This window comes from Eretmochelys imbricata, chromosome 6 (assembly GCF_965152235.1).
Source record: "Eretmochelys imbricata isolate rEreImb1 chromosome 6, rEreImb1.hap1, whole genome shotgun sequence".
Classification (NCBI taxonomy): Eukaryota; Metazoa; Chordata; order Testudines; family Cheloniidae; genus Eretmochelys; species Eretmochelys imbricata.
In genome coordinates this window covers 115,530,690-115,585,170 of record NC_135577.1, presented here as the reverse complement: position 1 = coordinate 115,585,170, position 54,481 = coordinate 115,530,690, and the positions used below count along the sequence as shown (strand labels likewise).

At 42.5% G+C, this 54,481-nt stretch overlaps 1 protein-coding gene across 1 annotated transcript; it reads right to left on the bottom strand.

The window, feature by feature from the left end:
• Positions 1-17,446: 17,446 nt before the first annotated feature.
• On the bottom strand, positions 17,447-19,728 carry ZBTB42 (zinc finger and BTB domain containing 42). The gene has a single exon (XM_077820554.1). The coding sequence runs from the start codon at positions 19,720-19,722 to the stop codon at positions 18,292-18,294; it is 1,431 nt and encodes a 476-aa protein (XP_077676680.1). The 5' UTR covers positions 19,723-19,728; the 3' UTR covers positions 17,447-18,291.
• Positions 19,729-54,481: the final 34,753 nt, after the last annotated feature.

Genomic DNA, 54,481 nt, shown 5'->3' with positions numbered 1-54,481 from the left:
GGCGATGGGGCCTCATTAGTGCCATCCAAAGCTCAAAGGTGAAAAGAAGTGAATGTTGGAATAACTATTTGCACTGAAAGGAGACTAACAACGCTAAAATGCGCAGAAAAGTGTGCGCTACACCTATCAAGACTATCTTATTGCTAACAGGATGTTAGAAACCATTAGGAAAGAGAGAAAAAGACAACAAAATATCATAATGCCCCCATATAAATCCATAGTACACCCATAACTTGAATACTGAGTGCAATTCTGGTCGTTCCATCTCCAAAAAGGCATATTAGAAATGGAAAAGGTGCGGAGAAGCGCAACAAAAATAATTAGGTATATAGACCAGCGTCCATATTAGGGGAGAGATTAAAAATGCTGGGACTGTTTATCTTAGAAAAGAGATCACCAAAGGGGGGATATGATGCAGGTCTATATCATGATGAATGGCGAGGAGAAAGTGACTAAGGAAGTGTTATTTACCTCTTCACATAATTTCCTTGGGTGCCCCTGGTTCTTGTGTAAATAGGCAGGAGGTTTAAAATAAACATAAGGAAGTGTTTCTTCACACAATGCACAGTCAACCTGTGGAACTCCTTGCCAGGGGATGTTGTGAAGGCCAAAACTATAACAGAGTTCAAAAAAGAATTAGATAAGTTCATAGAGGATAGGTCCATCAATGACTATTAGCCAAGAGTCAGGGAGGCAATCTTGAGTGACCCTAAACCTGACTGCCAGAAGTTGGAACTGGACAACGGGATGGATCACTTGATGATTGCCGTGCTCTCTTCATCCCCTCTGATGCATCTGGCACCAGTCAGTGTCAGAAGACAGGATACTGGGCTAGATGGACCTCGGGTATGACCCAGTATGGCTGTACTTATGGGCAACCATAAAAGCATTTGTATGATATTTCATTTGAACATGTTGTCACGGGGCTGATACACCCCCGTCACCCTTTGGGGACAGGGAAGAGGTGCATTACAGCTTCCCCCGGTCTCAGGCCTGCATGGCCCTGTGGCCTAAGTCAGTAGCCCAGCCTTTGCTATCAGGCAGTATGGCCTAGTGGCCCAAGTCAATAGCCCAGCCCTTGCTATCAGGGCAGAGTGGCCTAGTGGCCAGAGTCAGCAATACAGCCCTTGCTATCAGGGCAGAGTGGCCTAGTGGCCAGAGTCAGCAATACAGCCCTTGCTATCAGGGCAGTGTGAACTAGCGGCCAGAATCAATAGTGCTGGTGGGCGGTGGCCAGGATAGGGGGACCCAGACCCGCCCCTTCCACTGGGTCCCAACCCAGAGCCCTGTCGGTGGAGGGGATCCTATCAAAACACACCGAGCCGATCTACAGTTCTACAACCACTTCACAGAGATTCCCTGGGTCACTTCCTACCCAATTCTCCACAGCTTGCCGTCTCCGGGTCATCACGGTCTCTCCCTTCTCTGTGGCATCCCGAGCCTATATGTTGAGGTCCATCTCTGGCTGGCTGGCCTCTGCATCCTGGAGTGCAGGCGGTCCTCCCCCAGGAGTCAGCAGTGCACCTCCTTCCTCACCAGCAGTCAGCCCAGATGGAGCTGCTCTTCTGCATTTTATATCCTGTCTCCAGCTGGAGCATGCCCAGCAGAGCCGAGGGGGCATAGCCTCTTCGGCCCAGAGAGAAGGATTAACACCTGCTGCATCAGTGCAGGGCTGATGCGCCCCGTCACACATGCCATAAGTAAGACAGTCATTCCAATGTTATTTGTATTGGAGTAGCGCCTAAAGGCCCTGACACACCATTGTGCTAGGCACGGTATATACACATAGTACGGAGACATTTCCTGCTCTAAAAGGACTCAAAGTCTAAATACACAAGACAGACAAAGGACATATCCCCTTTTTACAGATGGGGAACTGAGAGAATAAGTGACTTGCCCAAGGTCACCCAGAAAATTTGTGGCAGAGCCAAGCACTGAGACCATCTCCAAAGTCCCAGTCCCTTAACCATGCCATACTTCCTCTTGAGCAGCTATCGATGAAACAGCTTTACTAACCAGGGTCAGAGCTAGAGCCATCAGAATTTCCATCAAAATGAAACTGATGAACAACAGGAGAAAAATATCTTAGGAAAGTGTTTTCTGACCAGCTCTAATCATAACTTAAGAGGAGGCTCATTTCATTTTTGGATCACATATATTTAGGTTCTGCATAGGCTGTATGAAAGGAATACATAGCATATGTGGTACAATGATTAGCAAAAGGGGTATGGTCGGTACCACGTGTGTTATTTTCAGAGCCTTTCACTTAAAACTGAGTAATGTACAGTATTTCCCTTTCTGAAAGGATTCCTCCTACTACATGCTCAGCTTGACCAGAACCCATGAACAGGAGCTTGGAAGTTGGAATTATTCTGATGTATCACATTTACAATGTATTTGTTAAAATCACTTTAGTGGGCATGAATTTAGTGTTTATACCTGATGTTTTGGGGATAGGATGTATTGACAAGGAGGAGATTAGAGAGCAATGAACACTGCCACTTACAAAGAAAAAGTTTAGACGTCAAATCTGCTTCTAATTGTGTGGGCACATTCACAGAAACGCCTATGTGAAGAAACGAATCACATCAGACTCTGGATAATTTGAGCAAACTCTTCCTTTATTATGCCTTCATTCTGCAATGTAAATTCTGCTCTCAATAAAAGGCATTATAAAGGGGCCAGCTAGGAGAAGGAGTTAAGAATATCAGTAGATGAATGAGGGGGTGTAACTTTGTGGTCTTAAGAACCAAACTGCATATTGTCATGATTTAGGCATAACTACTTACCTCTTTTGAGGTAGAGATTTTATTAGTCACCAGCTATAGCATTGACTTTGCAGTCAAATTAGTTCACCCCTTTCTCAGTGAACACACTCTATACGTCTCTCTAATGGAAACCAAAGTTACAAATATAAAATGCTTCACTGCTACATTGTGACAGCTATTCTCATGGATACCTGCCCTTTCGCCACTTCTTCATGCATTGGGTATTATTGTTCATTGCTACCCATTTTCATTTAAAAGTTTGCAGACATTAAGGTCCTAATTCTACACTCCTTACTCAGGCAAAACTCTCAGTAATTCCAGTGGGAGTTTCACCTTGGTAAGGACTGTAGGATGGAACCTTTCACTTGAGTTCTGGTGAAGCAGACACAAAAAATCAAAATATACATTCCTTCTTGAACAATTTTGTGGGACTCAAGTAAATAGTCAGGTATAGCATCACTGAAGGGGATGGCACAGCTCTTAGGATTTAAACATAAAACACTGCAAATGCAATAGTTGGGTAGTTCAGCACATTTAAAGGATCTTCCAGCCCTTTAACCAAAGCTGAAATCCATCCTAGAGTCAGAACGTTCCCTTAAGGTATCCACCTTGCTGTCACCACCACATCAGAATGTGATATTGTTGCAAAAGCTAAGCAAGTCTGTGCCACGTCAGTACTTGGATAAAGTATTCCAAGGAAAACTCAGGTGCCACAGGAAGCAGTGTTGGTGATTTACCGAGTGTCAGGAGCATTGTGCTGTTAAAAAGGTCCCAAGTTGAGATGGCAAACGAGATCCTGATGCTGTGAAAATTAAAGATCTCCTGACTTGTTCATAAGACAGCCCCAGTGTCCTGGCCAAATTCCAGTTGAGTAATTACATTTTGCACCTCCACCTTTTCCCTACTGTTTTCATTTGGACATAGGGTTCTTCACTTGTTTCATAGTGTTGCTGTGTATCATTAAAGATCGAGTAGTCAGACGTATGGAATATAGCACATTTTGGAGATCCTTCATGATAAAAGAATTTTTAAAATAGATCTTTCAACTTTCTTTACTCTGAAATCAATGTGGCTTTCTTTAAAAAAAAAAAAAAAGTCATACCCTTTTATTTGAAGGTAAATAATGAAATGTTGCAAGAAACTGCAAATATGCCATGGAAGGCACAGAAAAAGTTCCACAAGGAAATCATTGTGCTGATACTGAACACGGGACAGAACTGGAATAAATTTCAGCGTATTTTGACGTTTGCAAACATTGCAGAGCAAAGTGTTGTCTGATCTTGTCAAATCTAGTTTTACAAGCCGAGAAGCAAGGAACAGGTGTTTCTTTGTGGTTGCAAAATCTCAGGTGACTTTTTAACCTAATTCTCAGAGATAATTGTTTCTAATTTTATTAATAATCATGGGTGAAATTCATTCTGGCACAGCAGTCTTGCGTGAGTTTCTCTGCACTTCTGAAGTTCAGTTGGCTAAAGCCACTGGAGAAGTGGTATTTTATCCATCTAAAATACTTCTATAGGCTTCCCCTCCCCACCATCACCACAGCATTTCAAAAACTCACAATCTAATGTATTTTCCTCACAATGTGAGGAAGGCCAGTATTAGCCTCTGTAAAATGGGGGTAATAAGTGATTTACCCCAAAACAACAAAAAACCCACAACCCCACACAGGAAGTCTCAGGTATTGAATTTGGGTCTCTGGTTTTCATCCTAACCATTGGGCCACACTTCATCCCAAAAAAAATGAGGCATATCTGTGGCACCTTTGAGACTAACAAATTTATTTGGGCATAAGCTTTCATGGACTAAACCCACTTCATCAGATGCATGCACTGGAAAATACAGTAGGAAGATTATATAAACAACACACACACACACACACACACACACACAGAGAGAGAACACATGAAAAAATGGGGGTTGCCATACCAACTCTAACGAGACTAATCAATTAAGGTGGACTATTATCAGCAGGAGAAATAAAAAACTTTTGTAGTGATAATCAGGATGGCCCATTTCAACCAGTTGACAAGAAGGTGAGAGTAACAGTAGGGGGAAAATTAGCATGGGGAAATAGTTTTTAATTTGTGTAATGACTCATCCACTCCCAGTCTTTATTCAAGCCTAATTTAATGGTGTCCAGTTTGCAAATTAATTCCAGTTCTGCAGTTTCTCATTGGAGTCTGTTTTTGAAGTTTTTTTGTTGACGAATTGAGACTTTTAGGTCTGTAATTGAGTGTCCAGGGAGGTTGGAGTGTTCTCCGACTGGTTTTTGAATGTTATAATTCTTGACATCTGATTTGTGTCCATTTATTCTTTGGCGTAGAGACTGTCCAGTTTGGCCAATGTATATGCCAGAGGGGCATTGCTGGCGCATGATGGCATATATCACATTGGTAGATGTGCAGGTGAAGGAGCCCCAGATAGTGTGGCTGATGTGATTAGGTCCTATGATGGTGCCCCTTGAATAGATATGTGGGCCTCTCCAGCGCATCATCAAGGATCTACAACCTATCCTGAAGGACAATCCCTCACTCTCACAGATCTTGGGAGACAGGCCAGTCCTCGCTTACAGACAGCCCCCCAACCTGAAGCAAAATACTCACCAGCAACCACACATCACACAACAAAAACACTAACCCAGGAACCTATCCTTGCAACAAAGCCCGTTGCCAACTCTGTCCACATAAATCTAGTCAAGGGACACCATCATAGGACAGCAAAACACAAAATGTCCAATAAATTATTGGAATGTACTGGGGACAACTTCTTTCAGAAGGTGGAGGAAGTAACCAGGGGGACAGACATTTTAGATTTGATTCTGCCAAAAAGGGAGGAATTGGCTACCAATCTGAAGGCTGAATTCAATTGGGTGAAAGTGATCATGCAATGGTAGATTTCATGATTCTAGGGAAAGGAAGGAGTGAAAGCAGCAGAATCAAGATAATGGACTTCAAAAAAGCAGAGAACTGGTCAATACAGTCCCTGGGAATAAAGAGTTCAGGAATGCTGTCAATGTCTCAAAAAGACAGTATTAAAAGGCACAACAGCATGATGTTAAAAACCACCCAGGAAACTACAGACCAATAACTTCAATACTTGGAAATATACCAGAACAAATGATTAAGAAATCAGTTTGTAAGCATGCAGAGGATAATAGGGTGATAAGTAATAGCCAAAAACAAATCATGTCAAACCAACCTAAGTTTCCTTCTACAGGGTTACTGATCTAGTGGATGGGGGAGAAGCAACAGATGCAATATATCTTGAATTTAGTAAGGCTTTTCACATACTCCCAAATGACATTTTCGTAAGCAAACTAGGGAAATGTGGTTTCATTGAAATTACCGTAAGGTGGGTGTATAACTGTTTGAAAGACCATACTCAAAGAGTAGTCGTCAATGGTTCACTGTCAAACTGGAAGGACATATCTAATGGGGCCCCATGTTGGTCTGGTACTATTCAATATTTTCATTAATTACTTGGATGATGGAGTAAAGATTTTATGTTTATAAAATCTGCAGATGACACCAAGAGGGCAGGGATTGCAATCACTTAGACAGGATTCAGAGTAACAGCCATGTTAGTCTGTATTCGCAAAAAGAAAAGGAGTACTTGTGGCACCTTAGAGACTAACCAATTTATTTGAGCATGAGCTTTCAATGAAGTGAGCTGTAGCTCACGAAAGCTCATGCTCAAATAAGTTGGTTAGTCTCTAAGGTGCCATAAGTACTCCTTTTCTTTTTTAGACAGGATTAGAATTCAAAGTGACCTTGACAAACTGGAGAATTGGTCTGAAATCAAGAAGATGAAATTCAATAAAGATAAATACAAAGTACTACACTTAGGAAGGAAAAATCAAACGCACAATTATAAAATGGGGAATAGATGGCTAGGCAGTAATACTGCTGAAAAGGATCTGGCAGTTACAGCGGATCACAAATTGAATGAGAGTCAACAATGGGATGCAGTTGGGAAAAAGGCTATGATCATTCTGGGGTGTTGTGACATGGACCCCTTGGCAAAAGGTCCCCTGGTCTTTGCAAAAAGCTCTCAACACACACCTGACCAACTCACTACACCAGGGGCGGGAAAACTTTTTGGCCTAAGGGCCACATCGGGTTTCTGAAATTGTATGGAGGGCCGGTTAGGGGAGGCCGTGTCTCCCCAAACAGCCAGGTGTGGCCCAGCCCCCGCCCCCTATCCGATCCCCCCGCCCCGCTTCTCACCCCCTGACAGCCCCACCCCGGGCCCCCTGCCCCACTCAACCTGCACCCCCCCCCCCACATTCCCTGACAGCCCCACCCCGGGCCCCCTGCCCCATCCAACCCGCCCCCCCCCATTCCCTGACGGCCCCCCTGGGACCCCTGCCCCAGCCACCCCTCCCTGTCCCCGACCACCCCCAGGAGCCACGCCACCACACAGCACAGAGCACCGGGTCAGGCTGTGGCTCTGCAAGAGCCCTGCCACCCAGAGCATCCCACCGGCAGCACAGTGAGCTGAGGCTGTGGGGGAGGGGAATAGTGGGGGGGGGGGGGCCAGGAGGGTCCTGTAGGCCGGATGTGGCCCGTGGGCCGTAGTTTGCCCACCTCTGCACTACACCGTACACTTCTTACAGCATATTTATCCATAAAAAGACTAACGTATAAGGTATGTACAGAAAGTTCACAACTTGTCAAGATTCATAATCATTGCAAGATGTATGTACAGGTAATATTTAAGGAGTGGTGTATTTATGTTGAAAGTCTGCTTCATGGACTTGGAGTAGAAGTTAGTCACCAGGAGATAACATGTTTCAGTGACTGCCCATTCAGGGACAGGGGAGTTGTCACTGCTTCTCTGTTTGGCTGGTGATAGAGTGCAAGGCTCAATTTGTTTAGCTTTGTGCAATACTAAGACTTTGGCTAGGAAAACAGAGGCAATCCATCAATAATCAAAATCACTTAAAGATAATTAAGCATCTTTACAAGAAGACAGGGGTTGGCCCTGCCTGTACATAGAAACAAAAAGCTGTTCTCAGTATAACACAGAGGAGGGAGAAGTACTGTATACCCATTCACTGAGGAAAACCCTGTGGAGCAGACTGCTTTCACAAATGTTTGGACCTTGGTTCTTGAGAAACCAGCCAGCTCTGCAACAGAGTGAACGTTGGAGAGCATGGGGGAAATTTATTTTATTAGATAAGAAAGGTAACTATTGATAAGCGTAGACCCAGGTTTGCATTTTGTTTTGCTTTGTAACCAGTTGTTTCCACCACTCTCTCATTTCTAGTTAAATCTAGATTCTCAATTATTTAAGCCTTCTTTGTTTTATTGTAAGTGCTCACAAGCACTGCATGGTTTACAGAAGCGGCAGGTTAAGGTAAAACTGGGATATACCGCACTGTTGGGTGCCAAGGATGTGGAATTTTTGTAAATAACCAGCGTGAGGGGCTGGACTTCACAGGGGAATGATCCAAAGAGACATGGGGATTGGGAAGCACCTATTGTTATTCTGTAAGGCAAAGTCAGGACTTGCCAGCACTTGAGTGGCTGAAAGGCTGGTGGGTCAGGGAGCGCCTACCCACCTACCACTAGAAAGACTCCCTCACTCTCTAGAGGCAGTGGGTAATGAGGTGACTCTCTGTCCCGGGTGCCCCAAGAACTGGCACAGGAACAGGGCTTAAATTCTCAGAGTATTTCCCAGAGCCACCCCCCGCAAGCTATAAAAACTTCACGGGAGTTGAAAACGTTTACCAGAGCTCCAATCCAGACAGCTCCAGCTGCATTTAAGCCCTGCACAGGAGGGTATTAACAGGAGTGTTGTAGGGACGACCTGGGAGGTAACTACCCCGCTCTGCTCTGCAATGGTGAGGGCTCAGCTGCAGTGCTGCGGCCAGGTCTCGGTGCCACACAATAGGACAGATGGGCACAAGCTGGAGGGAGTAACAAACAGGGTAAAAGGTTTAGGAAACCTGACCAATGAGGAAAGATTAAAAATCCTGGGCAAGTTTAGTCCTGAGAAAAGAAGACTGAGGAGGGGACCAGATAACAGTCTGCAAATATTATTAAGGGCTGTAATAAAGAGGATGGTAATCAATTGTTCTCCACGTCTACTGGCAGCAGGACAAGTTGTAAAGGCCTTAGTCTGCAGCAAGGGAGATTTAAATTAGAGATTAGGGGAAAAAAAGCTTTGTAACTCTAAGGGGAGCTAAGCTCTGGCATAAGCTTCCAAGGGAGGTTCCACAACCCACTCCTTAGAGGTTTTAAAGAACAGGTTGGACAAATACCTCCCAGGGTTCATCCAGCCCTACATTAACATGATTCTATAATACAAACATTTGTATGATTTCAAATTGGGGTTTGTTTTTTTCCTGTAGAGTGGCTCCTTCTCCCTGGGCCACTGGGTCCAGTTCTATTTTCACAGTATTTCTTCTGGTTAGTTTCATCCATTACCCCATAACATGACTAGATAAACTGATATAAATCCATTTTTATAGCCTAATTGTCACACTGACAATAGGAGTTTCTCGCTTATCCAAATCAGAGGAACCATCAGACAGTTAAGGTATGCATATAAATTTTAAACTGCATCCTGAAAAGGTTTGATTATAACATGAATCCAGTAAAGCAAGATTGAGAGTGGGTTTAGGGAAATGATTAAAGAAAATGATTAGACAGTAGAAAGGGATGATGGATCCCTGCATATAGGGATTCCCTGCTTAGAGGCACAGAGATAAAGTAGTTTACCTCTAATTTACAGAAAACTCAATGTCTTGTTGCTGATCGCTTCGATTAAAAAAAAAAAATCCGCTTCCAATACATGAGTAAATAGAAGATGTATCCCTGGGATCTCCCCCTGGCTTCAATAGGTTAAAGCAATAAACAGAGATGTGATCGATTTCTGAACAGCTTGTTCAACTTATGTATATTGTGAAAAATTCACCAGAGGCTCCAAGCTTTAAAAGGTCTTTAAAATACCTTGCCTCATAGTTGCCTTTTACACAGACACAGTACACACGAGCAGTCAAACCCAGGCACTAAGTCAGGAGTATTATCCATCAGTTAGTTGATAAATCACTCCTAGGCCTGTAGATCCATTACCGGGGGAGGGGCGGGGAACATTATTTATCTAATAATCATCCTCTTTTTCTTGGAGCAATCAACAAACTGGCTTCTCACTCTGGAGTATCTGTAACAGGGAAATTGACTTTAGTTCAAGCCATCTAACACAGCAATTTTACATAGTCTTTTCTCTTGCATGCACCGTAACTCTGTGATCCTTTTCTCTTTCTCTAATGATCTGAAACAACGTTTTAGAAGTTCAAATGTTGAAAAAGGATTCCTGGGGTAAAGATGGGTTATATCCAAATGGTCCATTTTCTGTGTCTTGGAAAACAATTTGTTTACACGTGCACCTCTTCGCTCCTAGTTTAGTACTTTTGAGAGACATTGGATGGAGGGAAAACTGATGTCTTCTATTTATTCACACAATAGCATGGGCAGACTATCCTTGCAAATGTTTTTCACTCAAACCTTGAGTTGCAGAGTCATACAAATATCAGAGACTGGGGCCGCCTAGTTCATTTCTTGGCCTTTCTAGTAGAGCTATAAAGATGCCCATGATGAGGGCTTTTGTGTGACAGGGACACCAGTCCACTAGGACATGGCCTAGAGATTCATTTCTTATACTGTAGAGGCCAAGACTACTTATATATTTGGACCAAGCTAGATCATTTGAAATAGTTAGCCTGGCAGTGAAAGGATGTGTGTCCATTATCAATCCCCTATGGATTTGGCTTGGTTTGCTTTTAAACTCAGAAGAGGGACACAGCAACTAAATATTTTCAGTTAAGCCACTCATGCACTTTGCAGTAATTCGGTCACATGCCAGCAGCCAGGAAAGTCCCGTGGTGGAATGTTACATTTACAGTGTTCATTAATGTGATCTGAGAATCTAACAGATATGCAGAGGTTACCAGGAACACACCACCTTCTGAACAGGTGCTGAACCTGCTGGGAAAGCATTAAGCAGATGGCTCATAACGCCACCTACATGGAAGGGAGATGAAGTGGCTGTTGAGAGAGAGGATCTAGGAAGTGGGCTGAGCAGTCCTGAGGTAGGAGCAGCCTGGGGATAAGGCTTCAGCTAAACTTTATTAATAAAGTTAAACCCAAGAAAGGGCCAAGTGTGTGTCTCCACACAGCAAGTTGAGCATTTTAGAGCACTCTGTGAAAGGCAAAAGCACTTCGTCACAGACATTTTACCAAAGAATCAGACAGGGGAGACTGTGTATAAAAGCTTTTAAGAGGAATAATTTTTCACACGATGTGTAATTAACTTGTGGAACTCATGGGCATAGGAAGTGATTGAGGCCAAGACATTAGTAAGGTCCATAAAGGGAGTGGATATTTACATGACATCAAGACTATCCAAAAAGAAAAGGAGTACTTGTGGCACCTTAGAGACTATCCAGTTACCATAATTATTAACAGTTACAGAAGTGACCTTGAGCTTCAGGTTGTAAGTCAATCTCTAACTACTGAAGCTCACTATGAGCCCTAGTGTGAAGGGCAGATAATTCCACATCTGCCTGCTGTAAGGTTCTTGCACCACACTCTGAAGCATCAGATCCTGGCCACTGTCAAAGACAGGATACTGGACTGGTTGGACTGTGGGTCTGATCCAGTCCAGCAATTCCTCGGACGTTTGTTAGCTGCCAACAGTGTGGTTGATGCTATGCAAAACACAGGCTGTGCCCCACAGAGAACACTCAGCCAGTTAGAAAGAACACAAAATAAACTGGACTAGCCAGAGGCAGTTAAACATAAATGGATGGGTTAACAGGGAAGTAGCTAAAAATCCAAGTTCCACGGACACTGTCTCGGACAGTTTAAATACAACTTGGCACACAAGAGAAACTATTAAAAACAAAAAACAAACAAACAATCAGAAAGAGGTAGCTGTCCAAGTGGGTGGGAAGGGACAAGAGGAAGAGGCCTGGGTGTTAATTCAAGTGGGTGGCTGGATGCTGGTTTGTCAGAGCAGACCCTCTGCCTATGGAAGCTGTCGTCACTGCTGGCCTGCACAAAACGTTTTGGCTGGCAGCCTGCAGCAGCACAGACTTTGCTCCGCGTTTGTGCCAGGCTTCTCTTACTGGGGCAGCGTAGGACTGTCACTTTGATGCATATAAAGGCCAAAGGCTATTAATGGATTTTTTTGGTTAAAGCCAGGTTGGCAAGTATTTTTATTTTCTGTGACAAATCACTCTGAAAGGGCACAAGAGCCAGCTGTGCACAGAAGTGTGCAGCTGTACTAAAAAGAGAACAGGAAAAGGTAACAATAAGCAAATTGTTTGTTCTCCCTTCCTATTAAGCAGGGTTAGCAAATATTTTTCATTTGGATGAAAGGTGCTAGTCAGAAGCCAATCAGAACGTCACAACCTTGGACATGTAGGTTACTAACACGTATAGTGCTTTGCATTCTTCTGCAATGTTTCACCCCCCCCTTCTACATTAATAAAAAGGAGTAAGAAACCAGAGTCTCTCCATCATTATGAAAGATGCAGCTCTGCACCAACTTGCTTAATCGGCTGCACTTGCAGCCAGGCTCTCCCCAGAACAAACAAGAAGCGATTCGAGACAAATTGTTCTTGAGGCTGACTAGCAACGGTGCTGTTAACAATTCTTATACTTCGAGCACAAAACGTTTTCAGAGGCCAACTGCACCATTGACTCCATTTTACTTGATACCAGCTTTGTCCTACACACACTACTTCCTCTGGGTCACACCTGCCACAGCTTCCCTTAGATAACAGCTGCTGATTCATATTATGTTCAGGAATACTTAGAGCAGAAGAAAAAATACCCACAAGACTATTTGGAAGAATGGCAACTGCAGTCCAAGACAGCAATATCTTGTGATGACCAGTAAGCAGAATGGCATTACTGAGACAGCCATTCCTACACAGTCAGTAGAAAAGTTCAGTTACCCAGCAGACAACTCCTGCCCCAGATCAGTATTTACCGACTTTCGACCTATCAAGGCTAATGTTGAGAATGATTGAATCAGTCAGATTTTGGTAGTTTAGGCCAGCAACAAGAGGTTGCTCATGTGTGCTTCCAATGTCAAAAGGACAGTACTTCATCACATCACAAGGCCTGGATGCTTAGTTTGTATTAAAAAAAAAAAATTAAAAAGCATGGCCAACCATAGATGCTACCTCTCACAATCTAGAATCCAAAACGCTAATGGAGAACCCACATGATTAAAACCCTCGATAGCACTCTGCTTCCAAACAACTGATGATAGCAAAATGCTGGTAACTATATTTGGGCTGCTATATCAGCCCACATCAGCCGAGAGAGCACAAAGTCATTTCTTTGTTGTTGCAGTGGTCTCTGGCCTGGATTGTGACATGTGGTGGTGTGAACTGCACAGCTGGATACACAATGTTGTGTGTCTGGTACCAAGGTGTTTTGCTTTTCTGTGTAGTTTTGTTTGAAGTAATATATGGGCCAACTCTGTAAGGCTTAAGGACCTTCTTCGACCTAGCGAGTGGAAGGCAGTTGGCACTTCAAAGAAACGTAGCGCCAGCCAGGACTGAATCGATAGCTAAACAGCAAGTCCATCTTCCAAAAGATATCAAAACCCAGCAGCCACTCTGATACATGTCCCTCTCCTCCCTTCTGTTTTGTTTATAATCTATTGAGTCTTTGGATAGTGGAAAAGCGTGACATTTGCTGCATATTTCAGGCAGCACAGATACACCTTAAAATTTAATAAGTTATCAAGCAATAGGCACCAAGATCTGGAGTGTTAGGATACCTTAACATTTTTAATCAGCATAAATAAAATGGGCCAAGCCAAAGTGTATGCAAAGTATGCCCAAGCCAAAGTGTTAAAAAACAAACAAACACTTGTGTGCTGCTTTCTTCAGTTTGGAAATATTTGTTTGATGCATATTTGCAGATCATCCACTTACAGGGTCATCTTTAAGTTTAATAAAAACACTTTTCCTATGTCTACCATCCCTCAAAGGAAGGTATTTTTGTACAGCAGAGCAATAAAATAGGATATGTTCAGTTTGCATCTTGAAAACAGTCTATCTGCAAGTGTATTCAGAAGGCCAGGGACAGAAGAAAACAATGGATAATGGTGCCAGACAGACAGCTGTAAGAATCCCACCAACAGACACTCACTTACCTCTAGCGGTGGCTACACATCCAATAAAATTATACAAAACTTGCCAACACTTCATCACATCACAGCCGGGTGCCGTAGGAATGATAGTTGTCTCCAACAGCATTCTATCCTCCCTACAGAGCGAGACAGGAGGTACTGAAGTGCTGCAAGGCAGGAAATGTGCTTGAATACAATATGAGAGACTTTGCAATAAAGATATTACAGCAAAAGAAAGGACAAAACATGCTCCGTGAAATAGGATTTCCTTCCTTGCAGCTCTGCAATACTGGTTCTTTCAAACTTTCTGTCCCTGGCTGGGGCCTTCAGAACATAGCAACACACAGCTTATTTTGTCTCTTCAGAAGCAGCCAGCATGTCCAACTTGGGCCCTTTAAAAAAGAAAGCCCAATTCCAACTCCCACTGAAGGGAGCCTTTACATTTACTTCAGTGGGAATAGGCTCAGACCTTAAGGCCCCAATCCTGTCAATACTTACACATATAAGTAACTGCTCACATAAGCAGTCCAATTGACTTCAGTGAGATTACTCCCACCTGAATAAAGTTATGCAGGAGAAGTCTCAGTCAAGTCAATTGGACCATATGAGTAGAGTTACTTAAATCCTTAAGCATTTACAGGATAGGAACCTGTGACCTGGTACCCATGTCCCCAGTAGAAGCAAACACAGCTCTAGACAGAGCAGCATATACTGCAGAGTTGCTCAAAAAGGGGCAGTGGAAAGGCTCACACTGAGATCAATAGGCTCTGAATTCGGATCAGTATGACTAGGACATCAAAACAGAAGAACAGGGTGTGAATATTTAGTTTTCCTCAGTGACGGGGTAATGGATTAAACATTGGGTCTATGTCCCTGTCAGACAAGGATATAGCAATTCCCTCAACTGTCTACTTTTTCAGGGCCACTTGGATTTTTAGTTTGTCATTCAAAGAGACAGTGAAACCACCATCAGGTATAGATTTTTAAAAGTTCCGTTAAAGAGCGAAAGGGCTCGATGTACAACTCTAGCACATTTTATTTTGTGTAAATTTATAAAGACAACAATCCTAATCACGATTGTCACATTTTACAGCACATACCGATACAGTTGCAAACAAAACTCCACACAAAAATACTAAGCGCTAACCATAGTTTTCCCTTAAGTCACTCTTTACGCGATTGTCGTCTCTAGACTAAACAGTATAGTACTAACACTGAAGAAAAAAACAGTTCACTATAAAACAGTGATCGAACATTTTTATAAAATATATTCCATTCCAATAGCTTTTCTACATACTGTATACTATAAAACTCTCCCACAAAAATTAGTGTCTTTAAATATACATATTTAATCTGAACTGCAACAGGATTAAAAACAATTAAAAATATTGATGATTTTTTTACATTAACTTCACAGTTTTTGTTTGTAGTCGAAGACAAATCCAGTGTTTAAAATTTAGAGCAGTATTAGTCTTTACAGAGGTGACTCCCCCACAGTGAAATATTTTATGAAAACATAAGTGTGCAATGTTTTTAGTATTTCTCTGTAATGAGCCATTTTTGAAGACATGCTCAAAGCTATTGCAACTTTAAAAACAAAAACAAAGCCAAGACAGAGCGCACCAAAACAAAAGTCACTTTAAAATAAAAATAAGTGCAAACATCTTTACTTTAGAAATTCAAGCTATTACGGTTGGGGAGAAAAATACTAAGCTATGAGAAAAGAACAGTGCATTAATAACGCACTAAAAGAAAACACACAGCTTGTTATATCTTTTACTTTTACCCCATATTCAATGCAGTACAGAGCATGCTCATAGCATTAGTTTAGTGAGTTATTTCTAGACTAAAGTCAGATGCAAACTTGTTTTGACTTTCCCTCGCCCCCCTACTAGTGTCTTATGGCACAATTTAGGATATTTGAGCTTTTAAAAAAAAAAATGGAAGTGAAGAGTGAAATGCAACAGCAGTACTGCAAAAAATGCAAACTTTAAACAAATATTACTAGTTTAGATAATACCACTACTGTATTAGTTGTTCACTTTACAGCATGTACAGAAGTTTGTGTAAGATTTAAGGGGAAGCATAGATTAACTTATTTTGAAATAGTTTAACAGTAATAATTCCACTTCAAAAAATTCTAATAAATACTATATCAAGTATCATCAGGAGAAAAAAAATAACTTAGTTTTCGTAGATTTTTGTTCAGTGCTATTTCCAATCACAGCAACAACAACAAAAAAAAAGTGATTAAGTAGAATAAGACCACAGTACCAAAGCCACGTCTGTTTACACATATAGTGCTCTCCCACATGTTCCTATGTAACAGGTTCAGCAAAAATATTTTACAGTAATTCAAAGAAATTAGTCTAAACAAACTAAGAGTAGAAGTAAAATTTCACATTACATGTACATTCATAGTTTAAGAGATGAATAAGGAGATCACAACAAGTGAAGTCCTGGGGTTTTTTTTAAAAGTACTTTCACAATAGATCAATATCACAATTACACTGTTGAAACCACATAGGTAGTAGTGCTTACTTAATACATGTAAAGGGAAATGCTGGACAATTCCTTCTTTTGGGATGAAATCCGATATTCTGAAGTACAGTATTTAGAAGAATCCACTTCAGTGCTTCAAATTCGTTTAAAAATAAATGATTGAACTTCAAGAAACCATTCCAGGAGTGTCAGTAAACTTGACAAAATAAACTTTTTTTCTTAATTAAAAAGAAAAAAAAAAGATTCAGTTCAGAAAAAATGAAATTCAAAAGCACAGATGTCATAAGAATTCAGTTCTGTATGTGTGTGTGCCTTGAACGGACGCTTTAACTGGAGAGGCATAATCTGATATTTACTGACATGCACAGACCAAAGGGTGTTCTCTTAGGCAGATAACTGAACTACTGTATTTGGAATTCAGTAACCTGTTATAATTAGAGATGGTCTAAATTTTAGGAAACAATGGGAAAGTTAGTATTTCGTTTGGCTGGTGCAAAACTAGCAGGGCCAAGTCCCTCCGCTGGCTTGCATTTGTGCTACCCAAGAAATCAGATGAATTCCACAGAACTTGGCCCAGGGCAGTTGCCAACTTTAACAATATATAAGCCATAAAAATATATACATCTCCAAGCTACTGATCTTTAATATCGGTCATTTCAAAAAAATCGTAATTTTACTAAAATGTACCAGAAGATGCTACAGGTATCCTGAACAAGTCAGAAATCCCCGTTTTAAAACGAAACAAAAAGATTGACCGTCACATATTGCTACACTGACCAATTTCCTCTTAAGAATACTGGTCATCAGTTCCTAACTAGCTACTCAGCCACTGCATTTCCTTCACCAGACCCTGCAGTTGTTGTATAGTTTTATCCATTCCCAAATGTCTGAGCAAGGTTATGGGACATATTACAGACCCAATCTTGCACCCTCTATGAGTTTACTCACTGAAGTAACATTTCCCCGGCAATAGCAGGATTGGTCCCTGTGTTTGTTTGTCCAGACAGGGATGGAGATGTGTTCATATATCCCGTGAGTTTACCTGTTTACTCTAGTGCTTATCCTTCAACAGCTAAGGAGTGAATATAGCGCAGATAGAAACATGTTTCTACCCAGTTTTTAAAATTCAAAAGCAGCTCAGTGCTATTCAACACATAATAGTCCTTGGAGGAGGGAAGGGGAGAAAGAAATTTAAAACTTTCCTTCTGAGTATGCCAAGTCTGTATGCAAGACTTTTAATTCCGATTTTAGGATTGACTCCAAAACTACTCTGATACAGTAGTAAGAATCAAAAGCCAAACTGTACCAGATATGTAAGTACAAGTCAAGGAATTCTCAAACCTCTTTAAAAAAACTGGGCCAATTTAAGCCTACTTCTTGAAAAGGCTGTAGGTCTCATCTTGAGACACATGGAGTTAAGTGAGCAGATTCCCGCATCCACATCAAAAGAAGAAGCTATAGTTCAACTCTTAGGTTATCATGAAATACACAGATAGCATTTAGGGGACTTAAGTAAATCTTGGAGTATTTCTCTGATTCTGTTATCAATCTTTTTTTAAACGGGGGGGAACACAAAACAAGTACTTCCAGCATGAAAAATCGAAGCCAAATCATTGAATCTTAAATCATTTTCACTCTACTAACTTGGAAATAATGTAACATGGGTGCGCAACAGACAAGGGGGGAGGGGAACAGGGGAAAAAAAGGCGGCCGTGGCGAAAAGGCCACTGAAGTGTACACTTAGCATCTTTCAACATTGTTAACTGATGTGAAGATCAGTAAAAAAAGAAAATCACATGCTGCCTTAAAAAAAAAAAACCCACACATTAGTAACATCCATTAAAAAAAAAAAAAGCTTGTCTCAAACCACCAAGGACTTTACGAGGCCACAATGAAATTTACGGATGTGTCTGTATAAGTCACCGGATTGTGTAAATCGTCTTTCACACCATTTGCAACCATGGGGTTTCTCTCTGGTATGCACTACTGCGTGACGGCTAAGATTGTGGGAATACTGGAAGCTCTTTCCACACTGGGCACAGGTATAAGGCTTTTCGCCCGAGTGAGTCCTTTCATGTCTCTTTAAGGTGTACATGCAAGAAAAAGTCTTCCCACAAAGCGTACAGGTGGGCACCGAACCATCAGGAGACAACCTGGTCCTTGAGCCATCTTTATCTCTGAAGTGAGAGCTCAGGTGCAGCTGCAGGACGTGGGGGCTTGGAAAAACTTTGCTACAAAGGGGGCAAATGCAGATATGCCCAGGAGGCACAAGTACACCAGAGGAGGAGATATCTGATGAATCCATGTCATCTTCACTCTCATCTCTATCTTGATCTATATCATCTTCTCTTGCGTGAGAACTGCCGTTTCCTGTGAACATGTGTCCTAACCCTGTCACTAGGCTTTTGGCTGAATTCCCAAAATGCTGACTCTCTGGACTCCTTGCTTCACTGTCCTCCTGATCTGACAGCAAGTCTTGTTCATCTTTAACAAGTGGCTCAGTACCCTGCTGCTGGCTGTCGGAAGCCAGCTGTCCAAAGACGTAGGAGGGGTGTAAGGAATCTCTCCCAGACACAGGCTTGAAAGACAAATCCAGAGCACAGTCCACATCACTTGAAGCCGGGGTATGGTTAACAGACCTTTGGGACAAAGATCCTGCAGAACTATTGACATTAGCTTTTGTTTTTCCAGCTGCTATGGTACACGATTCTGCCTCTGCAGACACAGAGCTGACACATATAAGATCAGAGCACCAGCCAGGGTGACCACTGACCCTATCTTTATTCGTTGCTCTATCATATTCTGTGACACTGAATTTTTGTTTGTGTCCCGGGTCGAACTCATGTACCAGGGGCACTCCCGTGTCTAAAAAATGCTCATCTTTTTCCAAATTAGCCACATCATCATTCATCTTTTCTTCCAAACACAATTCTTTATCTTTCAACTTGCCCTTGCAGACTTTCACAATGTCATACATGTGAAGGTAGCTCGCTGCAGCGAGCACATCTTCAACTGGAAGACTGTTAAACTCCAGCTTTCCTTCATACATGAATTCAAGCAGCAGACTGAAGGCTGGGGCTGTGACAATGTCACTGTTCAGATGCACAATATCCCTTTTGTCTAACTGGTCCCTGTAGAAAAGATGGAAGTACATGCTGCAAGAAGCAAGAACAGCTCTGTGGGCTCTGAACTGAGCTTCTCCAACTAAAACAGTACAGTCACACAGGAAGCCCTGGTGACGCTGCTGACTCAGACACTGCAGCAACTGGCGGCTATGGTCTGGAAACTCCATTCTTCCTTCATAACCTGTTCAAAACAGGAAAAACTTGAATGCTACTATAAACTAAAGCCTCCCAGCAGCTGTAACAAACAGACTGGCTTTTGGGTAATACAAGCCAAAGAAACAGCCTTGGAGATAACGTTTACTGTTCGTTGTCTAGAATAGTTTTATTTAAAACAAAGAAAGCCAACATGCTTCTCATCCTTCACCACCTGCTCCGAACAGGAAAAACTTGATTGCAAGTAAACAAAAGCTTCTAAAGAAGCAGCACCTCCAACCTTTGTCTCTTTCACTAACAAACTGGGGGCGGGACGGGGGGGGGAGAACCCAGCAGTTTATGCATTCCTGGAAATGTCTAACTCCGGACATCAGTTTTGTTCTTTTAATGAAACAACCAAATCAATCCAATCCCACGCTTAACTTTATGCGCAATCATTCTACATTAAATAATAGATCACTCATTCATTGCTTGGGCTAGTAAAGGAATTTGAACGCTTCACGTATTTGGGGGGTGGGAGGAGAAAGGTCCTACGAATGAAGCCCGCACACACAAAGTTTACTGCCCTGAAAGTTATTAAAAGCCAAACCAACCATTCCAGAGAGATGCGGTGAGGCTACAAGTCCAACTACCTGCGGCAACAGCTCCAAGCAGGGAGATCCAACCAGGGGGCTCACCTTACCCGGCTGCCACGCAGGGATTGAGGGGTGCATGGGAAAAAACGCCCCTCCTGGAGGCGCCCGAGTTTGCGGTGGGAGAGGGCACCCCGGGCGAAGGCGGCGATGGTGCGGCTCGGCAGTCGAGGAAGGCTAGCAGGCGGGTGAGTGCGTGTGCGAGAGAGGAGAGCATGCGAGTGAGGGAGGGAGTGCTCGGTTTGCTAATTACACTGCAAGCTGGAGAGTCAGCTGCTCTGACTTCACTGCGATGGAAATGCTACCTCCAGCTGTGCTCCTTTTAATGCCATATGTTACTCCAAATCTAGCTACCAGCCAACCACAGCTTGCTGCCTTTTAAAGTTCCAGCAACCCCATTTATAGCCATCTATTAAATCCCATAAACTTAAACCGAGTCCTCCCCTGGCTCTGCCTCTCCCCTCCCCCAAAGAATAATACTGGGAAAGTTGCTTAATAACAATCCCACCGCTGCTGCGGCAGCCGCGCAGAGGGACGAGGGAGCCCGTTTGACCTTTGCTGGGAGAAGTTCCCAGCGCCCGCGCCGCTCGCAAACTTTCCCGGGGAGGGGAGGCTCCGAGTTGCCATCGGGCTCGTTTCGCTGGGTGGCTCATTGCGGCTCCCCGCAACCTCCCCCCCCCCAACTTTATGGGACTACTGCCGGGACTTTCCCTTTGTGGGCAGACTCGGGGGGGTGGGGTGTTGGGGGAGGGGGTCAAATGCACTAGGGAGGACAGAGCCAGCCCCCACAAGGGGCTGGGGGGGGAGGGCAGGAGGGTGCCCCCAGGCGGGGGGAGGTGCAGCCCAGCCCGGGAAGGGGGTCAGGGAAGGCACCGCTACTGGCTACTTACCAGCCTGCCTCGCTGGCGGCTCAGCGTCCGGCCCCCGGGCCGCGGCCGCACGTGCGAGGCTGCCCAGCCGCCCCAGATGTGGCTGGCGGCGCCGGGGACCGTGCAGCCGGAGGCGGACAGGAGCCCGGGGCTCTGTTGCTGGCAGCCTAGCAGCGCTCTTGTGTTGTGAAGCAGGTTGTTAGCCAGCCGCTCTCGCGATACTTTCCCTCTGAGCGAGCGAGGGGTGTGGGTGTGTGTGTGTGTCTCTCTCTCCCCCCTGCCTGTCTAGTGCACACAATAGCCCCAGCCGCGCTCGCGGCTCCGGCCCCTGACGCTGCCAGCCCCCAGGCGGCGGCGGCGGCGGCGGCGGCGGCGCTGCCCCCAGTCCCCGGCCTGCCCGCATCCCGCTCGGGGCGGCAGCTGCCCCGCTGCTTCGGGCGTGTGCCGCGAGACCGCCCGCTCGCTGTCCCACGCTGCTGCAGTGGCCGGGCTCGGGGGGGGGAGGAGAAGGTGCTGCGGGGCGCTCCCCGGCCTGGCACGCCGCGCCAGCTCCCGGCCAGGCGGTGCTGGTGGAGAGGGGGAGGGAGAAATCATCGCTGGCAGGGAAATGTGCTCTCATCCTGGCTGGAAAGTGTCTTCTCCTCGCCCCGCACCCCGGGAGCAGGACGCCAACCGGAGCTTGTTTAACTGCAACACAACGTGCCGCAAGCCCAGGAGGCAGCGAGCCGAAAGTCACTTTCCCCGGGTGGCGTTTGCTAACGAACGATCATCGATCCCCCGGAGCAGGGAGTAGGGGGGATTCCTCCCACCCACCCCCGCCCCGTCCTGGGGACTGGTCATCGCTTCGCTGCGAAACTACCCCTGCTTTCCAACAGCAACGCAGGGACTTCGCCCGAGGCTTTATATGACACAACGACTGTGGACACTCTGCTGATTTTTAAGCAGAATGTTTTGCCATTACAGTCATTCGCACCGGGCTCAAGCAATGAGCCCCCAACTTTCAGGTCTTGGGCTGGGAACTTTTTGTTTGCCGAGTGGCGTAGCTATCAGTGTGAAACGCAGCGGGCTTGTATCTGTGCATTCCTGTCGTATCCTGTCTAGATGATCGCAGGGGATGCTTTTGGCACGGTTAAATCGTGCCTGCTGGTAAAGAACTAACAGCACAAATCTGTAATCCGTGACATGTGGCTAGGATTGGATCAGGTGACTGTCATAAAATGGGGCTAATTTAGACATAAATTACAAGTATATTTTAGAATAATTATGCTGCAAACCTGAGATCATTCCCCGGCAGTGTATTTTGACCTAGACCGCTTTGATTGCAAGTAAATAAAGAGTCATTTAAGAGGCTTTCACAAAGTTTGGTCTGTGTCTGAAAGCAGGAAGATTATGGCGCATGCCTTCTCTGCACGCTGTAGGGTTAAAGAAGCAATCCCTTCAAAAGATTAGAAATTTATATTTTAAAAAATCGAATTGAGCAGCAAGTTTTTATTACGCATTATCACTTTCCCCAGGCGGTGCTAATTGCTCATTGCCTCATTCCTGCTTTCAGTATGGGATTGACTGAAACATGACACTTGGAAAGGTGGCATGCTTTCCTGGATTTATCTTTAGTTGTGTGTCAGCTGATAAATACCAGATGCCTACGGATTTTCAAGATGACCTTTTAGATAGTTAATTTGAATTTTAAATTTTAATTAGCTGTAATCCCATCAAACGTAAACTCCTTTGTACTAAAAAGTGTAGAAATTCATTGGCCATTTTACCGGTTTTCTGTTCAGTGTGGTAGGTACCACCAGCTAGTCCCACCAAAGGAACCTAGGGTGAAATCGTGGCCTCTTCCAAACCAATGGCAAAACTCCCAGTGACTTCAGGGAAGCCAGGATGTCATCCCTACTGCCTGATCCTACACCATTGAAAGTTGGGCCCCTAGGGAATGAATAACGATACAAGTGACTTTCATTGTCCTGCATTTGTGTGGATTGTGAACATATGTAACATTTGAGGCATGTCAGAGTGAAGATGGTCTCATAAATTAAAGACCTGGACTGGGACCCAGTTTTAAAAATGTTGAATTTAAAAAAATAAATTTGCATGAGGTAATATCTTTTATTGGACCAACTTCTGTTGGTGAGAGAGACAAGCTTTTACACAGAGCTTTTCTTCCGCTCTGTGTAAGCTCAAAAGCTCGTCTCTCTCACCAACAGATGTTGGTCCAATAAAAGCTATTACCTCACCCACCAACATGGCTACAACAACACTGCATACAAATTCTGAATGACATTTTTTGCAAAAAAGTAATCCTGTTTTTCAAGCTGTCATATTCAAGATACCTGGGCTCACTTCCTAGCTCTGCCACAGAATTTCTGTGTGACCTGGGGTAGGTCATTTATCTGTCTGTGCCTCAGTTTCAAATCTGTAAAATGGGGATAACACAGTCTGTCTCCCACCCATTATCCGTCTTGTCTAGATTGTAAAATGGCCTGGGGCAGAGACTATCATTTACTGTGTGTATGTTACACTATCTAGAGCAATGGGGCCCCTAGGTACTATCATAAAATATTATTATAATTAATGTGTTTGGTTATTCTCAGTTTAATTCAGATTTCTGTCCTTTTATTTCCAGGCTCTTTGTTCACAGAAGTCAGGAACTGTATCACCTTTGACTCGTTGTTGCTCTCAGAGATCAAACTTCACCATGGCTGGCTAATTTTAAAGACCTTTCTATGGCATTGATTACCAAAGTATCTGAGTTCCTCATGAAAATTAATGACTGTATCAGCATAGTGTCCTTTTCACATAGAGGTAGTATTATTATCTCCATCTTACAAATAGGGAAACTGAGGCACAGAGTGGTATAGGTTCTGATTCCACAAAGCCCTTAAGCTTAAATCCATCCCTATGCAGCAAAGCCCTTAAGCTTAAGTGATTTGGCCATTATCACACTGGAACAGAACAGGGAATATAACCTTGATCTTCTCACTGTCCTGGAACTGTCCCTTCAATGATGGTAACCTACATTACCCCACTGTAACAGCCAACAGTCCAGCCAACACCAGAAGATTATTCCTGTTTACCTCACAAATTGCATGTGAAGTTTTCATAAGGCTTTTCTTTGTTGATGTCCGGACTGACACAGTCTCCATACGTTCGTGTGTTTGAAATGTTATGCAGTCTCTTGTATATATCTGAATTATGCTGCTTTGGGTAGGGACTTTTTCTTATGCATGGAGTAAAGCACAGTGCAAATCCATGGCACTCTGTCAGTCATACTAGTGAACTGTTATCTCAGCATCTTCATCCTGAGTTTGTAATGTCACTAATACCATGTTTTAAAAATTTCATACCTGTTAGTGCCTCTGCCTTTTTTTTTTTTGGAACAAAAACATTTTATTGAAATGAATGAGACTTTCTATTTTTCCAGTCTAGGATCTGATCCCACAATCTACACTTTGGCAGTATGGCTACAAGGGGAATTTTCTCTTAACAAGGTCTGCAAGTATCAGTCTCTTATTTTGCACCACCATATTTTTAATTGCCACTTCTCTTCTTTAAAAACAAGGGAAAAGAAAGAGAAAGAAAAAGAGAAATCAAGCAGAAAAGGTTAGATTTAATTTCTGTTGGCTTTCTATCAGCTAGGAATAACTGTCTACAAATAACAGCACTTTATTTTTAGTAAAGTGATTATAATTCCACAGTAATTTTGGATTAGTTACTATCTTTGAAATGTAACTAAAATATGGCAGCAGTCAGTTTTTCTCCAGGAATAACATTTATCTATATTTAGTCACATCTAAACTTTTTATTTAAAAACAAAATGGGAATAGTGACACCTTACAAGAATAGCTAGCTGTGTATCTAACACCTTTATACTGATATAACTGTGTCCACACTAGGGGATTGTACCACTTTAACTATACCAATATAGTTTAAACAGTACAACTTTCTAGTGTAGACAAGACGTAAGAGGTGACCTTGGCAAGGGCAACAGGGACAGATGCCCTTGGCACCACATTTTGACAGGTTCTGCACTTCTGAAGACCCTCATGTAAACATGTGAATATCCAAGCAACCTGCTTTCACCTCCCTTGCAGGTCTCTGAGTCCCTCCCAGCCTGCAGAATGAAAATTCCCCTACTAATAAACTGAGTAGGAGGCTCCATTTTAAATTATTCCATGAGGAGGGAGCCAAGCAGGAGGTTGTGTCCCATCTAAACCACTGCTTCCACCGTTGCAAAGCTATTGGACCAGGGGTTCTTCAGCTGGGGTGTGTGAACAAGTTGTGACTATGCTGCTCTTTCCATATCATTGAATGCAAGTGTGGGTCCCAGCTAGACCCCAGCTGGGGAAAGGAGAGAGAGGGGGACCAATATAGAAAAAATGGAGAACGTCTGCATTAGACTATTCAAGAGTGCAGTCTATGGTGTCATATGCTGTCACTGGGCCCTGTTCTGCTGTTAATACTCGTGGCAAACTCCCATTGACTTCAATGAGCATTTTGCCTGGGCAAAGACTGCTGGGCCATAGATTGGAAGTAGAACTAAGCACTGATGTCAACTGGTCTTTCATGTGCAGTTCAAGGGTAATATGTGGCCCTAATAGTTTATGCGATTTGGGCCTGATTCAAAGTCCATTGAAATCAGTGGAGGGACTGAACACTAAAATGGGCATGGGATCAGGCCCATAAAGCTTGATGATTCATTGTCATTTTTCTCCCTTTGATCCAACAAGCTTATATATTACCTCATGGTATCTCTCTTCCCTCTCCATGGGCAAGCTTGGCAGTGGTAGCAACAGGGTTTTTTATGTGATTTGATAATAGTCTCTCACTTTCTCTCATCTCATTGTATAGAAGGCTTCCCTGTGTTTTCTGTCTGTTATTTAAGTACTATGTGATCTTACTTTTATGTTTTGGGTTAGTCCGATATCAATTCAGAGGGAGAATCAGTTTTAGAAATAGTATTATACTCATAGGGCCTTACCTTAGACTTTAATTCCTCCTGAGTCTCTAACATATCGGGCAGTCCAGTTCTTCCACTGATTATGCTCATTCGCTACTTGTGGTACTTCTTCAAGGACGATGCCTGTGCATTCAATATCCTCTGTCACTCTCTTCTGCCAGTTCTTCCTGGGCCTTCCTCACTCTCTCTTTCCACCCTCATGTACCCACTTCAGTGCCTTCTTAGCAGGCCTCCCACCTTGCATACGGTGTGCATGTCCCAATCACCTGAACCTTCTTTGATGATATGTTCTAACATGTCCTGCTCTGTCAGATCCCTTTCTCTCACATTTGTTATTTTGTCTTTCCATGAAATGTGTAATATCTTCCTCAGCCATCTGTGACAGGCAGCCTCCCATCTCTTGTAGTTAGTCGCTGTCACGAGCCAAATCTCTGCTCCACACAGTGGCATGCTCAGTATAGTCCCATGATATAATCTCAATTTTAGTTTGGTGTGGAGACCACAGTCTGGCCAGATATTGTTCATCCTTCCAAAAGCAATGTTTGCTTTTCCTAATCTCATATGAATAACTTTAGCACAGCCACCTTCAAATGTCATCATACTCTCCGGATAGCAGAACTCTTCTACCTGGTTGATTTCTTTTCCATCCACATACACCTTTGCATCTGTTGTCCTGTTTCCTACCTTCATAATCTTGGTTTTCTCTGAATTTACTTTCAATCCAATTGTTACTGCTTTCTGTTCTACCTGTGATGTAGGGGCAATCATTTTGTTCTCTGTCATACTTAGGGAAAGCAGTGTCGTCAGCCAAGTCAAGGTCATGTAACTCATCTCTGCTAACCCAATTTGCTCCGTCCATGATACCTTCTGGTGCCTCTTCATCACCCAATCTATTGCTCATGCAAAGAGGATTGGTGATAAGACACAGGACATACTCACAGGAACTGAAGGGGTATCAGATACATTGGTCATAATTGGTTCTATGTATTTAAGTTTCTATGCTTCTGTTTCTCAAGCCCATTTATGCCAACTGGTTCACAGCATAGATTAGAAAGGCTGCCAGTTACATCTCATCCTCTCAATGCAAGTGGGAGTTATACCAAACAGAATGCGGAGCCAGTTGGTATAAATTGGAGTGGCCCCATTGAAGTCAGTGGAGCTACTCCAATTTACATCAGTTGAGCATCTGGCCTGCTACCTTATGATTTTAGGGAAACATGAGATGATGCAGACAGCTTCCTCACTACTCGGTCCTGCTGTGGGAAAAGTGGGTGTGGCTTTCTGAAAAGGAGGCATGGTCAAGCGCCAAGTGCAGCAAACAAGGGAGCTGCTTGAGGCAGCTTTAACTTGCATCTTTGCAGCTCCTTACATGATCACAGTAAATATTGCAGCCAGTGGTCTCCTCCATGGATTCTGGATGTCCAGCCAATGCACCAGTGATGGCTGTTTCAAGAGACTTATTTGTTTTATGGATGTCCTATTGATATCTCACTGACACCTAAACCACTGACACCTAAAACTTGTTTGCCATGTTCTATTTGATGCGCATATATGTGTAATTAAGTGTGAGCGTTCTATATCCATAGTATATTCATCCCTGAATGGGATCCCTATGTTGCTGAGTATATATGTGTGTGTGTGTGTGTGTGTGTAAAAAAATTATTCATCCACTTTATTTCAATGATGTGGATTAGTAAGAACACACCAATCCAGAACTGACATGCATGCACAGGTACAGCAAAATGGATACTGTTTGGGGAGCACTATTATACATGGCAGTGTCTGCACATGTTCTCATTGAAGTCAGCCAAGCGTTTCTGCTCTTACACCTCTGTTTTACCTCCAGTGTTAAAGGGTGATTATCACTCCTGAGATTTGGGGATGCATTCCCATTAGACATGCATCTTTCACACTTGTACTGTCTGTCTGCCTAGTTTTGCTGATATTGTCGGCTGCCATGACCTCTGTGCTATGCCTGCTAGACACCTTTCATTTCTGGTTGTTTTTGTTGTAGGCTGTGTCCAAGAGCTCTCAGTAAAGGTGCTTGTGCAGCCTGAGATTTCCTCTTCCTTATATGGAACATTTATCCTCATTGAAACCATATCCACTGGCTTCTGCTGACATTACAAATTTGCAGGAATATTGTAGGATACAATTTACACTTTCCTGTTTTGTATAGTCTTTGAATATTCCACACACATACACACTCACACACATTTACCCTTTTTTACTCCTAAAGTAATGTTTGGGGCCTTCTTTTGTATTATAGGCTTATATTCAGAATGTCTTATTCTTTAAAAAAAAAAATACAGTAGCGGTAAAGGAGAATTTTCATTTTTTAACATTTTGTTTCTTAAATTTTCCCAGAAAAAAGCAATCTGGTAGCCTACATTACAAAATAACAGGTGAATGCAAGTTAGTATTCACTATACTGAATGGGGAATAGCAATAGATCAACTTGGTGTCAACTGGGGACTGGGTACCAGGAGTTATCATGTCCTAACGAAATTGTTTAAAGCAGAAGCCATTACAGTCACAGATAAGCCAAGTAATTCAGTTAAAGGCCAGACTGCCAGGGAATAAGAAAGTATCCTGTTAAAGGAAAAGAACTTAACCAACATTGTTCTGTTTAAAATTGCATAAGACATTATTTTAACAATTCATCACGAGGCTTTATTTTAGCAATACCAGGAAGAACACACTGTAATGTATACATAAGTGTTTATCTGCAGCAATGGTATTTTGCTGTATGAGAACGGGGAGATCTTGTGATTAAAATACATATTAAGCAATAAAATAAACTAGCATGAAGGCTTGATACCAATCACCTTCTGGTGAAAACTTCTTCCTTTAGCAACAGTTTCCCAGCAGATGTTTCAGAGTAGCCGCTGTGTTAGTCTGTATCCGCAAAAAGAAAAGGAGGACTGGTGGCACCTTAGAGACTAACAAATTTATTTGAGCATAAGCTTTCGTGAACTACAGCTCAGTTTCAGCATAACTGCATCTGTATATCCCCACCACCATCTCTGGTCAACCCCAGGAGGTCCCAGTCAGGTCTCAGGTCTCCAGCCATCACCTGTGTCTGGACAAGGACCCTTGTCCCACTCCTTTCTAACCATGGGTTTGAAGGCTGCACAACCCCCTGCCTTGCACTGTGATATTCCCCAGCAAGCCAGTCTGCCTAAAGGCCAGAACCCATGCGTTGCTTTCTTTCTGAGGGCTGTGAATAGTGTATTGCCAGTAATTACAAGTTATCACACAGGTTTTTCTAAGCAAGCACCTTTATTCTTAAGGTAAAAGTATTACAGAACATATAAAAACAATTCAAGTTCCTATACCATGCTACAAGCCTACCAGAGGTCACCCACCAGTCTTATGGGGCCCTAGTGGGCCAAGATCTTTCCAATGCTTCCACTATGGAAAGCAGGTCCTGTCTGTTTGTTTTATCAGAAAGAAGTTTAAGTACAGCATTTTTATGCCAAAGCCCTTTCTTTGTATGCTGGTCTCTGGGAAACCCAGTTTGAACCAGTATATGCAAGCCTCCTCCGGGGATAGTACCTCTCTGGAGGTGTTTACACCCTAAGTGATTCACTTTAATCCCCCTCACTGCTTTTTGTTCCTGGAGAAACTGTGGTAACCCACCCCCCTGGAGTTGCATACAATCCTTGGCCTACAGTGATACATGAAGTTAATACTATATATGGTCCCCAAAGATATTACATGGGATTGCAATATCTAGCACACTTTATATCCTAGGATAAATCAGCTTACCTCTGTTACCCAGAGCTTTGCAAGGTAGAGGATTGATGCACCTATCTCATTGTCCATAAAAGGTCTCTTAAGTAGGATCAGTTCCTCTCTTGTGAACCGTGTAGTCAGCCTAACATCTTGGTAGAAAATGTGTTGTGATCTGTATTAGATAAATGCCTTGCTCTCTCATAGCTTTAATGGCTCTGTCTCTGCCCATGCTCTCCGATAAGTGGAAAAGAAGGGTTCTTCCCTTATCCTCTTTTGATCTTTGCTTTTTGCACTGAGTTCCTGAATGCCCCTTGATTATTTATTTGTATTTATCCCTAGGCACCCTAGTGCAAGTTACAAGTACAAAAATTAACTTAAACAGCCCATTTCTCTGCATTCCCCATGCCAAAACCCCAAAGCAGACAGTAATCAGCTCCAACCATGACTACAGGATGAAGACCATCATTGACAACTTCTCTCCTCTGGCACAATGGAACTCTTAATAATAAGTGTTAAGCTCGTCTGTGCAGGAGACAGAACCTTCGCAGAGGATGGCCTGAGATTGTGGAGTGAACCGTCCCAAACCTCACCACTTTCTGCTCCAATGCAAGGCACATTTCTTTGACCCTCCTCTAATATAAACAAGTATATTAAGAAAACAAAAACCCAAACCTACCACACCAGTACCCTCCACTGCACATGCTGCTGCCCCTCGGGAGAGGATGAAAGCACAAACAAGACGTGACAGATGTGTAGTTACGTTGCTTAATGCACAATTGAAAGGTGCTCAGGTACTGTGGTGATTAGTATGTTCTAAAAACGTATATAAAACAGCATACTACTTTAGCCTTCATGTAACTCACTTTATCCCTTGCTAATCTGTCCAAAACTCCTGCAGAAGTCAACTCTACCTTTGCTTTCCCCTATCCCTCACTGAATTCATACTCCTTCCTCTCACCTTCCAGACCCTCCACAACTTAATTCCTTCATGAAGGAATTTTTGTCTCCTTTTACTCTCCCTCGGCACTCAGCCCAACCACTCATTTGTGTCCCTCTTTCCCAATGTCTACTGTCCATCTTTTTCATGCTGCCCCATATTCCTAGAACACCCTGCCTGACCCAATCTGTCATGCCTCTCACTAAAAATCCCCCAACACTTCCACAGGAAGGCTTGTAAGATACAGACAACTATGCATTTAAAACATCATAGACCCATTTTAAAACACTTTATTGTGACCTTCAAGACACTTGTGTTAGCCTCCCCGCGCCTCAAGCACAAGACCATCTTCCCTCTCTACCATTCTGCTCATGCTAGTCTGAAGAGCAGGGGCTTGAACAGGCCATAGACGGTGCTGTTACTTAATTGGTGAAGGTGTGGATAAGGGTTTCAGGAGGGGTAGTGCTGAAGCAGCATCTGACATGGTGAATGTTGCACAGATTATGATAATTTTACGGTTACAGGAACTCTGGGGCCTGACCCTGCAATCCTTGTGCAACCCAAACTCCAGTTGGCTTCCCTGGGATCTTTGGATGATTAAGGCCTACCTGGCTGGGCCACTAGGGATAGAAAAGTTTGGAGGAGGAAAATGGAAGATTGGAGATGAGGTGAGCAAGGGAGAAGATCATTCCTCTCGTCAAAGAGAACCACAGCGATCTTTGTGACACATAGCAGAAGGAAGCCAGCACGGTAACAGTGGCCCTTCCATCTCCCTCAGTCTTATTCCAGTTGAAGGGAAAGTCCAGGCAGCGCAACAAAAGAAGTGCAAATAGAAATATCTTTCCAGAACTTCCTTCTCCTGCCTGCCTGGAAGCTAACTCCAGTCTCTATTTTATTCTGCTTATGCATTTGTTTGACACTTGTACACTGCACTTTCACTGTAGTTGCTTTGGGTTTATCTAACTTGTCACTTCCTGCCCAGGAAATGAAAATGGGATGCTCGTCTTGGTTAGTAAGAGCCTAGTATAGGCCCTGATCCAGCACTTAAGCACAGGTGTAACTTTGAGCCTGTGAGTAGTTCTATGACTTAAAATAATGCAACTGTTTAAATACTTTGCTGGGTAGAGGCCTGGCCTTGTAAGTATGTAAATGTCCCCATGACAGATTTGGTGCTCCTTTTTGGAGAAAATAATTATGGAAGAGAGTGAAAAGTAGGACCCAGCTCTGTAAGGTATTGAACTCCTTCGGCAAACTGTTGTGAATCCTCAAATCCCATTTACTCCAGTTGGAGATGAAGATTTTCAAGGGCTTGCAGGAGACTTAGTCCGTCTGAATTCTGGTGATGTGAGATCCTGGAGACATTAATAAAGAACGAGTAAGAGTATATGACAAAATATCAGCTCATTAAAAAGTTGTATTTATTCTTTTGCAAAGTATAAATCTCATCTGACAAGACTGGTGGCATATTTAGAAAGCAGGTGGATGCCATCTACTTGGCTTTGCAAAAGGCACTTGACACTGCACTGAACAGGAAATTAGACTATATGGTTAGTAAGTAGAAGGGAACAATCCTGAATGATAAGGTAACCATAGCACATATTAATAGTAGTATGTCATTGGTCAGGGAGGAAGAAGGAATGTGTGGAGTATTACCATGGGGAAAGCATTGGTGATATTTTTCATTCTGTTCCTAAATAGTTTAAATGAAGTTGACTCTAGCATGGAATCCAAATTTGCAGGAGATATTAAACTAAATGGACTAGGCAATAGTATAAGGGAAAGTAGCAATGGGTCAAAAAGGTGGTTTTCAGATCTGAATTAGGTTTGACTTGGGTTCAAAGTTCTGGTTTGAGAGCGACTATGGGCTAGCGTTCATGATTGAATACAATAGCACCAAACTTGCGCAACTGCAGCCTAAAAAATCAAAAATCCCACAAAATCAGTTGTTTGAGAGATTTGTGTCATCTTGGGGCACATATGAATTGTACCCAGAAAATAGTCCACTTCTGATTTTGCATGTGACCCAGAACCAAAACAGAAGGGGCAGGTTCTGATCCAGAAATGCAAATCCAGACAACCTTCCCCACCTTTTCCCATATTTGAAAGAGATTAGATTCAAGATTCTTGGTTTTGCCATCTCTAAAGTAAAGTGGTAACATCTAGAGAGATTTAAATAGATGGGGAGAATGGAGGACAAAGGCATTGTGAGTCTCATTTTAAATGAGGGGTCATGACATTTGGAGTTATATAGTCAATATACAGGGAGAGCAGGAGAACCCCTCAAAAAACAAACCATTAGCACAATTAATGACAGGTCCTTGGGTCAGAAGGCAAAGGGGCTATTGTAATTAGTGGCACAGAAGAGAATTGGAATGCATTATAGCATTTGGTTGTCTGTTGTGCCCAATATTAGGCATACAGTCTGGGCCCATTGACATCAAGGGCAAAACTCACACTGACTTTGATGGGGCCAAATTTTCACCTTTTATTATTATTATAAGTCCTGGTATAATCGGTACAGTCAACTGAAGTCAATGAAGGTGTGCCCATGTGCCCCAGGGCTGAATTTGGCCCACTGAGGCAATAAAAAAGTCCCAGAGAAGAGTAGCAAGATGATAAAAAGATGAGTCTGGGTTAAGTTCTACACGGAAACTGAAAAAATAAATAAATGGAATGGTAGTTACCAGAAAAATGAGACAGGTAAAGGCCAGATCCCAGAAACCCTCACTCACTCAGCCACTGATTTAAATAGGACTGCTCCTGTAAGGACTACTTCCATGAGTAATGGCTGGCAGGACTGGGCCCAGAGAGCGGTTAGAGTTGACATTTTCACAAGGAGGTGTAGTCTTCAATATGCCACAAGCGATAAGGGGCAATTGTGAGAAGATAATTTTTGTCCAGTTCTAAATCTAAGTGTGGGTGGGGTAGGGTAGGGTAGCAAAGGGATAACTGGGAAGTGACTCAGTGAAACTGGCAGGTCAGGTGGCTAGCTGCTAGTTTTGAACTTCGCTGAAGGCAGACCCTCTGCCTATAAAAACTATTTCGAGTGCAAACTTGCACAAGTTGTCTTGGCTATCGGCCTAGAACAACACTGGGCTGTTTTTTCCCCATTCTTGCCAGTCTCGGATGTTTGGGACAAGGTGGAGTTTTCACTTTTATACATAGAAGGAACAAAGAATGATTTTTGTGCGTATTATTAAAAAACTGGGTTGACAAATAGTTTTATGTTGGCAACAAGTCTTCATGCAAAGAGCACAAGAGGTAGCTGAGAGTGAGCAGTGCACCTATAGTTGAAACAAACACACGAAACCAATCAGGAGACTTGCCCCCGTCCCCCCTTTGCTTTTAAAACAGGGCTGGCTAATAGCTTTTTGTGATGAGCCTCCCCGAAAGGGAACACAGTAGCATACAGCTGCTGCAGAAAGAAATGGAAGCAGAATGAGCAACAAGTGCATAACAGGAAGGGTTTCTGTACCTAAAGTCTGATGGTCAAAAACATAATATACTTTCTATTAGAAATGACACTAAGTGGGGAGCTCATGTGAGTAATCTCACTGAAGCCTATGGGATGACTCATGTGAGTAACTGCTCCCCAGCATGAGAAAGGAGTGCACAATCTGGGCATAAGGGCTGATCCAGCTCCCACTGAACTCAGGCGAAAGACTCCTGCGGACGTCAGTGGTCTTAGGATTGGGCCCCGAGGACTTACTTGTGGCTTTGCAAGAGGCAGCGAGTAGCTGTGCTGCCCCAGGAGCAAAGCAGGATCCAGAGTGTGACTCCAAGAGTCACTGGGACTACTCCCATGCTTAAAGTTAGGCATGTGCTTAAGCACCTCTTTGACTCAGGGCCTAAATGGTTAATTTTCAAGTGGCTTCTTGGAGCAGATGTTCCCATGTGTGTGCCCTCCTTGCCTCTCCTGACACATTTGCTACACAAACAGCAGATTGCATCGCTGCTGTCCTTTTGATCTGAGGGAGGGGGAGGAAAATCCCACATAAAAATGATATCCGTTGTCTTTTTAGGCAGCTTGGTGATGGTGCATGTGGCAACCAACATTTAGCCGTTTCTAATGTATCCATGTTGCCACTTTATTCGGTATCATTTATTAACATTAGAAAGTACACTTGTAAGGGGAAATTATATATTTTCCCCCTGCCAACCATATTTTTTCTTCTGGAAAATTAAAAGAAATATATAGTGCTCATAAACTTTCTTTAGTTTCTTGATTAAAGTGAGGACTACACGTAAGATTTTAGTTTTCTAACATCAGTCTATAATAATAAGAAATGAGCACATTACATTACATTTATTTATATTATGTCTTTGATCTAACGTGCTGAGGAAGCATCACAGAAAGATACAGCCACAAAACAAGCAACGATCAACAGTAAAAAGAAGTCCACAACTCATAGTTCTTAGTGAGAACAAAATATTGAGATTTAAAATTATGGACGAGGATCAGAGAAACAAATGAGAGGGGGAGAGTTCCAAAAAAGCTGAGCCTAAAACAGGTCAAACCACATTGTGACTGTGACAGAAGATGACAATAGTAAGGTAACAGAGAAGTGCTTAATCCATCCCATTATAGCAAGCTAGACTAGCACATGGGAGATGAAACATTACGTTTTGGTCTCATATCCTTACGATTCTAAGGTTGTTAGTGGTTGGAAAAGTTCTCTATTCTTGTGACCTCTCTGTCCAGCTATAGCAGATTTCAAGGTCTCACAGGTCAGTTTCTTGTAGGAGGAAAAATCAGGGACACAGAATCAGGGTATTTTCTGAGTATAAATTGTATATTTACACTATGTACACCAGTCCTTGAACAGAGATGGTCACAAACTGCAAGCAGGCTATCCCCTCTCTCAGAGATCTCAGCCCAGCCAACAATACCAAGTTCTCAGGAACCAACTTTACAGCAAGAATTGATTCTAGTTGGAGAGATTAAGGTAAGGAACTCTTGCTGTTTGCAATGGCTTCCCCTGAATAAATTTGCTTCACAAAAGTAACAATACAGCATTTGTTCCACCATAGTACACTGCTGAATGCTAAGAAAAAGATCTTTTAAGATTATGTGTCACAGCGCAGCCTGGTGACTCCCTCCCATACCATTAGTTGGCACTCTAGTAGTTGGGACCCAGTCCTCCAAGTCTCTGCCCATGTAACTCCCTTTGGAATCCATAGGACTTCTGTGCCCAGAAGGCTTGTAAGAGCGGGCCCTTCATTAATGTATTTGACTTTGTAGTTGTTTTTGCCCCTGCACCTATAGAACACTCCAAGCACTTCTTTATATACAGGAAAGGTTAATAAAATAAACTCCTAGGCATTCCAAGAAAGGTCATTGATGGAGTGTCACCCTCTTTTATAAGAACAAATAGCTTAAAATGTTTACAGACTTCAAAATTCTGCATTATATAGAACTGATATGGTCTCATATCAATAGCGCTCCTACTTATACACCCACTAGAAGGCTGTTAAACAGTCTCTCATATAGAGAATGTCTCAATGGTGGTCCCCACAACTCCCAAGCACATGTTAAGTAAAAATCAAACCATACTGAAACAGAAAAGGATAAGCAGCATACAGTCGCTTGCTGGTCAGCCAAGGGGAGCTCTATTATTGGAGTCCATCTAGCCGTTGAGCTAATTCTTTTTAAAGTAAATATGTTCTGATTGTTCAAAAAAATGGAACCCAAACATTAAAGAAAAAGGGAAAAGACCACTCTTGTTGCAGATATTTAAAAATACTTAAGTGACTTAGTGAAAGAGTTTGCTGGTCTGTGAGCTCAGTCCAATGGATAGGAATCCTCATCACAACCTCTTCCCTAAGCCATGACACGATTTTGGCAGGCTTGTCACCAGCTAAGAGGCCAAGAACTGTGTTGACTATGGAGTCTAAACTGATCTCTGACCAGGCCAGTCTCTCTTGGTTAGTGTAGAAGCTCACTGTCAGGGTGTTGCGGAGAAGCTCACACTGCCACTGTCCTCGTTGCACCTGTCCTTTGGAGAAAGAGGACTTCATTCTCCAGTGCTATCAATCTTGTAGTACAGATGCACTACAATCAATCTTTCTTAAGGTGTGTCTACGCTAGGGAGACTATACTGCAGAGCTGTGTCTCTTTACCGGCATAGCCGTAGCTCTGCCAGCATAACCCCATAGTATAGAGCAGCGTTTCTCAAATGTGGCCACGTGTGGCCACCAAGGACTTTTCTTACAGCACAAATTCCTGGTCTGTGATGGGGTGGGGTGGGGTGGAGCTCTTCCCTGTCCCTGTTGCTCCTGGATGCAGAGCCCTCCTGTTGGGTGCTGGGGCCAGCAGCAGGAGTTGGGCTCTGCCCCCCCTCTGGAGTCACCTGGGGCACAATGCTGTAGGAGCAGGCAGTCAGTGAATTCCCCACCTTCCCAGGCATGGTGGCCTCAGGATTTGGGCTTCAGCCCTGGGCTGGTGGGGCAGAAGCTTTGGCCACGCAGCTTCAGGCTTCATCCCTGGACCCCCATCCTCTGGCCATGGGGTTTCAGGCTCTGACTGCAGGGCTTCAGACTCCAGCCCTCCTTCCCCCCACTGCCTCCAGGGCTTAATTTGTCCCCAGGGCTTGCAAGGGCTAATTAAATCTGCTGTGAAAAGTGATACTTGTACGTTTGTTAATATCACTTTTCACAACAGGCTTACTAGCTAGCAATAAATAAATTACTATGATTTGGGCATGTGTATGTGCATACTTATTTGATTTTCCTAAAGCTAATTAAGTATTTTAGGGGGGAAAGTGTGAGAGCGGCCACCAGCAAGAGTTACAGAGGCAGCTTACACTGGTATAGAGGCAGCTTACACTGAAAGAAGTGTTTTTTCCCTTGGTATAGGAACACAACCCCAAACAGCAGTAGCTGCATTGATGGGAGCGTTCTTCTGTTGCCATACCTCTGTCTACACTAGGGGTTAGCTCATTTTTTTCACACTCCTGACTTATCGACCTACGTTTTTAGTGCAGACCAAGCCGTATTCACACACCAAACAATTTGTTAACTGCTTTTGTCCTCTGTCCTCACTGAAATTTTGCCTGGATGTGGCCTTAACTGCTCAAGTTGCTTCTTTGTGCTATCTAGGGGGGAAACTGTCTGTTGTCCTCTCCTGTTGGTTTAAGGAGGTTTTATCTATCTCTCTGTCTAGGCAGTTATACTGCACTTATCACCATGGCATTACTGCACCAGAGGATTAATAAACTGATATCTGGAGAGTTTAGAATCCCACTTGAGATGCTTCAGAAATGATGGAAAAACCTTCATGGAGCAATATTACTTAGTGAAGAGTAGTGAAAATGAAGAGTAATGAGAAAAAAAGAAAAGCATGTAGTTGAATAATTTCATTTCCATAAGTCATTTCACTCTGTCTTATGGAGCAGGGAGTGTTATGAATATAAAAATGAAGAATTTCATATTTAAAGGAACCTCAGCAAATCAGAACTTAGATCAAAGTCATTTCTAGTACTGCAGCTGCCCCTACCCATTTGGCAAGTTTTCTAGTTTTACAGTCACATTTTCCTATTTTCAAAAATGTATTTACTCTCCCTTTCGGCTCTGTGAGAAATGCACAGAAACTGCAAGGAAAAGTGATTGATGTGACAGAAGAAATCGTGAGATGGACTATATAGAAAATGCTGTCAAGTACACAAAGTAAACCCTGAAAAAAAAAATAGCGAGAATGGCTTTTTCCCCCTCTAATCTTTCAGTTTCAGTAATCTCAGATTCCCTGTAATAACGGTTACTAGCAATGTTTTAGACAGAAGAGTGATTTTTTAAATTGGTGCTTTAACAAACAACTCAGGTATTAGCATGCAATGAAAGAATGATATTGCGCTCGGAATGGCAGTGGCAGTATGAGGATGTGTCACATTTAGGGCTCTATCCTACCTGCACTGAAGTCAGCAAGAATTAAATGTATATGTGTTTCAAAGGACTACAAAAGGTCTTTGCATCATTACATGCTAGCTAAATGTTCTGTTGCTTCAGCATCAATTCTCCAAGCATCAAATACTCCAGACAACTAAATGCGTTTCCCCTTTCTCGGTAGTAGACAAATTTTGCCTTTGATTTGGAGAACAGCTTCATATCAGCTGATTTAAGCAGTGGGCAAAGTGAAAATTACTATTATTGATGTCCTTGAAAATCTTGGTTTCTGTACCAGAGACAAAAAAAAACCCAGTTCTTTCTCCAGAAAGTTATTTGGTCTCATGCCAATCTCTATCAAATTATTCACATTAGCTATTATGAAAACATTAAAGTGTAATTAATTTTCACATTTATATATAAAATACACATATAATAATCAATGCACAGATATATATTAACAATGTAATGTCATAAAATAATTAGAAACTGTGGTGAAATATATATGGTATTGTAATATCTGCAAATCAGGTGCATGCAAAGAAAATACCGGACTGCTATATATCAGAACTCTCAGCACATCACAGGATGGGATCCTTAAAAAGAAGCTTGCAATAACATACATTATTTTTCATACTGAAGGTCTGTTTCTGTTTGGTACATCAGTTGTCTTATGACAACATTTGTCCAGTGGAAAAGAATAATGTTTATATTAATTATAATGAGACTGTCTCAGAATCTTCTGTGGCTAGTAATCAAATTAGGGGTTGGAAGGATTTTGGCTACACCAATATTAATCCATTTTCATATTTTAAAATGGTCTTTCCCAGAGCTCATTGAAGTTTATGTTCCAGCCACGTGTCCCCTAGATAAATAAACAGATGCTCTATGTAAAGAGTTATCTCATATTCTGAATGAGTGAGGAACATATGTCATCATTAAGGGAAGCTTCAATGCCAATACTGGCAATAAGGTAAAGGAAAGAAAACAAGGAGAAACTTGGAATAGGGCAGCATAATTCTACGGGAATAGTGAAAGTAGAAGATTAATTATATTAATTATAACTGGCCAGAAAATGTTTTCATCAAAAATTTCCATAGAAAAGAAGTTCTCATTTTCAGCAGAAAAATTTGTTTTTATTAAAAAAAATAATTGTTGCTGGTTTTTGGCAGTTTTTGGCTGAAAAACAAACAAACAACAACATTTGTCCCAAAGGTACAATAACAAACAAAAAAATGTTTTGGGCTAAAGAGAAACACCTTGTTTTGGGGTGTTTCATTTTCCAACTAAATGGATTTTTTTGAGGAAAACAGGCACTTTCTGTATAAATGTTCATTTTCTCATAAACCCAATTTTCTGTTTAAAAAAAGTTTTGATGGAAAATTTCCCACCAGCCCTAATTTTACCACTTTCTTTTATTCGGTAATAAACGGAGTTTCATGAGGAAACCTGGTCACAGGAGACCATAGGTCTTGAGAGACTGAAGTGAAACTAGATTAAGTCTTCTTTGGGATGAAGAGCAAGCACAACAAAGAGCGTGCACTTTGGCATTGTCAGACATGCTTGTTTTGAATACCTGTAAAGCCAGCTCCGTCACCATAAATAATTAAATATCTCCTTTCATCATGACTCAGCCAAGCATGTACATGATGTCTTTTACGGTAATATAATTATATTTTGTTCTTATATAGATCTTTATATCAATCGCTCTCAAAGACCACTTTACAAAGGGGATCAGTATCATCACCCCCATTTTACAGGTGGGGGTGCACAGATTTCCAGTGCCACGCTGCTGGTCATTGGCAGGAAAAAGAATAGAACCCAAGTCTTTTCACTCCCACTGCAGTGCCCTGTCCACTGGAGCAGCTGCTTGTAACGTGAGATACCTTCATATGACATGTCCACAAAGGTCCAAATTTCATTAAACTCAAAAATATAGAGAGTTAAAAGAGAAATATTGTAAAGAAATCTAGAAGCATGTCAACTTCAATGCTTTAAACCAAATCCGAGCTGAAGAAAGACTCCACAAGCCAAGAAATCACAGAAGTTGTTCACAAAAAGTGGCTAGAATTAAACTGCCAGACAAATCTGTGACCACAGTAAATGGGAGAAGGAAAAAAGATTAGAAAATAGAGAGGTGAACATTTCAGAAGTGCTACAAAAGTGATATAATTAAGTAATTGACAGAGCAAAGATCATTAAGTGAGTTAGAAGGTTTCATGCAGAACATGGCTTCAGTGTGCCATTTGACTTCCTTTATGATGGATACCTTACAAGACATTTCTGAAGTTACAATAAATTAAGTTAATGAGCAAAGCATTGGCAGAACATTTTGACTTTGCCATAGATGCTCTATCAGATGGTGAACTCATTGTCTTGCTAACTTGTCCAAAAGATGGTTGATGACTTGGAAGAGGCCCACAAGATAAAAAAGGTGAAAAAACATTATAGGAAAAATGAAGAACTTCATGACAGACCCAATATCCTATGTTTGATAAAGAAACTTCTGGACTGTAATCAACACAGGTGAAAAGTTATTTCTCTGCAGACCATAAATTAGTTCTGGAGAAGGCTGCTGAGTTTAACAAGCCACTGTTGATTGCACTGGTTGTGTTCGTCAGTGATGATGGATAAAGATTGGAGGTGAAATCTTGATTCCATTAAAGTCATTGGCCAATGGGATCAAAATTTCACTCCAGGTGTCCTGCTGATATTAGATCTATCAGCTGCCTTTGACCCTGCAAACAGATCCAGCTTGAAGTGTTAATTTGACTCAAGACCTTAATGAGTGGAGACCTTGGCCATTTGATCAATGAAATCAAACTAGATCTGGCTGAAAAAAAACAGGGAGAGAAAATCATGACTTTCCCCTAAAATTTCTTCTGTTTCTCTCCTATTCCTCCCAACCCCCAATTCAAAATTTTGACTAGCTCTACAGTTTATTTAAAAATGAGGAGCAGGATTTTTACTGAAGTATTACTTTTTTTTTCAGTTTATGAAATTTCAAAATGTGAATTTTTGTCAACATTTCAAAATTCAAAACTTTCCAAGCAGCTGTAACTAAAACAGGGATACATGCTACCACAGTAGCCATCCCCATGTGCGCTCTACATCTAATTCTAGCCCAGAGCCAAATCCTGCAGGCCTTAGGCCTTGGTCACAACAGGGCTTTGATACTGGAATAATTACACCACCATGGCTATACTAGAGAAAACTCCTCATTCAGGCATGTGGGGGACTACTTCCTGTGTAGCGTGGATACAGAGAGGGACACACAGCACACATGCTGACCAGTGGGTTGGAGATGCATTGCACCAGTGTAAATTGTGACTTGCACCAGCACAGTTTACACTCGTTTGACTCCAGGTAAAGCTGCCTTTTTTACACCATTGGAGTTGACACTAGTGCAGCTACATTGGTGTAGCCAAGGCAAATGAAGAGTTTTGTCTGACTAAGGACAGCAGGATTTAGCCCAAAGAGTTAGCCCTCCCTGTATCTCCTGTTATGCTCAAAACCTGCTGGCTAGTAGATTTGTCAAAAATAATTTGGAAAAAACAAATAAATGAAGGGAGTGGCCAGTTGCTTATGGCCTGATCCACTATCAAATACCCACTGCTTCCTGTGATACAAAAGCCCAGGAAAGCCATAGTTTCAGGCTCTGATCCAGAGGAAACACCAGCCTGGAAACACCACAATACTCAAGAGAGTAGCTCTGCCACAGAAAGTTGTAGAAAAAGGTTGTAGAGAAGGCTAGTGCATTTCAGTGAGCTTTGTAACTGCCCTGCTGGAGTTACTACAGCTCTGTAGCTGAGTAACACGCACCCTGCCGTATGGTCCCAAAACAGACCAGTTCCTGCCTAACAGCAAGGGATATTTTATAAACACCCACAGTCTTCTTCAGTGGGAAAAATAAGGAGCTCCTTATATCCCGTCACTGTTGCTCTTTTTCGGTCTGTCCCCAGTTCCCCGTTGCTCTTATAGGAAATCCTTAAAGCTAGAGGCTCGTCCCTGATCATTGGGGGGGGGGGGTTTGTGTGTGTGTGTGTGTGTGTGTGTGTGTGTGTGTGTGTGTGTGAGAGAGAGAGAGAGAAAGAGAGATAACAATCAGGTAGAATTTTCAGTTGTGTGGGACCTTTCTTCTCCCACACTGACCTTTAGAGAGGAGAGATCAGCAAAGGAGACGTCTTCAGGTCCAGTGGGCCATTTAAATTATTTTTCCTGACTGACTGATTGGCACATATGACCTTGGTGGATACTCAGTACATCCCATGACATCATTCCCACAAGCCAGATTGCCAGACGGATAGCATCTGTGACTCTGTCCTTGGGAGGATGGCAGTTTTCAGTTTCCATGGCTGCTTCTGAGAAGAGGGACTAGCTACCATGGCTCCTCACCCTCATACTCCTGGAGGTCTGCTGAGGTCTTGCTCCTGTGAGGGTCAGGTGCACCCCCAGGGGGTTGGGACATGGGCTGGGGGTTGCTCTAGTGCACCTCAACTCCTTGCCCGGTGGAGGTGGAGGGTCTGGGGCTCCCCACAGTGGCCTGAGCTCCCTGGGTGGTTCTTACCATGTCTTGGCTCCGGCTGCCGGCCTGGCCAGGGGGTAGCGCCCCTATGGGAAGTGGAAAAGCAGGGGGTGGGGCCACTGTTCAGGTGCTGGTGGCCTCCTCCCCCCCAGTTCTACATAGCTTCCAGTGCTTCTGCGGGGAGTCCAAGTTGGCCCGTGCATTAATCCACCACTGCAGCTGAATACAGTCCTGCTTCCTTTATGTGACACTTTGTGGGAAACATCTGGCGAAGCATCCAACTGACATGTCTCCAGCTATAGAAAACCGAGAAGTCAAGTCAACACGAAGACAACAAAATGCATGGTTACACATCTCAGGCCTGATTCTCCTCTGAAGTGTCAGTGGGGCTACACTTCAAAGCATAGTACTCTGAGCCACACTCCGGAACTTTCACTGCGCTGTACCAGTGTCAATGCAGGACTTTACTGTATGGCAAGCTGGTGCCCGGTAGATCCACACCCTGGTTTGTTGCATAGTAACTTACTATATGAACAAGCCTTTAGACTTCTGTAAAGTATTTGACTTGGTAATACATGCCATTTATCTTAAGAAATTAGAGCAATGCAAAACCAACATGGCACACATCAAATGGATTGAAAACTGGCAATCTGATAGGTTTCAGATTAGAAATGAAAAGGAGGTTGTTTTTCTAGTGAAGTACTGCAGGGACTGGTTCTTGAGCTTACACCATTTAATTTTTTTATCAGTAACCTGGAAGGAAACATAAAAGCACTGATAAAGTTTACAGATGGCACAAAGATTGGAGGAGTGGTAAATAATGAAGAGGACAGGCCACTAATACAGATTGATCTGGATTGCTTGGTAAACTGGGTATAATCACACAGTATGTGTTTTAATACAGCTAAATGTAAATGTATATGTCTAGCAATGAAAAATACAGACTAGGAAGGGGGATAGCCTGAAAAACAGCTGCCAGTGTGATGCTGTGACCAAAAGGGCTAATGTGATCCTTGTAGGCATAAACAGGGGACTCTCGAGTACGAGTAGAGAGGTTATATTATCTCTGTCTTTGGCTCTAGTGTGACTATGACTGGAATATTGTGTCCAGTTCTGGTACCCACAATTCAAGAAAAATGTTGATAAATTGGAGAAGATTCAGAGAAGAGCCACAAGAATGATTAAAGGGTTGGAAAATCTGCTGTAAAGTGACAGACTCGCGGAGCTCACTCTACTTAGCTTATCAAAGAGAGGGTTTAAGGATGACTTGATCACAGTTTATGAATACCTACATGGAGAATAAATATGTAATAATGGGCTCTGTAGTCTAGCAGAGAAAGGTATAACACGATCCAATGGCTGGAAGTTGAAGCTGGACAAAGTCAGACTAGAAATAAAGTGCGTATTTTTAACAATGAGGGTATTAACTATTGGGACACCTTAGCAAGCGCTGTTGTAGATTCTCCATACCTGGACATTTTAAAGTTAGGATTGGATATTTTTCTAAAAGATATGGTCTAATTCAAACAGGAATTAATTCAGGGAAATCCAATGGCCTGTGATTTGCAGGAAGTCAGACTAAATGATCACAATGGTCCCTTCTGGTTTTAATACCTACGAAAACATCTCTACATCTCTGTTTCCCCTCACACTCTTTGTCTGTTGCGTCTATTTTACTGGGCCTGCCCTTTAATGTGTGTTTGTGCCATGCCTAGCACAATGGTGCCCTGATCTCAATTAGGGGCTCTGTGTGCTACTAGAATACAAATAGTAACATGTGAGGGAGAATCAGGCCTGTAATATTGAAACACTGTGGAAAAGTGAAAGGAACTTTTGGAGAGCTGCACATTAGTCCTTTGAGCTCATCTGACCAGTTTGCTATTACTGCTTTCTTGATCAAAATACTAAGTGCACTACTGGCATAGGGGAGAGGTAAATCTCCTTGCCAGTGATAAAGCATTATCCAAACGTTAAATAAGTGACAAAAAGAGAGTTTTCTGAAGTAATTAGGTCAAATAAAAGTTAACCAGGACAGAGGTCTGGACAGCATTTCAATTAACAGGGAACTGGATACATTTGGCCTTTTCATTTCACTTCTCCATTTAACCATCCTACTCATCTATATGAATTTCTGGCAAGTTAAAGTCGCAAAATTGCCTCTCCAAAAAGATGGTAACTAATCTGTGCCAAATTACGGGTCAATGTCACTGGTGCCTATTAGGTCTACAGTGTAAGGGAAACTCGACCAGATTGTCAACTAGTGTAAATTGGCTTGAATTCAATGGAGTTAGGCTGTGTATGCCATCTAAGGATCTGGACCGGTATTATGTTTTTATAAGGTTCAGAGGATAAGATGGCTGAAGTTCTGTATTTACCAATTGGGTTTTAAAGTTAAATATTCAGGGCCCAGTTCTGAAACCCAGTGCACTAGTAGTAAGACAAAGGGTTGACGGGGCTCTGATTCTCCATGTGGCCTATACATCCAAAGTTGGAGTAGGTATTTATGTAGCCACAACTGATGGTTTTAAAGCTAGTATAAAATGTGTGGATCTAAAAAAGGGGGGGGTCTGAAAAACTGGAGTATGATGGTCTCTTACACAAATGATGATAGTGGCATCCATACTCAGTGAGGATCTGGTGCTATGGCTTGGATGGTTACATGGCTGATCCCCGACAGTCAATCTCTATTAGTGAAGCTAACTTGCATGAGGAGAAATTCCCACCTGTGCAGAGAGTTGACAGAAAACCTATGCACCAGTTAAGTCCCACTTGCCAGTAAGCGATGCAGTGTCTATGCTAGCCCTCTGCACAGGGATGAAATTCATCTCTTTGAAATATCAACACAAGTATCTTGAAGGATATGCTGCAAGCGATCTTCCTAGTCTTTGGATCAGAGTTCCTTCCTTAATGGCCTGGTCATGATTACACTGTGTTCTTAACCAGAACTCCCACTGACTTCATTAAGATAAAAAAAATCAGACCCTAAAGGACAGAAAAAGTACTCAGTGTGTCTTTTAATGGAATTATTTTTTGTGGGGAAGAGAATAGGAAGATGAGGAAGTTGGGCAGGGAAGGGCTATCATTGGAGAAAAAAAGATGTATTTGGGAAGTATATTTTTATGCTGAGCAACTTGTATATAAAATTCTCTCTCTCTCTCTCTCTTCCACTTTGGATTCAGGCAACTGGGGAACTCCCAATTGAGTATTTAGTAGTGAACTGAATATTCAAAACAATATTCCTTTGTCATATCTATCATTTGTGCTTTAACCTGCCCTTGAAGAAGATGGAGCTTTTCTGGAGAAACCAGCTTCACAGTCTGAGAAACACATGGTGAATGCAATTATACCTCTGCCTGAAAGAAACAGCATCGTACATCAGAGACATGAGCTTTGACAGTGTTGAACCATCTTTGGAGAATAAATTATATTTTCTGATTGGGTACATGGTGAATTGAAATAGAGTGAGGCTTCAAAATTTTGGGGGTTGTGTTTAGATGGCTAGACAAATAGTTAGATATCTAGATACACAGGGATGAACTGAACCTTGACAAGACTCTAAAGCAAAGATAAGGAAAGTTGGATAATGATGTGTTTGGTTGGGGATGAAAATGTAAAGCTGTAATAGCCCCTAAACTCTTCTGAACTTAAAGCTTTTTTTTTTAAGATCATAGGCTGCTTTGATTAATGTGTACTGCAGTGATGTTGGCTCACTGTTGCTGTTGTTATAAGCTACTGGGGCTTCCTTGGCATTGTATACTCAGTATTGACCAGGAACACAACATCACACACATTCTAGGGCTTCCCAGGCATCCTGTGTATCTTTTGGCATCACTACCATAGAATCCACAAACCATGCTGATTTTCAACCGAGCAGCAATGTATTTAGCACTGTGGCTAGGTGAGGAAGGGCCAGGAGCCTGTCTTCTGAAGATACTTACAGGTGGCAAGACTCCTTGGAAGAGCACTGCTGCCAGAGGAGGAGTGGGAAGTCTTCCCAAGACAAAGATAGGTGGCAGGAAACAGGGAATTTCCCGGAGAAGCATCTGAACTTTTCAGTGCTTGTCTGACCTAAACCAAATCACCAAACTTTTCAAACGTCACCTTTCACGAATCTATGTTTGTGATACACAGAGCAGAGTTTCCCAATCTGGGGGCGTAGGCCCCTGCAGGCAGAATGGCCCACACTAGTCAAGTGGAGGCTGGGACAAGACAGTGGGGAATGAAGAAACTTGCATGCATGCAGGATCTGTTCCCCCCCCAACGCCAGTCAGATCCTGTGGCAACAGGGAAAGCACTGAATGATTCACTGACAGCCAGCTACTTTCTGTCAGTGCTCCTATAACATCTCTGTGACAGAATGTACCCCTGTGTCCATGCCCTACACTCTAGTGTAATAACTGTTGTACAAAGCATGCCTTGTGAGGAATCATTTGAAAACTCATAATTTACTCATCATTATTGTGCTGATAAAATGTGTATGGCAGCACTGTATGTGAAGTTATAAGACTCCACTGCATGGTGTTCTGAACACATGGGCCAAACAGGTCTGTCTCAGACAAAGGAATTTGCATTTAAGCAGTCAACAGAGTCATCAAGCAGGAAGGGAAAAAATGTCACTCAAACAGGTGAGGCAAAAATAGCAGGGAACATCATTTCCTGTAGACTCTTGGTCTCCTGAATCTCCACTGGAAATGTTTTTCCAGAAGGGGACTGATGCTATAAAAAAGAGGGACAAACACCCCAAGGCACCCCTCATCTCTCTCTCCCTGCTCATTGTGTTCATGGCACCCAAAGCAACAAAACAAAGGAAGCATTTGTTGGATTCTGGGGAGAAGGGGTCCTGACCTAAGAAGTTTGGTCAGTAAGACTGCTGAAAACATGTGGTAAGAAAACTTTGCTTTGAATTTAACATAGTATGTTAAGTTAGGCACCAGTTACATTTTATCTTTATCTTTCTTGTAACCATTTCTGACTGTTATGCCTCATTACTTGTACTCACTTAAAATCTCCCTCTTTGTACTTAATAAATATTTTATATAATCCAGTGTGTTTAAATTGAAGTGTTTGGGAAATGCCATATGCGGTGGCAAATTATGTGCATATTATTTCTATTAAAGCAATAACAGACTTTATATAAACTTGTACTGTCCAGGGAGGGACAGGGAAGTACAGGACATACATTTCTGGGAGGAAATCTAAGACTGTGAGTGTGTTGGGGTCACCCTGGGGTATAACTCAGGCTGGTAAGAGCCAAGGTGTGGCTGGCTGGCTGCAGCCCACACATAGACATGGCTGGGAGTGACTTGCATGTTGGAGGCTGTTTGTGAGCAATCCAGGCAGGCTGGAAGCTACAGCAGCAAAGCTTTGTAAAGGGCACCCCAGGTTAGAGGGCTGGGGTGACACAGCTACTCATTAGTGTGGATTGTGCCCTGGTCTGTCACAAGCTCATAATGAATCGAGTTTTCAAAGAGCAGCTTGTATTTACAGGGCTGCATCTTGCTTTTGCTCCTTCGACAGTCAGCTAAACGGAAAGAGTGTAAGGGGCCGCAGAAGGATGCTCTCTGGCCCCCACATCATGTATGAATGGGCCACTGTGAGAGGGCGCCAGAGAGCAAGAAATCCCCACAAGAATAAAAACGGGAAAGTACAACAAGCAAACAAACCAAAGACAGAAGATAAAAAGGTAATGTAGAAGAATAGATACACCAGTGGCACACCCCCTGCATGTCAACAGGCTCTCCTCAGCTAGCATCCCCTGTAGACGCCATTCAGGCCCTGCAGTGTTCTGCCGCTTCTCATGACTCAGCCCTCCAGCCAGATCACATTTAGTCTCAACCCTTCCAAGGTAACAGAGAGTCCAACAAACAAGAGTCCACTGTCCTTACATCGGTTTTCAGCCCCTGAGATCACCTTCCCCAGTGGCTGATAGGAGAACCCAGGTCCTCCCACTCCTTTGTGAGCAGGCAAGTTCTGTCTCTTCAGAGCCACCTCCTGCTACTTCCCAGGTGGTCTTCCTATCTCAGCCTGTCAGCAGGCCTTCCCAGAGCCCCTTCCTTGGCCCACTGGGTACTTGTGTTCTTCTCAGACTCCACAGCTTCTCTGTCTCCTCCAGGTGCAGGGTTCTCCTGTCTTTCAGGGCCAGGGAATCACTGGCATCCTCCCTGGAATCCTCCAACAAATTCAAATTGAAAATATAAATTTAAGCCAACTTCTTCTCTCCTTGGGCTTGATCTTTCATCCCTTGTAAGTTTCTCATGCTCCATTCCTCAGCTGACCATCTCCCAGGGTTCTCTACCTGGAAGTCCTGTGCTTTTATCGGGACTCATCACCATCGCTTGCTCCACATCTCTCCTGACCCTTTACCAAAGCATCTTTTCAAAAACCACTCCAAGACCTCCTCTACCCCGGGACCTCCTCCTCCTCCTCTCTTCTGCCTTGAAGCTCTTCCTTTATAGAAGCCACCCAGCTCCTCCCCAGATGAGACTCATCCTAAAGTGGTCCTGCCCCATCACTATGTGAGTTCTCCAGCTCCTCTACACCCTTTCAGTGCCATTGTGGGGTTTACACCCCCTTACAGATGAGAAGAAAGGAGAGGAGCAGAGAGAAGAGGGAAAAAGAAATCAAAGCTCTGCCAGGATATTGTGCATGGGGACAGGAGTGGATGTGCCCCTTTGACAGTGCATTCCAATGAGACACTCCCCTGCAAAAGGCTGGGAACCAATGGAATAGAGTGGACTGAACTTTATTTAAAAAACAAACAACACCTTTAACCCCAGCTGTGGTCACCATCGAGGGCTCCATCCAAAGTGAACTGCTGGCTAAGTGATATAAAGTAGAGGAGTTAGATTTTGTGGAACATTGGTCCACTTTCAAGGGGGAGAGGGAGCTGTAGAGCTGAGATGGCCTCTAGCTCTAGGGCAGTGGTCCTCAACCTTTCTGTGGGAATAGCACATTCCTATTCCCAGAAGACTGTGCTGGGCACCAGATACCCGCCGCCGAAATGCCGCTAAGAAATAGCAGCAGAAAGAAGCATTGCCACCGAAATGCTGCCGAGAAACAGCAACGCTTCTCGGCAGTATTTCGACGGGCGGTTCTTCGGTGGCAGCATTTCGGCGGCGTTGTGTCCTCTGGGCGCACACAACTGCCCCAGCAGGTGCCACAGCGCCTGCGGACACCGCGTTGGGGACCCCTGCTCTAGGGGATCCAATCTCTTTGGGCACCGGTGCTAACTAGACTTGTCCGGAAGGCGTTCTGCCAATAACAAAAGGGAAGGGTGAAAAGGAAGGAGAAATACATACCCATTTAGAACCCAGTCATGATCTTGAACAAAACAAAACAAAATAGTCAAACAATAGAACAAAAATAATCAAGGCACTAAGGAAAATGAAGAGACTAAACGTTTTAATTGCATACACACCAAGGCTATTAGCTTGGTGTAATAAACAAGAGGAATTGGAATTTCTCATTTATGAGCATAAATTCTATCTAGCTGATATTACTGAAACCTGGTGGGAGATTTGCATGATTGGAATGTTAAAATCACTATTTAGGAAGGTCTGAGTGGGCAAAAAGGGAAGAGGAGTGACACCTTATGCCAGAAATGTCATTACTGTTTCCAAGTCACTAACAATTTGGAAGCAAATGATCTTGAATGCTTATGGATCCATGTCCTAACAGATAAAGCACAATATGGGGTACTAGTTGGTGTCTGCTACAGATCACCAAATCACACTAGGGAACAGGATGACTGACTCCTTCCACACCTATCTATAATGTGTAGGGGAAAAGAACAGCATGATCATGTGGGGGACTTGAATTTGAGTGACAAGTGCTGGAGGTCTCATACTGCCATGACTAAAATGTCTTCAGAATTTCTAAATATTACAGATGACAATTTCTTAATCAAAAAGTGCTGCATCCAACATGGGAGAATTCTATATTAGACCTCATCTTGACAGATAAGGAGGACAGATCACAGAACTAAAAATTAGAGGTTGCTTAGGCATAATTCATCATGACTTGATTACATTTGTTATGTGCAAACAGAATAAAGTCCAGACCAGTAATACAGACAAATGGGCAACTTCACAAAACTAAAAATAATTATGAGCTGAATCAGCCTGAAGAATTTTAACATTAAAATGTGAATGATGTTGGGAATTGTTTAATAATATGTTACTAAATGCCCCCAAATCCACAATACCACTATTAAGAAACAAGGCTACATGGCTTTAAAAAACAACCTGGCTCAGAGGGAAGCAAAAGGAGCTATGAAAATACCCAACAATATATAAAAAATGGAAAAAAGGGGAATTTTATAGTGATGAATATAAACTAGAAGCTAGAAACTGTAGAAAATTGATAAAGGAAGCAAAAGGATACAAAAAGAACTCAAAGTCCAGAAAAGTTTACAACAAAAAAGCGTTTTAAAGTATATTAGGAACAAAAGGAATCTTAATGGTATTGGTCCATTGGTAGAATGGTAGAATTGTTAATAATAATGCTGAAAATGCACAAGTATGTAATAGAGATTTCTGTTCTGTATTTGGGAAATAGCCAGATGATATAGTCATATCATATGATGATGATGAAATAGTTTCTATTCCAGTAGGAACTCAGGAGGATGCTAAACAGCAGCGACTAAAATTGGACATTTTTAAATCAGCAGTTCTGGATAACTTGCATCTGAGAATTGTAAAAGAGCTGTCCAAGGAGCTCAATGGATTTTTAATACTAATTTCCAAAAAGTCTTATAACACTGAGAAAATTCCACAGGACTGGAAGAAAATCAATGTGCCAATATTTATAGAGAGTAAATGGGACGACCCGCAGTAGTTATGAGCCTGTCAGCCTGACATTGGTCCTAAGCAAAATAATGGAATAGCTGAGATAGGACTCAATTAATAAAGAATTTGAGGAGGGTAATATAATTAATGCCAATAAAGTTGGGTTTATGGAAAAAATATCTTTTCAAATAAACTTGATATTTTTATGAGATTACAAGTTTGCTTGATAAGTGTTGATGGAATATGCTTAGACCTTTGTAAGGCATTTGACTTTGTACTGTATAACATTTTGATTAAGAAATCCAAACAATACAAAATCAATATGCCACACATTAAATGGATTAAAAAATAGCTAACTGATAGGTTTAAAAATGTAATTGTAAAGGGGAAGTCATCATCAAGTTGGGTGTATTTCTAGAGGGTCCTACCAGGATTGGTTCTTGGCTCTATGCTATTTAACATTTTTATCAATGTTAAACATAAAAGAAGAAAACATAAAATCATTACTGATAAAGTTTGCAGATGACACAGAATTGATCAGAGTGGTAAATAATTGAAGAGGACACATCACAGATACAGAGCAATCTGGATCACTTGGTAAGCTGGGGACAAGCAAACAATATGCATGTTGATGTGATCAAATGTGATTCATCTAGCAACAAAGAATGCAGGCAGTACTTACTGGATGAGAGATGCTGTTAAATTGGAGAGAGTTCAGTAAAGAGCTGGAGGAATGATTAAAGGATTGGAAAACCTGCTTATAGTGAAAGACCAAGAAGCTCAATCTATTTAGTGTATCAAAGAGAAGGTTAAAAGGTGACTTGATCACAGTATATGAGAAGCTACATGGGGAACAGAAATTTGATAAAGAGGGCTCCTCAATCTAGCAGACAAAGATATAACAAGATCCAATGGCTGGAAGCTGAAGCTAGACAAATTCAGACTTGAAATAAGGTGCAAATATTTAACAGTGAGGGTAATTTAACCACTGAAAAAAATTACCAAGGGTTGTGGTGAATTCTCCATCACTGGCAATTTTTAAATCAAGATTGAAAGTTTTTCTAAATGATACACTGCAGTTCAAACAGGAATTAATTCAGGGAAGTCCTATGGCCTGTGTTATACAGGAAGTCAGACTAGATTATCCCAACATGGCCTCTTCTGGCTTTATAATCTACGAATCAATGAAAAGACTTCCTGTCAAGCTGTCTGGAGTGGCTCACGAGCATGAATACCAACCTCAGGACAGACTGTGAAGAAGCAGGGCACAAACCCCAAACTGGTTGTGAATTCTATACTTAGATTTCATCAACCAAATATCAAGTGTAAACTCCTCAAGCACTAGAACAACCTTGTCATGGAGTCATGGACAGTCTCTTTGTGTACTCCCATCTATCTTGCCACTCAGGCAAGCTTGCCTTTGTGATAGATGGTCTCTTACACCATTCAAGTTACTCCCAGTCTCAAAGGACCAGTCACATACCCAAGGTCAACCACACCTTACATCCTACACCAAAGACAATGCTTGTAGTCAATCCTATAATAAACTCTCTAAAGATTTATTAACTAAGAAAGAGAAATGAGTTATTTACAAGGTTAAAGTAGGTAAACATACACCCACAAATGAATTACAGGCTTAGGTTTCAAAAGGTGGTAGAAGTGCTGTGATATGCAAGCTCTATGTGTCCTTTAGGGCTAAGCCAGGCTAAGCAGCTGGGGATCTCTTGCTTATGCTTAGAAATCTTTGCCTCTCAGAGTCCAAGCAGCATAAAGAGATACAATTCCTTCTAGTCAGAGATCTTTATTCCGTTCTCCCAGAGTTCAAACTGATGGGATGAGTCCACCTGCACATCTCCTCTTCATGGGTGTGGGGGAAGCAATCAACAAAGTTTTTTTCCTCTGATGTTCCACAGTGGCTCATCTGGTGTCTATGGGCCTTCTTTTGTTGGGCAGAAGATGACACCTCTTGTGGAGAACTTGGTAATGCATCTCTCCTGACTATGAGGGTTTATAGTTTCAGAGCAAATGGGATACAGATATTACAGAGTTTAATGCATGAAGAAACTCTCAAGCATTTCATGAAGTCTAAACACATTTTTATAACTTTAATACCCATTTTAACACTACTAACACACAGGCGAGCCAGACTGGTTTCTAGCTATGCATTTGTCAGCACTCAGTGAGGTCTAGAAATCTTGACATAAGTTTGCACCTTGTCTGCCAGAGTCACACTCCCATTTACTTCAGCAAGACGCCAGATTATCCGGGCAGTGATCGGAATACAGCATATACATCCCAAACTGGCCAGCCCAAAAGTGAAAATAAAGTAGATGGAAAAATTCCTTTTCTCTTGGACAGCTGGCTGATGAGCTCTGATTCACGTGGCAGTGAAGAAGGCAATTTAAGAGATTTGTTGCAGAAGAAGCTCATTCATATTGTAGATTGATC

Coding starts and splice junctions, on each gene's coding strand:
- ZBTB42 (XM_077820554.1), bottom strand. CDS start 19,722: ATGGAGTTTCCAGACCATAGCCGCCAGTTGCTGCAGTGTCTGAGTCAG.